The following is a 67725-nucleotide window of genomic DNA, read 5'->3' on the forward strand; positions in this document are numbered from 1 at the left end:
GAAAGCATGAAAAATTGCATACGGATATACAGTCACATGAAAAAGTAAGTACACCCCATCTAAAGTTTTGACTTTTTCAACATATTTCAACATACAGCTATTTGATTTTCATTTCAACAATATTGATAGATAAAGTTGATATAATATAACAAATATCATGTAACATTTACATTTTGTAGTCCATTGTATAATTTAAATAAACATAAATGCAAATTTCACATGTGGAAAAAGTAAGTACACCCTTGGCCCTAATAGGTGGTATTGCCCCCCTTTGGCAGAAACAACCTCAAGTAGGCATTTCTTATAACTGTCTACCAGTCTCTGACATCGACTGAGACAAATTTTTGCCCAATCCTCCATGCAGAATTCTTTCAGCTGTGTGATGTTTGAGGGGTTTCTTGCATGCACAGTTCGTTTCAAATCCCCTCACAACATCTCGATGGGATTTTGATCCGGGCTTTGAGTTGGCCATTCCAGAACCCTCCATTTAATTCTTTTCAGCCATTCCTTGGTGGATTTACTGGTATGTTTAGGGTCATTGTCATGTTGCAAGGTCCACCTTCGGTTGAGATTCAACTTTCCGACAGATGGCCTCACATTATCCTCAAGCACCCTCTGGTACAATGAAGAATTCATAGTGGATTCTATGATGTTGAGCTGCCCAGGCCCTGATGCAGCAAAGCTGTCTCCAAACCATAATATTTCCAGCACTATGCTTTACAGTTGGTATCAGGTTCTTGTGGTCAAATGCTGTCTTTGGTTTTCGTCAAACATGTCTTCTGGTACTGTGGCCAAATAGCTCGACCTTTGACTCATCTGTCCAGAGCACATTGTTCCAGAAGTGCTGGTCTTTGCCTAGGTGTTCATTGGCAAACTTTAGTCTTGCCCTGATGTTCTTTCTGGACAGAAAAGGTTTCCTCCTGGCACACCTCACATGTAGATCAAATTTGTGCAGCCTCTTTTTAATGGTAGACTCGTGCACTTTGACATCAACAGTGGCAAGAGCTACCTGTAGGTCCCGTGATGACATTCTGGGGTTCTTGGAGACTTCTTTCAGCATTTTGCGGTCTGCTCTCGGGTCGAACTTGCTTGGGCAGCCTGGCCTGTACAAGTTGGCAGTTGTTTGGAATCTTCTCCACTTGCAGATGAATTTCCGGACAGTCTTTTTTTTTTTCTTCTTTTTTTTTTGTATACTGAATCGAGGCTCGTGAAAGAGCTAACATTTACTTCACAAACAAATCAACCAGACAAACAAAATACATAAAAAGAGGGAGCGGAAAACAAGATGGGGAGAGAAGGGGAAGCACACAAACACAACATTTGAGAGCAGGGAGATGTGTGGAAGGGAGATGGCTTGGGGGGAGGAGGCATGGGAAGGGGGGCGGGGGGGGGGGGGAGGGAGAAGTATAAAAGGACACCAAGAAGCACAAGCACAAGCACAAGGACACCAAGGACTTCCAGGACAGAAGTTGGTATTTCAAAAAAGTGGAATTGGGGTGAAATTAGCGGGGGTAGAAAAGATCAAGGTTTTGGATGGGGGAAGATAAGAGATGGTGGTGAACAGCTGTTTTAAAGACCTGGAGGGTGGAGTGGGATTGAAGAGAGTGAGGGAGTTTGTTCCAGAGGTGGGAGAAAAGAGGAATGAAGGAGTGAAGGTGAGCAGAGAGTCTTGATTTTGGCAGTTTGACCATAAGAGGGTTGCAGGCAGATCTTGTGCGACCTGTAGGAATATTTGCGGGACAGAGCCCAGAGAGAGCTGGGGGGGCAAGGCCAGAGAGGAGTCGGTAGAAGACGGAAAGACCACCAACCTGCCTGCGGTGAGTGAGTGAGGCCCTTGGAGTTAGCTTCATCGCGGGAGATTCCAATGAGTCTGAATGCTTTGGTTTCAACAGCGTGAAGACGAGCTAGGTGTGAGGCAGGAGCACCAGCCCAGAGGGGAGAGCAGTATTCCATTGAGCTGCGGATGAAAGCCTTGTATGTGGTGAGGAGCTCAGGTGTGCCAAGGAAGGACTTCGCACGACGGAGGATGCCCAGTCGGCGACTGGCTTTGGAGGCCAGATTTGAAATGTGGTTTTCCCCGGAAAGATCATGGCAGATAGTGAGACCCAAAAGCTTGAGTGACAGAACTTCTAGGAGAGGATTATTCAGAAAGTGGATGGGAGGGTTGTCCAGTCGGTCTTTTCGGAGAGACATCGTAAGAGTGTGAGATTTGTCAGGATTGAAAGACATGTTCCACTTATTTGTCCAGTCTGTGATTTTGTCCAGGTCTGCAGAGAGTGAGGAGGCTGCAGACTGCCGATCTGAGGGATGAAGAATGGAGCGACAGAGAGTAGATTGATTGATTTAAAATTGTTTGGAGATCTTTTTCAATACCTTCGCAGACTCGTAGGCATCTATAACCTTCTTTCTGAAGGCCTCAGAGATCTCTTTTGATCTAGGCAGGGTGATGCCGCACACTTCAGCAACAAAGAGCAAACCAAACTAAATGTCTGAGGTTTAAATAAGACAGGTTCCTCCAAGATCCTCTCTAACGATGTTCTAATCATTTGCACCTGAGGTGGTGCACCTGATTCTAATTTTAGGTATTTGAAGTAGTGATAAATGTAGGGGTGTACATACTTTTTCCACATGTGAAATTTGCATTTATGTCTATTTAAATTATACAATGGACTACAAAATGTGAATGTTTAATGATATTTGTTATATTATATCACCTTTATCTACCAATATTGTTGAAATAAAGATCAAATAGCTGTATGTTGAAATATGTTGAAAATTCAAAACTTTACATGGGGTGTACTTACTTTTTCACGTAACTGTACATTTCAAAAAGCATGTAGATTTAAAGATTTAAAGAACGGTCGAAACCAAGTCCAGAAATATATCACTGAATATACAGATTTGACCACAATTTGTCATATTATTTAGATACAAGTTTTTATAGATTTTGATGAGTACCGTATATCTGCTTTGCAACTATATTGACCAATTTTATTCTAGATATTGCGCACTTACACTGGAGCAATGTGACTGCATGGCAATGTGACTTCTGCATGTTCCCTGTGCGTGACAACGAGTGGATGCCCTCATTAAACAAGTTTGATTTAAATCCCTTCAGCTGTTCTCAAGTGTCACATTTTTACCAGGCATGACAGGTTTCACATCGATCGGTGAAGCGGTTTCAGAGAAGGGTTTTTTTTAAGTATCAGCTTTCAAGCTAATATAGCTGCCATACCACATGACATATGACATCAAAATGTACACTCTGCATATGTATGGGCATGGGATCACGTTTGTGAAGTTTCGTGCAAATCAGATAGGTTCGTTTTTCTATCCAAGGCGGCTGCCAAACCATGTGACCTACGATGTCATAATTTTCAACTATATGCAGCAATGGTGTTGGATGTGTAACGTGGTCCTCCCAGTAACTACCTGGTCTCGGTGACCCCCGGACCGTGGGAGGAACCCCGCCAGAAAGATATATGATTTATACGCTTTCGCAACATAATCAATATGAAAGACACAAACAATTCAAGTCAATAGGAAACCCCCACACCAAGGATCCGGATTAATGGATAATATATTCCCAATCAATCAACAATAATCAACCCTCAATCAACAACATTACTAAGATGTAGACTCATCAACAATATCTCTAAGATGGCCATCTTATATATTCCTCCCTTGAGCACCACTCACGACTCCCTCCATGGTCAATGTCTCTCACAATGTCTCTGTACTCCTGTAGTTCGATCTCCGCACGTGGGCGGTTGAACGGACCCTTCCTGATGGGCTTCCACCGTGCACGCCCCGTACCGGGAACGGCTGCTGCCGCGGACACCTCCTCAGCAGCCCACCGAGGTCGGTGCTCGTGATCGCGGCTTCGGGGCTCGCAAAGCGCGCGAGGCCCAAGGCGCCTGCCGTACGCGTCCTTGTAGACGTTGAGGTAAATGGTGCCGGACGCTGGGTTCCGTGCAGGAACCCATGGCAATTTGACGCGTAACCGGTAATTACCCCGCGCCGGTAACTCCTCTCGCCAGACGGGCTTTTCAAACTCAGCGTTCCCAACGCTGATCAATATCGACACCGCTCGCGTCGGAGCTGGGCGAGGAAGAAGATGGCCGCTTTCTCCCGGACCTTGTGTCTTTTTTTTCTTCCGGTTCACCATCCCGTTTCCGGTCTCCTGTTATCAGGAGCGCCTCTAACCATTTAACCACAACAACCTTTAATAGAATAAACATTAATAAGCAATGACCTGAATAGTAATTCACATAAATCCGGAATCCGTAACACTCCCCCCCTTCAAGAAAGAAAGTTTGAACGCAGCGAAAACTTTCTTTGCAGGCCAAATTTGATAAACAAACAAGATAACTCACACCCCAAATCATCAGTTCCCCCGGACACAATTATCACATCTCAAAAAACAAAGCAACAATATTTCACAAAACCCCCAGAGATTCCAAAGGTAATTCACTCTGGACCAAGCGTCACACTTCTAGTTTCTCTTGAATGCCGGTTAAGGGGTGGTGACCAAAACCCCAAAGTTAAACAACTCGATAGCACTTTTTCGGGAGGCCAAGCTGAGTATACACTACATGGACGCCTTAAGGAATGTGGAGTTCACGGTTAGTCCGGGGAGGAAAGTTCATTACATGGACGCCTTTAAGAACGTGGAGTTCACGGTTAGTCCGTGCAGGAAAGTTCACTACCTGGACGCCTTCAAGAACGTGGCGTTCACGGTTAGTCCGTGTAGGAGCCCAGGCTCGGCGGCTCCGCCGTATATAGTGCTTCAACTTCTCCGGACTCCTAACAGTTACGGTGGGACCACTTGACCCAGTAGTCACCTGACTGGCGGTCTCCGTCTCGGCCAGTGCTCTGACAATCATTCTTTCGGGGGATGCCGTAACTCTGGGAGCCTCCATAGTAATATCGGCTGCTGCCAACACCAAAACTACCGCCAAATTGTCCTCTTCTGTAGACCTCTCGACGCCTACGAAATGCCTTCCCTACGGTTATGGTCCGACCCTCCAAATCTTTACCATTCCAATTCTTCTCTGCCTCTCTGGCGTCTTTTGCGCTTGCAAACGTGACAAAGCCGAACCCTCTTGACTGTTGCGTTTCCCTGTCTTTTACCAACCGCACTTCCACCAGCGGCCCATATCTGTTGAAGACAGAGGTCAGAACTGCTTCCTTTGTTTTGAAGTTCAGTCCCCCTACAAATAACTTGGTACTTTTGTCACCATCCCGAGCTGGTGTGGTGTTATTTTCCCTGCTGGGCTCTTTACCAACCCCCGGGTTACCATAAACTTGACCCCCGGTCAAATCATTCCCGATAACCACAGATACTCCCTCTACAGGAAGCGTGGCTTGTAAACTGACGGTGACCGGTCCTGACACCAAATCGGATTCCAAATGGATGACATGAAGTGGGGCACTAACACAGCCACCAATCCCTTGCAACCGAACACTATCACCAGTTGCTGTACTCTTTGACAATGGCAAAATGCCTTCAAGCATTAAGGATTGATGGGCTCCTGTGTCCCTCAATACCCTAACAGGTCTTGGGTTAGTCAAGTCTCACTCTAGTGAGACAAACCCCTCATAAATAAATGGTTGGTAACTCTTCTGTGGGCGATTTCTTACGTTTGCCATCGCATTCGGAGTTGTACTAGTCGGACTCCGCTCTGGGTTGTCCCTTTTCATGAGGTAAAAACTGGACATCAAGTGTCCAGGTTTTTTGCAAAAGGCGCAAGTAGGCCCAGAGGAAAAACTCGTGGTCTGCCTCGGGCCCCCCCGGGAAATAAGTTTGTCTTGGGCCCGTAGCCCCCTGATTTCGAACAGTTGGGGTATCAGAGTTGTCCCCATAATCCTCTCGAGGCAACCGCTATGTATTGTCGTTCTCTGCACCGGGTGTTCCATAACTCCTCTGTTGAAGTCTAGGCGAGGAGGTAGGTTTGTGGACCCCTATCCGGTGTGTTAAGGCATAATCATCTGCCATGGTGGCTGCGTCCCACAACTTCGGTACTTTCTTTTCCTGCAGGTACACTTTGATGTCCTCGTGGACACACTGTTGAAATTCCTCCACCAGGATCAAGTCACGCAATGCTTCGAAGTCGTTCCCGACTCCTTTTGACTCACACCACCGATCAAACATGTTTTCTTTCACTCTGGCAAACTCCACATGGGTCTCACTCTCCCTCTTCCTGGAATTCCTGAATTTTTGCCGGTAAACTTCAGGAACCAACTCATAGACTTTGAGGATGTGCTTCTTCAATACCTCATAATCTGCACATTGGTCCATTGGTAGCGCCGAATAAATCTCGTGAGCTTTACCCACCAGCACACTTTGCACTAGTATGGTCCAGGCCTCCTCCGGCCAGTTTAACTGTCGAGCCACTTTCTCAAAGTGTGGAAAAAATTGAGTGACTTCCTTTTCACTGAAGGGTGGAACCAGCCTCACATGTCTGCCCACATCCCAGGTGTTCTGGCTAGGTGTCGACCCCGTCAGCAAGGGTGGTACCTCTCCCCGTTCTCTCATTAAATCCAGCTCCTTGAATTTAATTTCTTGCTGAAGCGCCAGATCACGTTCCTTCAACTCCCTTTCGGCTTTTCTCTCCTCTGCTTCGAGTTCCCTGGCAGCTCTCCTCTCCTCTGCTTTTCTCCCTTCTAACCTTTTCTGGAGTTCTCGTTCCACTCTCCTTTCCCCTGCTTGTTTCTCTTCTCTCCTCTCTTCTGCTTTCCTTTCTTCTTCTGCTCTTTCCTTTTCTGCTTTCCTTTCTTCTTCTGCTCTTTCCTTTTCTGCTTTCCTTTCTTCTTCTTTGATCCGTTCCTGGCTCCGTAATTGCAACTCCAGTTTCCAGAGCTCAACGTCTTCTGGTTCTTCGGGTAGCCACTGCCAGGCTAACTCGTCCCATGTTCCTAATCCCACCATAGATTGTATCACCGTGGTCTGCAACTCTGCCTTCCTCAAATTCGTTCGGACCTCCAAGTTAAAATGTTTGGCCAATTTCAAGAGGTCCGCTTTTAGTAACGCTCGGAACTGTGCCTCACTAGGTGTTACCGCAAAGTTCTGTGCAACAAACGCCATGGTGACTATCGTTAACACCTGTTAACCTTCACCCAAGACTTTACCACAATTTCTCAAAAATTTACCAATTAATAATTAATTTTAAAAATATTAATTAATAAAAATTATTATTTTATTATGTTATACAATTTTAGATCCCGGAATTCAATTGGACGAGCCCCCAATTCTGTTACGTGGTCCTCCCGGTAACTAGCTGGTCTCAGTGACCCCCGGACCGTGGGAGGAACCCCGCCAGAAAGATATATGATTTATACGCTTTCGCAACACAATCAATATGAAAGACACAAACAATTCAAGTCAATAGGAAACCCCCACACCAAGGATCCGGATTAATGGATAATATATTCCCAATCAATCAACAATAATCAACCCTCAATCAACAACATTACTAAGATGTAGACTCATCAACAATAGCTCTAAGATGGCCATCTTATATATTCCTCCCTTGAGCCCCACTCACGACTCCCTCCATGGTCAATGTCTCTCACAATGTCTCTGTACTCCTGTAGTTCGATCTCCGCATGCGGGCAGTTGAACGGACCCTTCCTGACGTGCTTCCACCGTGCACGTCCCGTACCTGGAACGGCTGCTGCCGCGGACACCTCCTCGGCAGCCCACCGAGGTCGGTGCTCGTGATCGCGGCTTCGGGGCTCGCAAAGCACGCGAGGCCCAAGGCGCCTGCCATACGCGTCCTTGTAGACGTTGAGGTAAACGGTGCTGGACGCTGGGTTCCGTGCAGGAACCCACGGCAATTTGACGCGTAACCGGTAATTACCCCGCGCCGGTAACTCCTCTCGCCAGACAGGCTTTTCAAACTCAGCGTTCCCAACGCTGATCAATATCGACACCGCTCGCGTCGGAGCTGGGTGAGGAAGAAGATGGCCGCTTTCTCCCGGACCTCGTGTCTTTTTTTTTCCCTCCGGTTCACCATCCCGTTTCCGGTCTCCTGTTATCAGGAGCGCCTCTAACCATTTAACCACAACAACCTTTAATAGAATAAACATTAATAAGCAATGACCTGAATAGTAATTCACATAAATCCGGAATCCGTAACAGATGACATTTGTAAACTTTCGCATCGATAAAGTGTAAGCAGTTTCTGAGATATAATTATTTAATATTTTCCTCAATACAATATGGCTGCCATGCCATGTGACCTATGACGTCATCATTTTCAACTATATGCAGCAATGGTGTTAGATGACCTTTGTAAAGTTTCGCATCGAAAGGGTAAGCAGTTTCTGATATATAATTATTTAATATTGTACAAAGTGTACATTGCATGGCCTGTTTGCACTGGGATCCCAAAAGGAAGTGCCTTCGGTCCAACAATTTTCATCTAATTCATCAGTGACCTGCCGGGCACAACACTGAACCGCTTCCGGATGTATGCTGATGATTTGAAAGTCTATGGTCCAGCCTCTGATGCTGCAGCTGCATCCATCATTCAAATTGATCTTAACCATGCAATGGAATATGGTTCCATGCCTGGCAGCTTCCCTTTAATCTCAAAAAGGGCAAGGCCCTTTTCCTCTCTCTCAACGACACTTCACACATCCACCGAACCATTCGCATTTCCACCCTTTCCAGCCTTCGTTGCTGCTCCACGTTCATTACCCATGTCTCGCTCCCATAAATCATAACACCTCTCACACATGCAGCATACACCTTTCCCTTCAGCTTCAACGACACTCCCCTCCTCATCAGCACGCCACTCAGTTCCCGAAACTTCTTCCATGCACATCTGACTCGAGCAACTGTTGCCGAGTCTGATCCACCTTCTCCATTCAGCATGTCTCCGAGGTAGCAAAATGTTTTCACACCTTCCAGCTTCATGCCGTCTCCAAGATCCAACTCAACATTTCCTCCATCTGCAGGTCCCTCTGTGCACACCTTACATTTGAATGTAGCTGCCACACTGGTTAATGACCCTCTCAGACCACTACATTTTTGATTAACCCACTCAGCGCACATTGTACATTGAATGGAGTTCACTCCGACACCCTTCCTGCACACAGCACACGGCCACTTCCCAGTTCTTTCCACCTCACCACATGCTTTACCACTTGCCATTACCTTTGTCTTTCCGATATTCACCTTCAGACCTTTTAATAATAATAATAATAATAATTCATTTATTTTGTATAGCGCTTTTCCAGAAGCCCAAAGGCGCTTTGACAGAGTGGAAAACATAATGCATAACAATACATGAAAACAACAATTGCAAAAAGACAAGAATCAAGAAAACAAACAGCAGCGATATACGGCATATATATAAGACAAGAATCAAAAAGACAAGACAAGAATCAATAGGGAAATATTTAAAGCAAAAGGAGGGAGAAGGAGAAGAGATAGTCAGGGGTTAAATGCTGTGGGTTGAATGTTGAATGCAGCGTTGAACAGGTGGGTCTTTAGTGATGTTTTGAATGTGGTGAGTGAGGAGGAGTCTCTGATGGTGTGAGGTAGTGAGTTCCAGAGGGTGGGAGCAGCGATGGAGAAGGCCCTGTCCCCCCAGGATCTGAATTTGGTCCGGATGGAGGGGGTCAGGAGGTTGGTACCAGCAGAGCGGAGGTTGCGGGTGGGAGTGTGTCTGGAGAGGAGGTCAGCCAGGTAGGATGGGGCCAGGTTATGGAGGGCTTTGTATGTCAAGAGGAGGATTTTGTACTGGATTCTCTGGGGGATGGGGAGCCAGTGAAGCTTGTAAAGGACGGGGGTGATGTGGTCACGGGTCCGGGAATGAGTGAGTAGACGGGCAGCGGAGTTCTGAATGTATTGGAGTTTATTGGTGATTTTTGAGGGTGAACCACAGAGGAGGCTATTGCAGTAGTCCAGACGGGAGGTGATGAAGGCGTGGATGAGGGTTTCTGCAGCCGTGGAGGAGAGGGATGAGCGGAGACGGGCAATGTTTTTCAGGTGAAAGAAGGCTGACTTTGTGATCTGTTTAGTGTATTTGTCGAAGGAAAGGGTTTGGTCAAAGATGACGCCAAGATTCCGGATGTGAGGGGAGGTGGATACTGGGATACCGTCGATGTTGAGGGCAAAGTTATGGGTGGATTTTGTGAGCGTTTTTGGGCCAATGATGATTATTTCAGATTTATCACAGTTAAGCTTGGGGAAGTTGATTTGAAGCCAGGATTTTATTTCAGTGATGCAGTTTGTCAGGATAGAGTGGGTGTCGGTGGAGACGGACTTGGTGGAGATGAAAAGCTGGATGTCATCGGCGAAGCAGTGGAATTGGAGACCATGACGGCGGATTAAGTGACCGAGCGGGGACAGGTAAAGGATGAAGAGGAGGGGGCCAAGAACTGAACCTTGGGGGACACCTTGGGGGAGGGGAGCAGTGGGGGATTTGCAGTTATTGATGGAGATGAACTGGCATCTGTCAGAGAGGTATGATTTAATCCAAGAGAGGGCAGTGCCGGTGACGTTAAAGGTGGATTCAAGTCGGGTGAGGAGGATAGTGTGATCGATGGTGTCAAAGGCAGCGCTGAGGTCGAGGAGGACGAGAATGTTGAGGTTGCCAGCGTCAGAGGAGAGGAGAAGGTCGTTGGTGATTTTGAGGAGAGCAGTTTCAGTACTGTGGTTGGAGCGGAATCCGGATTGGAATGTTTCATACAAGTTATTGGCAGAGAGATGATGTTTGAGTTGAGTGGCTACAGCGCGTTCCAAAACTTTTGACAGAAAGGGTAGGTTGGAGATGGGTCTGAAGTTGTTTAGGGTGTCAGGGTTTAGACCAGGTTTTTTTAGAATGGGGGTAACAGCAGCAATTTTGAGGGAAGGTGGGACGATGCCTGTAGACAGGGAGGAGTTTATTGTTGCAATGATAAGTGGAGAGAGAGCAGGGAGGGAGGCTTTGACAAAGCTGGAGGGGATGGGGTCAAGAGTGCAGGTGGCAGTTTTCATTCCTATGAGGAGTTCAGAGAGGTCAGTAGGAGAGATTGGGGAGAACCGAGACGGGGGATGGCAGGACAAGGGGGGGCAGGTGGTTGGAGGGGGAGCGGGTGCGGCGGTGGTCAAGCTGTTGTAGATGTTGTCAATTTTGCGTTGGAAGAAAGAGAGGAAGGAGATGCAGTTGTCTACTGTGAATGACTGGGTGGTGGTGTTCAGGGGGCGGAGGAGTTTGTTTATTGTCGAGAAGAGTGCTTTTGGGTTTCCGGAGCCAGAGTGGATAATTTGAGAGTAGTAGGCAGAGCGGGCGCGGGAGAGGGCATCTTTGTAGTGTTGTATGTGGTCCTTGTAGGCTTGGGAGTGAACTGTGAGACCCGTTTTATTGCGGAGTCTTTCAAGTTGGCGAGCACGAGTTTTCATCAGGTGGAGTTCAGGGGTAAACCAGGGAGCAGAATGGGTGAAAGAAACTGTTTTGGTTTTTACAGGCGCAAGCTGGTCAAGGCAGGAGGAGAGAGTGTGGTTGTAGTAGTCAGTGAGGTCGGAAGGGGTGTGGAGGTCAATGAAGGGAGAAGTGGACATTTTTTCAGAGAGGGTGGATGAGAATGAGGTAGGTGAAAGAGCGTTTAGCTTACGGAAGTTGATTGTGCGATAATGCCTTGGTGTTGGGGCGGGGATGTTGATGGTCAGAGTGATGGCTAAGTGGTCAGAGAGGGTGAGGTCGGAGCCATAGAGATGGTGCAAATTTAATCCAGTGGAGCAGACAAGGTCCAAAATGTGACCACGGATATGGGTAGGAAAGTCGACATGTTGAGTGAGGTTAAAGCAGGTGAGTAAATCAGTGAAGTCAGTGGTTATTGTGGAGTCAGTGGAGTCCATGTGGATATTGAAATCACCAAGGAGGAGGATTGAGGGGGAGAGGGAACATAGCTGGGTCAGAAAGTAGGAGAAGTCAGACAGGAATGATGGGTGTGGTTTGGGAGGGCGGTAGACGACAGCCATGACTGACTGCGTGTGACCAGAGAGTTTTAAAGCCAGGTGTTCAAATGATGGAGCAGATGAGATGGAGATGAGGTTGGTCTTGATGTCTTGACGGTGGATAACGGCAATTCCACCACCTCGGCCCTCCGAGCGTGGTTTATTGACGTAGGAATATCCATTGGGTGTGGTGAGGTTGAGTGTGTAGTAGTCCAGAGGTTGTTGCCAGGTTTCGGTGAGACAGAGAAAGTCCAGTTTGTTATCCAGGATGTATTCGTTCAGGATGAGGCATTTATTGTTGAGGGACCGGGTGTTGAACAGGGTGAGCTTGATGTTGTTTTGAACAGCAGGGATGAATTCAGGTGATTTAGCCAGGGTTCGTAGGCAAGAGGTGCGATCGTGTGGGTTGCTGTGACCAGGTGCGCTGGGACGAAGAGTGAGAGTGCGCTGAGCCGACCAGAGGACGGGGATGGAGTGACCTGATTGCAAATAAACAAACTTGCGACCGGAGCCACGGTGAATGTACCTGGGTCGTCGGAGGAGTCCATTTGATTTGATGGCAGAGATGCATGATGGGGTGGAGCGGGTATTGAGCAGAAGAAGCCTTGCGGCGGAGTACTTCAGAGCCATGCCAGGCAGGAGCGAAGGGACGAGTACGAGGCCAAGGTCGAGGAGGCAAAGCGGCAAACGCAGCGGCAAACGCAGCGGCAAACGCAGCGGCAAACGACTGCAGCCGCTAATCAAGACCACAGCGGCAAACAAGGCCACAAGGCCACCAAGACCACAAGGCCACCGGCAAACAAGGCCACGGCCACAAACAACGGGAGCGGGCCTTTCGATTCCGTATTCTGTACCATCAAAAGCAGATTCCGTTATCCAGCCGGAGAACACGCGGCACGTGCGGGTGTGAAAAGGCAGGACAGGTGTGAGATGTCAGGTCAGAAAAGTAGAAGCAGACCCTGTACATCCATCCAGTCGGAGAAGCGGCGAATATGCAACGCCAGCGTCCTCTCGCAACCGAACCCGTTTGTCTCCATACATTCCTTCCACTTTTTCATATTTTCCTTCAGTCCATCCATACTTTCCGCAATCAACACCAGATCATCTGCGTACAACAACTCCCATGGTAAACCCTCCTTTACGTTCTGAGCCAGCACCTCCATCACAGCTACAAATAGTAGTGGACTTAGTACTGACCCCTGATGCACTCCCACCTTCACCTCAAACTCACCACTGTTCCCGTCCTTCGTCCTTACAGCTGTGCGCGCTCTTTTGTACATTGCCATCACGACTCTGATCAACCATTCCTCCACTCCTAACTTCCTCAATGCCCATGTCACTACTTCGTGTGGAACCCTATCGAATGCTTTCTCCAGATCAACAAACCCAAGAAACAACTTCTTCCTCTTCTCCATGTACTTCTCCTGCAACTGCCTCACAATAAAAAGCATGTCTGTCGTTCCTCTTCCTGGCATAAATCCAAACTGCATTTCATCAATCTTCACTTTCTTCCTTATCCTCCTCTCCAACACCCTTTCCAATACCTTCATTCTATGCTCAAATAACTTTATCGCTCTATACGAGCCACATTCCAGAGGGTCACCTTTCCCCTTGTATGGAGGGACGAGGGTACTCAGTTCCCAATCCAATGGAATGCGGCCTTCTTTCACCACCACATTACAGATCTCTGTCATTCTCTTCACACCCCAACTTCCTGCTGCCTTCAACATATCTCCCACAACTCCCGTCGGCCCTCCAGCTTTTCTACTCTTCATTGCTTTTATCGCTTCCTCAACTTCCTTCTCAGTTATCTTCTCTGCCAGTCCTAAAACTGGGTTACTCTCTATGTTGCCATCCCATTCATTCTCTGCATTCAACAGCATTGCCATATATCTATTCCATCTTCCTTTAATTCCATCTGGGTCCACAACGATTTGGCCCACTTCATCCTTCAAGCAACTCACCCCCATCACATCACACCTCTCTTTCGCTATCTGTTTTGCAATCCTGAATACTGCTCTCTGACCCTCTTCCGAATCCAAGCATTCTTCGAACATTTTCCTACATGCCTCCTGCCCCTTTGCTACATCTTTCTTTGCAGCCTTCTTGTCTGCCTTATAACTTTCATGCTCTGCTTTTTCTGCCCCCGTACCCTTCGCCTTCTGCCAATCCTTGAACTTCTTCCTCTTCTCATCAATCCTCTTTCCAACTTCATCATCCCACCACCATGTTTCCGAGTGCCTCGGTCGTCCTTGTGTCCATCCACATACCTCACCAACGGCTCCCATCAGACTATCTTTCATTGACATCCAACCACTTTCCAGCTCAACCACATCATCCTCTACCCTACTCAGCCTCTCTTTTAATGCCTCCCTTACTGCCACCTCTTTCAACCTCCACACCTTCATTCTCGGTTGGTACTTCACCAGCCGAGCTCTCCTCGCACCTTTCACCCTTATGTCGCAGACAACCAAGTGGTGCTGTGAAACAGCCTCCTCCCCCGGGATCACCTTTGTGTCCCGGAGGTGCCCCCTATCTCGCCTACACACCAGCGGGTAGTCAACGGTTGTCTTCGACCCACCTGACGTTTATGTAACAAGCTTATTATCCTCTTTCTGGAACTGAGTATTACAAATCAACAAATCAGCTCCATCAGCAAACTCCAAAATCCTTTCACCTTCTCCATTTCTCACACCATATCCGTAACCCCCATGAACTCCCTCAAAACCGTCCATACTCCTTCCCACATGTCCACTTAGGTCTCCTCCTGCCACAACAACTTCCTCATCTTTCACGTTTTCCATCAGCTTCTCTATTGCACACCAGAACTTGTCCTTCTCTTCATCGCTCCGACCAACCTGCGGAGTATATCCCGAGATGACTTTCACCAAGAGCTTTCCAATCATCATTTTCACCATCATCAACCTATCCCTCACTCCAGTCAGACTCACCACACTGTCTACAAACTCCTCAGAAAACAGGACACCAACGCCATGCACGCCCTCCAGGCACCCTTGCCACACAAACTTGTATTTCTGTCCCTGCCTACCCTTCACCATTCTCAGACAACTTCCCTTCCATCTCGTCTCTTGCACACAACATATATCCACTCTTCTTCTGACCAATACTTCCACCACTTCTCCTCATCTCCCTGTCATTGTCCCTACATTCCATGTCCCAAACCTCAGAAACCGATCTCCACTTCGGGAATCAGACGTTTCCTCGTCATAAATGGAGTGATTTCCACACTCGCTTCGATCGGGTTCCCCACCTTGAGGTTTGACGAGAGGGAGTGGGGTCCCCCACCGGGTGCTTCAGGCTGTACCCTGCCCATATGTAGTTGTAATTGTCATGGTTCTCTTTTTGAGGCAATGTTTTTCTGGCCGGATGCCCTTCCTGACGCCAACCCTTTTAGTCGCCTCTTACGACACACAGGGATACGGTGTACCTATTCTAAACCGGGGTACACACCGGGAATGAGAAGGTAAAATAAAGTAAGGATATTTTACAACACATAATTGGTGTTGTCATGGGTTTGGTTGTGGTTGTTTTTGTTCCTTTCGTTTACTGTTACATTGATTTGAGAAGTATTACTATATTGTTCCGGTTTAAGAGGCCCTGGGAAGACGCATACCAACACATACAGGAGCCCCAGTGTCGTTATATCTGTGGTATTTTGTCCAGCTAAATTACCTCCACCCCACCCTTGCATCAGTGGAAAGGGAAATGTGTTGTGTTTGTGCAGAAGATTTGAACCCCTTTGTGACTCTTCTCCATCTAAATCCTCCCTGTCTTCCTCTCTCTTATTGTCTCTCTCTCTCCCGATCTCTCTCAATCTCTCTCTGCACCTCTGCAGTGCATCCATGCACACCTTGCAACACTCAACATTACTCTCGACATTACACTCAACATTACAAACACCACTACAAAACCAAAATTACAAAACCACCTTTACAAAACCAATCAACCAACAACATCATGAGGTGGTGCAGACCCACGCAGCTATTACAAGTCTAATCAACCAAGTACATCACAACGCAGCCTCCGGTGACTCCGACTCCGACTCCAGGACTCCAGTGACTCCAGGATCCGTGCCTCCAGTGACGATGTCGATGACCGATACCCTGCCTTGGTCGGCGGCAGCACTGCGGGAGATGGGCTCACCCAATGAGCATCGCATGGATACAAGACTGACCACTAGGAGGCAGCCATCCATGAAGCTAAAGCCGCAACAACGCCCCTCCTAGGTGTCATATCAACATAAGCCTGTAGTTGCTTGCGCATCTGGGGAATTCATGAGCTCCATTTTGCCAATGTGGAATCTCAAAGACCACTTGGCCTTCCAAGATGGTTTTGCATCATAATAGTGTACCTGCACTGAAGTTGTGCACCTGATATTCGATTAATGTCCTTCACCTACATTTTACGGATTGTGACTAAATGAACAAAAAAAAACACCTTTTTGATCATAACTTGAATAATTATCCTTCGATTTTCATGATGTTGAGTTTTATGGACAGATTGTAGATGTGGACACATTTTCTTCTTTTACACTCTATCCATAAATGTTGAAGGTCAACGTCATATGACAGCCCGAAAAGAATATGGCCATCATTGGATCGCGGACCAAAGGTAAGTTTCCGTGATTTCACATATGTAGTTTTACCTCGCTGTTGATTTTTGGCCTTGTAAAAACCCAAAGTAGAAAGAGAGAAACATGGGAGTCATAAATCTGGTGACATACTTGGCTGAGAAGTTGGGGTACAAAGTTACCCTTTGAGGATTGATGGCAGATAATTTCTAAGAGAATAAATCCAACTGAAAAAAGGAGGATAAACATGCAACCTGCATACCATAGAATCGTACTTTTGGGTTTTGGAGCCACAGGATGCTGGTGAACTGTCTGTGAAGTTGTATGTACCCCATGAGCAATAACCTTTATTGCCCAATAACCACAGCTCTTACAAGACAGTGATCTGTTCGAACATTGTTTCACTTTGCACTTTGACCAATCATAACTTGAAACACTTTCATGGCCCTTTGGCACCAGACCCACTGTAAATGGAGTTAATAAAACTCCCTGCATTACAGTGCCCAAGTCTGTGGACCACAATGCACACATTGTGCAGAAAAGGAGCAGCGCCACCAGTTTTGGGATATTTAAGCCTACAGAGATTAAGGTAAGTTTTTGCTACTTATTTTTATCCTTTTTCATCTGATAATTAATGGTTACAACAAAATCAGATGAACCTTGGCTGCACCTGGTTTCATCATGGTCCTCGTGTGTATCGACAAGAATCGTCCTTTGGTTAAAAAGCTCTAGGTGAGTGAAAGTTCTATTTTACAAAATGATAGCATTTACTACCAAAGATTAAAACTTCAGCGAAGAAGACACACAAGCTCGTCAAAGTGATGCAGAAGAAAAATGTAAAGAAAAACCACCAATGCATTTCTGCAATTCTTCCTCAAACTTGTTCACACCTGAGAACTGTTTGGAAACGGGTACCATCTTTTCTGGGAGAAAAAAGTAGATATGCACAACATGTTCAAGCATGTGTTGTTATTGTGAAGTGGAAACGTCTAGGAGCAACAACAGCTCAGCCGTAAAGTGGTAGGCCACACAAGCTCACAGAACGGGACCGCTGAGTGCTGAAGTGCGTAGCGTGTAAAAATAGTCTGTCCTCGGTTGCAACACTCACTACCGAGTCCCAAACTGCCTCTGGAAGCAACGTCAGCACAACAACTGTTCGCTGGGAGCTTCATGAAATGGGTTTCCATGGCCAAGCAGCCGCACAAAAGCCTAAGATTACCATGCGCAAGACCAATCGTCGGCTGGAGTGGTGTAAAGCTCGCCGCCATTGGACTCTGGAGCAGTGGAAACACGTTCTCTGAAGTGATGAATCATGCTTCACCATCTGGCAGTCCGACGGACGAATCTGGGTTCAGCAGATGCCAAGAGAACGCAACTGCCTGAATGCATAGTGCCAACAGTAAAGTTTGGTGGAGGAGGAATAATGGTCTGGGCCTGTTTTTCATGTTTCGGGCTAGGCCACTTAGTTCCAGTGAAGGGAAATCTTAATGCGACAGCATTCAATGACATTCTAGATGATTGTGTGCTTCCAACCTTGTGGCAACAGTTTGGGGAAGGCCCTTTCCTGTTTCAGCATGACAATGCCCCCGTGCACAAAGCGAGGTCCATACAGAAATGGTTTGTTGCGATCAGTGTGGAATAACTTGACTGGCCTGCACAGAGCCCTGACCTCAACCCCATCGAACACCTTTGGGATGAATTGGAACGCCGACAGCGAACCAGGCCTAATCGCCCAACATCAGTGCCCGACCTCACTGATGCTCTTGTGGCTGAATGCAAGCAAATCCCTGCAGCAATGTTCCAACATCTTGTGGAAAGCCTTCCTAGAAGAGTGGAGGCTGTTATAGCAGCAAAGGGGAACCAACTCCATATTAATGCCCATGATTTTGGAATGAGATGTGTGATGTTCGGGTGTCCACATACTTTTGGTCATGTCGTGTATGTTCAGAGAGACGACCCTTATCTCATATCTGACATTGAGGGCTTCCATCCATTGTTGGGCGAGTCGAAGCAACGTGTCCAAGGTCGAGTGACCTGGTCTGAAACCAAATTGGTGATTGTCTGAAACTGAAACCGAAACATTGCAGTCTGAAACCGAAATGAGGCTGTTGGAGACAAGGACGGTCTTCATAATCAACTTCGATGATGGATTCCACGACCTTGCTGATGATTGGAAGTAAGCTGATAGGTCTGTAATCAAGAGGATCCTTTTTGCACATTTTAAATGTAAAACAGTGATGTTGGCTGATTTACAAGCAGATGGAAGAAGACCTCGGGCAAATTGTAGGGTGAAAAGGGTAGAGAGGATGTGCAAGAGCAGCAGGGCAGTTTTTTAGGACACATGAGCAAATGCTGGCCGGTCCAGTAGATGAATCAGATGTAAGGGTTGAAAGAACCTCCAGGAGCAGCCGGGTACAACAGGGAAGGGTGGGCACCGAGAATGAGGTTTGGGGACACAATATTTGGAAGTAAACGCAAGATTGAAGCATTTAGCCTTCTCACGAGTGGAATTAGCTGTGGTGACATTTGAAGTGAGGGAAGGGATGGAAAGGGGAGCATATTCCAGAGACAGATTTAGCAAGGCACCACCAGGTTTTAGAGGAGGGAGACAAGTTTGAAAATAAACTTGAGGTTGGACAGATGTTGTTTTCTGGCTCTCCTGAGAGTGGACACACACTTGTTGCAGACTTTTTTGGAATGCACTGAAATTGCCCTCAGTCGTATATGCCTTCCATGAAGAAAAGGCAAATTATTTCTGAGAAAATTGGCTGCCAACGCTCTCCATTCCTTTTGCTGCTGATCCACAATATCAAACATCATTTGTTGGTACTGCATCTCTGTCGTTTGCTGTGATGCCAGTTCTTCATCATATTTGTAGTGTGTTTCTTCATCGTGGTCCTGGTGTATCTATCACATGTTCCAACATTTTTATTGGGATCCCAATATGTTTCTTCATTGTGGTCTTTGTATGTTTCCAAATCATTAAGGATCATTTTGCACACCCTTTGCCATACCATAGTCTTATGTGAATCCCAAGCCAGTTGAGATTTGCATACCAGATCATATGAGAGATTATACAGCATTTGTTTTAGATAAGGAAGATCTTGCAGAAGGAGAATGGTAAGGGTACTACTTAATATTTAGAAAACAAGGTTAAATCTCAGATTATCTTTCAACTTGTTTGAGAAATGCAAACAATTGGTGAAGCTTGTTTCTGCGGTATGAAATCAATGTTTTAATTTTTTTTTTTTTTTACAGAACCATGCAGTCTATCATCACAACCTTAGTCCTTTGGACAACCTTGGCAGGACTTCTGGTTTTACAATGTGGTAAAAAATGTGTACATGCACACAACAATCTAAAATATGGGTACAAAACTCCATTTATTACACACTGTTACAATACAACTGCTGTGCAATATACATCAGCCACGAGCAGATATACATATATATATATATATATATATATATATATATATATATATATATATATATATATATATATATATATATGTAAACATATAAATATATATATATATATAATATATATACTGTATATGATAAACCAAAAATATAAGAAATTGTTAACTATCCACATAATGGTCTTTAAAAACCAGTGCATTGCCTGACTCTACCTTCCGAAACATGAACGAGGTGGTGGCCTCGAGGAGTTGAATAAGGCACATCAAACAACTGTAGGATTGGCCAAATATGTATAAAAAAGCTCAATGATCATCAAATACAATTTGTACATGAGCGTGAAGAAAGGAAGCCTGAATATCTATCACAAATTCAATTTGTTAAAATTTTCCATGTGCAAGTGCAGGGTGGCCTGAAAGTTTATTTACCCTCCCCAGTAAAGCATTTCGTTCTTGAACTCTTTTAATATACAGGTTTTATTGTGTAGTACTGTACTTACAATAAGTAATCAGTCATTGTATCTGTATGATTGATACAGATACAATGACTGATTACTTTATTGTATAAGTATTGCACAATAAAACCTGTGTATTAAAAGATTCAGGTACAATCAGAAAATGAAAGGGAATACAGTTCCAAGAATTGCAAAGAAGACAAAGAAAAATTACAAAACAAAATACTAACAGCAATTTATATCAACAATTTATTTACCAACCAATTGCTCTGAAACCCGATACAACCCTTCTACTTGCTGGTCCATTGGATCACTTGGTCTTAGATTTTTTTATGCCTCCGCCCCAGAAGGTGGCCGGAGGCATTATGTTTTCGGGTTGTCTGTCCATCCTTACGTCTGTCCGTCCATCCGTCCGTACGGGCTAAACCTCGTTTTTCTCAGCAACCATATATCCGATTGAGACAAAACGTTTAGGGTAGGAGTGACACCCATGCAGAATGTTTTTATGTTAATTGTGACATCATAGGGCATGTGGTATGGCAGCCATCTTGGATTAAACGCAAATAATTAAAAAATATTTCTCAGAAACCGCTGAACAGAAAAATTTGAAACTTAGCACATTGTCAAGTACTCCCAATGGGGAACAAAAGCATGATAATGATGACATCATAGGTGAAGTGGTATAATTCCTTATCCTAAATATCTGAAATTGCATGCACATGATCCATTTGTATTGAAAATATTAAATAAATAAATCTCTAAAACCGCTTACCCTATTGATGCGAAATTTTAGAAATATCATCTAACAGCATTGCTGCATATAGTTTGAAAATGATGATGTCGTAGGTCACGTAGTTTGGCAGCCATCTTGGATAAAAAAACGAACCTTTTCCGATCAACACGTAACTTCACAAACGTGATCCCCTACCCATACATACAGTATGCAGAGTGTACATTTTTGATGTCATATGTCACGTGGTTTGGCAGCCATATTAGCTTGAAAGCCGATATTTAAAAAAATTCCTTCTACGAAAATGCTTCACCGATCGATGTGAAACCTGTCATGGCTGGTGAAAATGTGATACTTCAAAATAGCTGAAGGGATTTAAATTAAACTTGTTAGGACTTGTTTATTGTTAGGACAGAGAACAAGGGCATATACCCATTGTCACGGGCAGGGACGACGCGGAGGCATATTGGCGACACAGTCGCATTTGCTCTAGTTTAGTTCATTTTTGTTCGAATTTGGATCATGGTTGGTTAACCCCTGAAACTTCGGATCCCTGCTCGCCCCTTATTTACCAACCATTTGTTCTGAAACCCGATACAGCCCTTCTACTCGATGGTCCGCGGGATCGCTAGGTCTTATTTTCTCTTTCGGATCAGGGTCCACCCAGGGGATCAGTGAACTCCCAAGAGGGGATGGGGGATTCCCCCAAATCAGCAGTGGTCTGAACTACACCCTCAAGAGAAAGGGATGACTGTCAGCACACTCGGGGCTATTTGTTTTATTATTGTTTGGCTCTTGGCGTTGAAGTTTCAACTCTACAGTATTTGCCGGATCAGAGTTGCCAATTGGCTTATGTTTATGCTGATGTTTTTCATTTATTGTTAATGTACTGTATATTGTTATAATCACCAGTAAAGTGTTTCGAAGTGATATCGAGTGTGTGTGTGTGTTTGTGTGTGTGTGTGTGTGTGTGTGTGTGTGTGTGTGTGTGTGTGTGTGTGTGTGTGTGTGTGTGTGTGCGTGCGTTTTGTTGCTGTTTGTTTGAGCTGTCTACTGGATCTCGTTCAAAGTAATGTGATTGCTTTCAAGATCTATAGACCTCTTACTTGCAATGAGACAGAGAAATGCTTCCAGAGAATGCTGAAAGTGATTGATGGTAAACTATCTCATGGTGATGGCGTCAGCATTTCCATGGTTACAGCAGTCCTGGAGACTTGCGTTTGGAAAAGAGTCTTCGCTTCACTTGACAGTCATATGTTTGATTGCACTGCGACGAACAATCAATATGTTTGCTCTCATGTGCTGTGCGCAAACGTACAGCCAGATCAGAATGCACCATTTGGGGAAAACAGTTCACATAAGTGATCACAGACAGTAACTAGAGCAGCACTTGGTGGAGAGCATACCTCCGCCTGGTGAACAGTTTATGTTTTGTATCCCACTGATATGCCGGATCTGGATTTAGACCTGAACCAAAATCTAATCTGCTTGTTCTTGTAACTAAAGCAACTCATCCCCCAAGTTTAGTCTTAACTCGTCCACAACCGTTTTAAATATCATGTTATATGTCGCTTTTTACCCGATCTCTCAATGTTGAAGAATCACTTCAAAATTAAATAATTATTTTCAGATCTTCACCAAAATCGAATCGATTCCTCCTTGTCAGACACCCAACCTGTCCACCAAGTTTCGTCCAAATCCGTCCACAACTTTTTCAGATATCCTGTTCACAAACAGACATGAGTGAAAACATAACCTCCAACCACATTTTGTGGTGGAAGTGAAAATCAGAAAACAGTTTTCAAAGCTGGTGCTTTTTCACTATCAGTAACTTTTTGTTCCTATTAACATTAGGAATTTGAATTTCGTGTATCAATCTGTGCCAATCTTGATTGGAGATGTTTCTGTTACGAAGTATTGTAAAGTCTTCACAATTATATAAAGAGGTGTGTGTGTGTCTACCAAAGGTACAAAACACGAAGTATCACACACAAAATACCAATCTACTGATGTGGATATATGACCGAGGATGTGAACCCACCATTTGGAGAGGTTCTGGCCTGAAATTACTCCAATATCTGCCGCTCCATACCTCATCCCTCAGATCGGCAGTCTGCAGCCTCCTCACTCTCTACAGACCTGGACAAAATCACAGACTGGTCACACAAGTGGAACATGTCTTTCAATCCTGACAAATGTCACACTCTCCCGATGTCTCTCCAAAAAGACCGACTGGACAACCCTCCCATCTACTTTCTCAACAATCCTCTCCAAGAAATTCTGTCACTCAAGCTTTTGGGTCTCACTATCTGCCATGACCTTTCCTGGGAAAACCACATTTCCAAGCTGGCCTCCAAAGCCAGTCGCTGACTGGGCATCCTCCGTCATGCGTCGTGCGAAGAGGAGCTCATACACCGTCTGGCCACTCTGCCATAAAGCCCAGATCGGTGGAGTGTTGCAGTGATGGTTGTCTTTCTGGAAGTTTCTCCCATCTCGACACAGGATCTCTGGAGCTCAGCCAGAGTGACCATCGGGGTCTTGGTCACCTCTCTTACCAAGGCCCTTCTCCCCCCATTGCTCAGTTTGGCCAGGCGGCCAGCTCTAGGAAGAGTCCTGGTTGTTCCAAACTTTTTCCATTGAAGAATTATGGAGGCCACTGTGCTCTTGGGAATCTTCAATGCAGCAGAGATTTTTTGTAAGCTTCCCCAAATCTGTGCCTCGACACAATCCTGTCTCTGAGCTCTGCAGGCAGTTCCTTCGACCTCATGGCTTGAGTTATGCTCTCATATGCATTGTCAGCTGTGAGACCTTATGTAGACAGGTGTGTGCCTTTCCAAATCATGTCCAATTAATTGAATTTACCACAGGTGGACTCCAATCAAGGTGTAGAAACATCTCAAAGATGATCAAGAGAAATGGGAGGCACCTGAGATAAATTTCAAGTGTCATAGCAAAGGGTCTGAATACTTATATCAATGTGATATTTCAGTTTTTTATTTTTAATAAATTTGCAAAACTTTCTAAAATCCTGTTTTCTCTTTTCCATTAAATGGGGTATTGAGTGTAGATTGATGAGGGAAAAAACGAATTTAAACGATTTCAGCATAAGGCTGGAACATAACAAAATGTGAAAAAAGTGAAGGGGTCTGAATACTTTCTGAATGCTATATATATATATATATTGTAACGGATTTGAGAAGTGTAACGGATTTGAGATGTGTAACGAATTTGAGAAGTGTAACAATTTTGAGAAAGTGTAACGAATGTGAAAAGTATGGTTTTGTTGTGTGTAACTGACCCTCGTAATGTAAAGAATAGTCGTAGCTCGTCCTCTTAGTTAATTCCATAAACCTACACACAGGACACGATATATCCTTTTAAATAGTTAGTCCCTTATTCTCTGTAGGCTAAGGATGTGTTTCCCACTAGTTTGACTCTTCATTGCACCGAATTAAATAAGAGTAGGCCCTCCGACGCCCCATGGCAGCTTCCAAGTGCCAGGTTTGCCACTTTGTTGCAATTGACACTTTAGGCACTTTGCTGCATTTTCATCTGCCGTCCACTTTGCAGCATTTGACTCCATTACGCACGAGGTAACGCCGAAGAAGAAAGGCGGGTCTCCACCTCGTCATAGAGGGGAGGAGTAAGTCGGCCCCGCTCAGCCAACCCAGAACGAGGGGTTTGGCTTGAGAGGGGCGGAGAGAGAACGCTTGGGAGAGGTTCGCAAAGGGTGAAGGGCGGGGCCTATATAACCCGCCGCGGGACGCTCCCCAAAGACATGGGTCCAGGAGATGCGCTGGAGACGAGCAGGTGTGACTGAGCCGCCGTGAGACGTGCCGCGCAGCAGGAAAAGCGGACCGGGGCAACGCAAGGAGCTCACGAGGCAGCAGTATGGAGAAAGGAACTTCGCCCGCGCAGTTTGGGACCAAAGCTCGGCTTCTTGATGGCGGTGCCTTCTGGCCCGACCGTGCCCAGTACCCGCTGAACCTTCCTTGCCTCTAAAAGCCACCCATCTCCAAGCCATTCCTTCCGGCCTGCATTTCCCCGTGTAAGTGTGATCGTCCGTCTGTCTTTCACGTTGTCCTGGGGTTTATTAATTAAGCTTGTATAGGTAAGCTAATGATTTCACTGTGTGTCTGCTCCTTCCATTTTCTGTATATAACCAACTGCTCTCTTTGCCTTGGCTTGTGAAAATAATTAATAAATCCTGTTATTCCTCCGTACGTCTTCTTCTTCTTCCTCTTTACATTCGGTCGCTTTAGAGGTTTCCAAATTGAATACCTGTGGCGCGATTTCGGCCAACGTCCAGGAATCGGGTTAGTCGGGGTAACTGTTAGGGCCGCGGGGCCTCCGCTCGGCAAACAACATCTTAGCCGCGGTCCCGTAACAATATATACATACACTACTGGTCAAAAGTTTTAGAACACCTTAATTATTCCAGTTTTTATTGAAATTTATGCAGTTTAATGTCTCAATGTACTCTGAACTTAAGCATAGAACAAATAAACAATTGGAGATAAAAAAGAAATCATAGAATCATTTTGTTTAACAAAATTTAATTTCATTTTTTGACTCAGCAAAGTAGCCACCTTTTGCAGATATATCCGCCGAACACACTCGTGGCATTCTTTCTACAATGGAAATCAAATATTGTTCGGGAAGTTCTTACCAACACTGTTGCAGAAGTTCCCACAAATGTGTTGCACTTGTAGGTTGCTTTGCTTTCACTCTTCTGTCCAGTTCATCCCAAACCAGCTCGATGGGGTTTAAGTCTGGAGACTGTGCTGGCCATTCCATGATTTGAAGCCTGCCGTCTTGTTCTTTTCCTCGAATGTAGTTTTGACATAGCCTCGAGGTGTGTTTAGGGTCATTATCTTGCTGTAGGATGAACCCCTGACCAACTAGGCGTATATCAGAGGGTATTGCATGGTGCTGCAAAATGCTGTGGTAGCCTTTTTGGTTCAGGGTACCAGTCACTCTGTGCAAGTCGCCGACTCTGGATCCAGCAAAAGAGCCCCAGACCATCACGCTTCCTCCTCCATGTTTGACATTTGGTGTCACACACTGAGGAACCATCCTTTCGCCTGCTCGACGGCGTACAAAAACCCTGTGTGATGAACCAAAGATTTCAAATTTTGATTCATCGGTCCACAAGACCTTCTTCCAGTCTTCAGTAGTCCACTGGCAGTGCTTCATGGCCCAGGCAAGCCTATTTTTCTTATTTTGCCATCTTAGCAAAGGCTTCTTACTGCCACTCGACCTGTCAAACCTCCAGCTTGAAGTCTTCTCTTCACAGTTGAAACTGAGACTTGCTTTCTTCGATCAGTGTTAAGCTGTGCTTGAAGCTGTTGTCCTGTGAGCCGCCTATCACGCAAGCTGTTGACCCTCAGAAACTTGTCTTCTGATTCTGTTGTGCTTTGGGTCTGCCAGACCTCTTCCTGTCAGAGTTTCCTCCAGTTTTCAATGTACTACTTCCTGCAGTGCAATATTGTCCAAATAATGCTTCAGAGGGTGTAATGTTCCAATTGTTCCAATTCTGCTTTTATACAGACAGGGGGTTTGTAATGAAGTAATCAGCAGAGGTTGGGACACCTGTAGGAATTGTTTGCATCAACTTTCAAGGCTTAATTTACTTACATTTCTGCAGAACAGCTGTAAGTTGTTAACCCATGACTTGTTCCCTGAAGAAGGCCTTTTTTTACAATATAACTGTGCAATTTACATTATTTTCCTGTTTTTTCTAACCCAAACTTTTTTTTAACCTCGAGCAGTTTACTGCTTACCTTTGTACCATTTCAGGTTATTCACTGGACTTGAATTGCTTAAATTTCAATAAAAACTGGAAAAATTGAGGTGTTCTAAAACTTTTGACTGGTGGTGTATATATATATATATGTCCTTTCTACCTTTGTATGACAACATAATGATTTTTTTAATGTTGTCGTTTCTCACATTATTAGTATCTTGTTCTTTGATCTTTTTAAACTCCCCATGTCCTTTCTAAGACCTCTCCTATCGTACTACATTTGCATATATCACAATACTTCAAAGGGGTTGAAATATATTGTATAATGTTTTCATTTAATACACTCTTTTCAAAAGTAGAATATTTTGAGTGTATGTTTCATTTTATATTTTTTCATCGGTTCCACTATTGAACCTCCAAGGTGACCGTGTTGACTTATCTTAAGGACATTCGAGACATGGGAAATTATAGCTGTCGGATTATTTGTTGCTCTCTCCATTGTATTTAATCAAATTCATATAATTCATTTACAAACGTTGATATAATTGATTCAAGTTCTGGCTCCATCAGAGTGCTTCAATGGATACTTAAATTTTGTGTTTGTCTTCTAATTTCATTATTTTTCAATACACCCGTTTGATGTCCAAGTTTCAAATATTTTATTCGCTTGTTGTCTCGAATAAGTGATTGTTTTTATGTTTCCCTGTAATGGGAACACTGATGAAAGAGCAAACCGTTGATGCATGAACCCATAAAGTGAAACAGGTCGTGAATGAGCCATATGTCAAAATGATCTCATAGAGCATGATACTTTAAGCCTAACGTGATACTTGTAGCAATTTTAGCATTAAACACCAACCAGTAGTTGTAAAACACCAGAATGAGCAGGAAGGGTTTGCCGGCTATCTGCATGCATTTATTTCTGTTATTCCCATCATATTTTACCAGGAATGTGCTCATGAAAGTAAAATGATGATATATACAGAAATAAATATGGATTAAATAATTGGTAGACATATTTTGAGCTTTATTTGAACAACCAAGGTTAGGGTTGTTAGGATTCGTTTGTAATACAAAGAGCTTACAAGATTAGGGTTGTTAGGGTTAGGGTTAGGATTAGGGTTGTTCGGGTTAGGATTAGGGTTGTTCGGGTTCGGGTTAGGGTTGTTAGGGTAAGGGTTTGGATTAGGGTTGTTCGGGTTAGGGTTAGGATTAGGGTTGTTAGGGTTAGGGTTAGGATTTGGGTTGTTCGGGTTAGGGTTAGGGTTATTAGGATTATGGATATGGTTAGGGTTATGGTTAGAGTTGTTAGGGTTAGGGTTGTTAGGGTTAGGGTTGTTAGGGTTAGGGTTATGGTTGTTAGGGTTAGGGTTGTTAGGATTAGGGTTGTTAGGGCTAGGGTGGTTAGGGTTAGGGTTAGGGTTGTTAGGATTATGGTTGGGGTTAGGGTTAGGGTTAGGGTTGTTAGGATTAGGGTTGTTAGGGATAGGGTGGTTAGGGTTAGGGTTAGGGTTGTTAGGATTATGGTTAGGGTTAGGGTTAGTGTTAGGGATGTTAGGTTTAGTGTTGTTAGGGTTAGGGTTGTTAGGGTTAGGGTTAGGGTTGTTAGAGTTAGGGTTAGCGTTGTTATAGTTAGGGTTCTTAGGGTTAGGGTTAGTTTATAATTCAAATAGCTGACAGGATAGCTTGTCTGGGTTTGTTTCCCATCCTGATTATGAACTGTCACGTTTTTGCTTCATCGGGAGGGCACTTCATCAATAGTGGTCAGGATATATCCCACATTGTCTTTCACAATATTACAAATAGTACGCTGACACCTTGAACAATTTTCAAATTCATGCTCCACCTGCACCATGTGATGAAGTGGCAACCTGTTCAGGGTTGATTCCAAACCACAGCAACGTTCATGAGTTTCAATGAGCACCTTGATGTTCTTTCAAGAGCATGATGTTTTGTCTTCCCATCTGCTCACCTGTTATACAAAGATGTATATGGTGCAAATGTGTTGTTTTGTCTCAAACACATGCATGTATATCCTGCTTGTGCTTATCTGGTTTAACATTGTGAAAGGTCAACCTCTCTAAGTTTTCTCATCCACAACAGCCAAATCAGCGGATTAGGGTTGTTAGGGTTAGGGTTATGGTTGTTAGGGTTAGGGTTGTTAGGATTAGGGTTGTTAGGGCTAGGGTGGTTAGGGTTAGGGTTGTTAGGATTATGGTCCTAACAAAGAGGTATTGACTCTTTGAAATGAAATGAAAGAAATGAAATGAAATGAAAGAGGTCCTAAATCTGCGGTCCCAAACCTCACCCGATCCGAACCTCACACTTCAACTGACAAAGTCTGCTGGTGGTCATCCAATTTAGATGACATATTCTTTATTTTTCTGTGCAATATCTCACGTCATTTGATATGCAAACAACCTGGGAACTTGAATTTGTTTATAATGTAGGCAATACTTCCCAGGCAGCCCCACATTCTAGGATAGCAAGCAGTGTAACCTTGGATTGTCCAAGACTACACCACCTGCTACCCACAGTTTCGGCAGGAATTTGTAATTTGTTTGGGGAGTAGACGGCAACTTGTCTCCTTTTCACTAAACACACCATAACACTGAAATAACATTCACCGAGAACCAGTCCTGGCCAAGGGGACATCCAGTTTAAGTTCTCAGCTGGGCTATGGAAATGGCACACAGGTTAATGCCTCCTGTGGATGGCACACACATTGATACCTCACCTTGCCTGCAAAACACCAGGGTGACAGTTTATAGCTCGGTCAAGATTTGAACCCAGGCTAGACAGCTCAGATGTGAGGGAGCGTACCCGTCGGCTATTCTGCCAGCATTGACCTCACATATTGAAAGGTAAATCAAATTCAAAAGCTAAATGTGATCCAGTTTTGAATAATAAAATCCCTTCAACAGTTACCGGCAGCAAGCTGAGTAAATATCCTGGTGCTTGGATGTCAAGCTGACCTTGGTGAGATAAGAGAAACAGAAGCTCTGGGTTGAAGGAGTGCTTGCTGGTAAACAACAGAGGGTAAAAAACCAATGAAATTATTGCGCTGCAGTTGGACAGACAAGTGAGGACATGGACGAACAGGAAAAGAGAGAGAAAGAGAAAGAAAGAGAAAGAGAAAGAGAAAGAGAAAGAGAAAGAGAAAGAGAAAGAGAAAGAGAAAGAGAAAGAGAAAGAGAAAGAGAAAGAGAAAGAGAAAGAGAAAGAGAAAGAGAAAGAGAAAGAGAAAGAGAAAGAGAAAGAGAAAGAGAAAGAGAAAGAGAAAGAGAAAGAGAAAGAGAGAGAGAGAGAGAGAGAGAGAGAGAGAGAGAGAGAGAGAGAGAGAGAGAGAGAGAGAGAGAGAGAGAAGGAAACACTAACTTGTAAGTAAGAGGGTTATGTTAAGTTGGGTTATTGGGGTTGGAAGATATGGTGCACTGGCTGCCTCAAGTCCTGGAGGGAGTTCTTGTCGGTCTCAGCAAGCACACAGTACCATGGCGCATGCCTTTCGTATCAGTTGTTCGAAGTGTACTTGGTAGCACTGGATTTCCAAGACATGGTGGCCCACGTATGTAAGCCATTCTGTTACGCTGCTTGGGGACAGAAGGCTAGTGGATTTTGTTTACTTTCAAACCGACAAACGACACATTCGAAGCAGCTTCTGGTGCCCTGTCTGCACATTTCAGTTCCTGGCCATCTTCACCTTGGAAACTTACCAGGTGAACCTCTTTGGAGAACTGCGTGGTGTACCAGCCCAAGCTCATTACCTACTCATGGTGTATGATCTCCATTCATCATGGCCTGAAGCTCTGCTTTTGGGGGTCAGTCACCACTCAATTGGTTATTCAAAGGCTTGATTCATGGTTGCCTGGTGAGGTCTCCCGGATTTCATTATCCCAGACAATGGGCCTCAATTCATTTCCTCTGACTTTACAACTTACCTGGCAAAGACAGCTAGCAAACACATCAGAACAGCAGTTGTATGCCATCCTCAAGCTTAATGTAGCTGCGGAGCCCCTCAACCAGACGGTAAAAAAGGGTGTTCGTGCTTACCTGACCGAAGGCTAGCGACTTGAAGCAGCTCTCCTGAAAATCCCCATATACTTCCGTGCCTTAAGAACACAACAGGGGTATATCCATCTTCACTGATGCTGGGAAAGGAATTACAACTTCCGCTCAGTCTCCTTAGCTTTGCCAAGGGTAACCCTGCATCGTTATTTACAGGTTTGCAGGTAGAGACTCAGCAGCAGCATATGAGCCAAGGTTTGACCAGTCCAAAAGGGCCAAACCATTGACATCACAGGAGTTGGACTGGTTGCGTGTCTGGCTGCCCCGACATTGCAACAAGCTCCAGCCTCAAATGGTCAGAACCATTGCAAATTGTTAAGAGGTTGGGAGCAGCCACCTATCATCTGCACGATGGGTCATGATGACATGCGACTCGCCTGAGGAAGGTTCCTGTATCACAAGTCGGGCAAAGGCAGGGGGAGCCATTCTCCTCTTCTTTCCTGGCAGCAGCCAACTGTGATTGGCAATGAGCCCGCAGGCACACCTGCACCTCCGAGGGCTCCTCAAGTTGTTCAGCGACCTCAGAGGGCTTTACAAAAACCTACATGGATGAAGGATTATGTGGTTTGCTTATTGTTTTTTAAAAGGGGAGGGAAATGTTATGTTTGGAATTCACATACATATAATTCATATGTTTGGGAAGCGGCAGGGATTTCATCGAGAATGGAAGTGCCGGTTGGTTGTCAGTGAGGGAGGTGCTCAGATAGACACGGAGTTTGAGACATAAAGGAGGTGCTGAGGGATTATGGGTCTGAGAGAGCACTGGAGGAGAGGCGGTAGAAAGCAGAAAAGACCATGAACATGTCTGTAATGTGAAAGCATTAACAGGCCTTGTACTTCAGCTTTATTATGGGAGATGTCAATTATATTAAGAGCTTTAGATTCCACAGATTCCAGGAATGACAGGTGAGAAGCTGGGGAGCTAGCCCATATGGGGACCTGCAGTATTCCATTGAGCTGCAGCCGAAGGTCTTGTAGATGTGAGTAGTTCAGATTTTTTGTGGAATAGAGGATGCCAAATCTCAGGCCGACTTTGGAGGCAACTTTGGAATGTATTCGACCGAGGAGAGGTAACAGCTGATAGTGGGGCCTAGACGTTCAAGAAATGGCTGCTAATGGAAATTTATAGCTGTATTGCTTTGATGCTCCTTCCAATGTGATGAGGTGAGACTTGAAATTTGTTAAGATTGAATGCTCCATTTATTATACCAGAAAATAATTAATTCCAGATCAGCAGAGAGTGACTCAGTTGCCATGTGCCCATCAGGATGGGATACTGTATGAGATCATGTGGATTTGTCTACAGAAAGGAAGGGAGAGTTAATTTATGGAGGAAATGAACATGACTGGGTCCAAAATATGCTATTAGGGTGCCCCATACTCCACTTTGGAAGAAGAGAAGAGGGTTCCATTAATAGCATGTTACCTGCACAAGTGGAGAAAGTCAGAAAGCCAGGTATGAATGCAGCCTTATGTGTTACAGGTTGTAGCTTCGGTAAGAAGAGCAAAATGCCAGCCTATGTCGAATCGAATGCCTGAGATATTATATCCATGGAGAGTTCCCTCACCTCATATTTGACTTTTATGGTCTCCAACCCCATTTCAAGACTATGATTTCTGCCTTAACTAATTAAGGATGAAAACAAACATGTTGGGATTCTTACAGGGTCCTGTTCTTCACTGTGGCATAGTAACCACGCCCAGTCATAGTGGGAGTATTTGAGTTGCATGTTGCATTATCCAAATTATATATTGCTATATCAACAGAAACTACAACGGCACTCGGTAGAGCATACCTCCGCCTGGCTGAACAGTTTATGTCTTGTATCCCACTGACAGGCCGGATCTTGATTCGGACTTGAACCAAAATCTAACCGGCTTGTTCTTGTCACATAACCAGCTCATCTACCAAGATTATTCATAACTCGTCCATAACTTTTTTACATATCATGTCTAGCTCCGATAAATATGTTTGGCATAAATATCATAACTTATATATCGCTTTTCGCCCGATCTCTCAATGGTGAAGAATCACTTAAAAATTAAATAATTATCGTATCCGAATCCATATTCAGATCTTCACCAAACTCGAATCGATTAGTGCTAGTTACACACCCAACCTCTCCACCAAGATTCGTCGAAATCCGTCCATAACTTTTTGAGATAACGTGCTATATATCGTTTTTGGCCCTATCTCGCAATGGTGAAGAATCACTTAAAGATTCTACTAGCCGGATCCGGCTCCGGATCTTCACCAAAATGTAATCGTTTCGTTCGTCCAAAATGTCACATACTCAACCTCTTCACCAAATTTCGTCCGGATCCGTCCAGAACCTTTTGAGATATCTTGTTCACAGACAAACAGACAGACAAACAGAAAAACAGACTGACAAACAGACAGACAAACAGACAGACAAACAGACAGACAAACAGAAAAACAGACAGACAAACAGACTGACAAACAGACTGACAAACAGACTGACAAACAGACAGACAAACAGACAGACAGGGGTGAAAACATAATCTCCATCCACCTTTGGTGGCTGAGGTAATAATGGGCATGGTAAGTGCATATGACATTAAGGAGTACAAGTTTGAACGAGACGTTAATTTAGTCAGGTCGGTCTCTTGACTGCCATATGGTAACATGTAACCCAGTGCTACCTGCCGCATGGTCGGGTAGTCGGCGACTAAACCGACTACCCTCCCTGGCAGCCAGTGGGTATGTGACTGCGGCACCCTGCAGGACTAAAAACAATACCTGTTAAAGGGCGGATGAGCTCCCTTCGGGATCCAACGGCATTCCAGTAGGGAGATGATTTCTCCTAAAAAAAACCCATATGGTTGGACCGGTTTTTAGGTGGTAGTTTTTCGACAGCAACCGCTCAGGGTGGTACTACCGTTCTGACTTAGGAGCGTTAAAGTGGTGCCCGGAATCATCTTACACTCTCCGTGTCAGGATTGCTCGTCTTACTGTCTCACTCAAACTACAGCTACCGGGCTAGCTTCAATCTCTCTTTCTCGCAAACAAACATCATATCTACTTTCTTCTTTTATTTAAGGCTTTGCCTCGATGAGGGCTATATAGTCCGCGACTGGAGCCTTCAACATTTAAAAAGACATCGATTGAGCTGTATCCTCAACAGTAAATGACATTTTTTGACCATTTCTAATCCACGTAAAATCAAATAAATACTGCGCTGAAGATTCACATCACTAACCCTCTAATTCAACTTACACTCGACCTCAACGTGAACAACCCAGACTCTTAGGCCAAGTTTTTCTGGAATTACCGGAACCAACTGTAAAACAGACTTAGTCTATGCTGGCTATCCAGAGAGGACACATACAGGTCCAAACCAGATTGAACTGGCCTGGAATGATACTGGGACCATTGACCTTGCTGGGCGCTTTGACAGTTTTGAAACATTTAACAGCTTGAGCTTTGAACATTTACGTTCCATTTAGTTTTACTGTATGCAATGAGGCTTTACTGTACACACACAGTTTGGAAGTGAAGGTTCTGCTCATATATTCACTTGCAAATCTGTTTCCAGGTAATAAATAAAGGTTGAAAAAACTTTTCCTTGCGTGATTTAACCCTGAGGCACCGCCACCCTCCTTTATTGATGAAAATGTCAGGGAGAATAAAGGAGAACCTGAATGTGGGAGAAGTGTTGTATTACCCATGACGTCATAATCTTTGGAACAATGAGGTGCTGCTTGATATTTTGGAGCAGGTCAATCAGACCAAGCTGCCCAGCTAACACAACAACGTTGGACCAACGTTGGGCCAACGTTGGCATTTTGGCAATTGGTCGCAAGTGCATTGTTGACATCAGGGTGATCTTTAGTGCTTGCAAACTCAACGTCTATTTTTCAACGTTGGTCCAACGTTGTTTATTAGTTGCAAACACGACGTCTATTTTCTAACATTGGTCTAACGTTGTGTATTGGTTGCAAACACCACGTCTATTTTCTAACATTGGTCTAACGTTGTCTATTGGTTGCAAACACGACGTCTATTTTCCCACATTGGTCTAACGTTGTGTATTGGTTGCAAACACCACGTCTATTTTCTAACATTGGTCTAACGTTGTCTATTGGTTGCAAACACGACGTCTATTTTCCCACATTGGCCTAACGTTGTCTATTGGTTGCAAACACGACGTCTATTTTCCAACATTGGCCTAACGTTGTCTATTGGTTGCAAACACGACGTCTATTTTCCAACATTGGCCTAATGTTGTCTATTGGTTGCAAACACGACGTCTATTTTCCAACATTGGCCTAACGTTGTCCATTGGTTGCAAACACGACGTCGATTTTCCAACGTTGGCCTAACGTTGTCTATTGGTTGCAAACACGACGTCTATTTTCCAACATTGGCCTAATGTTGTCTATTGGTTGCAAACACAACGTCTATTTTCCAACATTGGCCTAACGTTGTCCATTGGTTGCAAACACGACGTCGATTTTCCAACGTTGGCCTAACGTTGTCTATTGGTTGCAAACACGACGTCTATTTTCCAACATTGGCCTAACGTTGTCTAGTGGTTGCAAACACAATGTTTATTTTCCAACATTGGCCTTACGTTGTCTATTGGTTGCAAACACGACGTCTATTTTCCAACATTGGCCTAACGTTGTCTATTGGTTGCAAACACGACGTCTATTTTCCAACATTGGTCCAACATTGTTTATTAGTTGCAAACTCAACGTCTATTTTTCAACGTTGGTCCAACGTTGTTTATTAGTTGCAAACACGACGTCTATTTTCCAAAATTGGCCTAACGTTGTCTATTGGTTGCAAACACAACGTCTCTTTTTCAACATTGGTCCAACATTGTTTACTAGTTGCAAGCTCAACGTCTTTTTTTCGACGTTGGTCCAACATTGTTTATTAGTTGCAAACACGACGTCTATTTTCCAACATTGGCCTAACGTTGTCCATTGGTTGCAAACACGACGTCGATTTTCCAACGTTGGCCTAACGTTGTCTAGTGGTTGCAAACACGACGTCTATTTTCCAACATTGGCCTAACGTTGTCTATTGGTTGCAAACACAATGTTTATTTTCCAACATTGGCCTTACGTTGTCTATTGGTTGCAAACACGACGTCTATTTTCCAACATTGGCCTAACGTTGTCTATTGGTTGCAAACACGACGTCTATTTTCCAACATTGGTCCAACATTGTTTATTAGTTGCAAACTCAACGTCTATTTTTCAACGTTGGTCCAACGTTGTTTATTAGTTGCAAACACGACGCTTATTTTCCAACATTGGCCGAACGTTGTCTATTGGTTGCAAACTCAACGTCTATTTTTCAACGTTGGTCCAACGTTGTTTATTAGTTGCAAACACGACGCTTATTTTCCAACATTGGCCGAACGTTGTCTATTGGTTGCAAACTCGTCTATTTTTCAACGTTGGTCCAACGTTGTCTATTGGTTGCAAACACGACGTCTATTTTCCAACGTTGGCCTAACGTTATCTATTGGTTGCAAACACAACGTCTATTTTACAACGTTGGTACAACGTTGTTTATTAGTTGCAAACACGACGTCTATTTACCAACATTGGCCTAACGTTGTCTATTGGTTGCAAACGCGACGTCTATTTTCCAACGTTGGCCTGACGTTGTTAGCTGGGTGCCATTCCTGACTGCCATTACAAATATGTCAGCTCCAACAATGAGTGTTGGAATAGAAAATTCCGCAAAATGGTCCACATCTCCCGATGCTCCAGTAACTGCTTTGAGTGCTCCAGAAAGAGTGAAAATTTACAACAAACTTCGGTGATTGTTTTCCTGGTTTTCATCAATTTTGGCAACATCATCTTTTTAAGCAAATTAAAAAGAAAAAGACATGGGCCTTTTTGGGAATACTTTGCTCCATTAGCCTCTAAAATGTTGACTCATCTTTATTGAATTACATTGTGTTCCACTTAAATGAGTTGCAGCTAAAGAGCTACCTCGTTTGGCATTAGGAGAGATTGAGCACACTATCAAGGCTTCCTTTTATCTCATTTCGCAATGAAATTTGATTTTGAGATTCAATCCGAAAGTAAAAGGGTTCATCAGTAAATGTGCAGACTGAAATAAAAAAAATCAATCATTGCCATTGAATAATTGTACACCGCTCCTTTCCTATGCCATCTCCAGGCATTGCAAATCGTCATTGCCGGGCACCAAAGGGGGCTCGGCAGTGACGCACGCTGAAAGAGAGTACTCAGTTTTCACTCTGGTTGTTTGTTTGTTTTCTTGGTTGTCCGGACGATATCTCAGCCATCCTTTGAGCTAGGAAGCTGAAATTTCGGCACAGTAGTGAGCAAGTCCTTTGTCAAATACGGTATTTTTTGTTTTTTGAATAATCAATTAATTGAGGAGTTATTTAATTATTAGCGTTTAATTAAGTACTTATTTAATTAATTAAATTTCATTTCTCTTCTGACCATTATTAACTCAGGCACCTTTTGAGTTAGGAAGCTGATATTTGGACATGCCAATGACCAGGTGATTTGGCTGCAAAGGATATTTTTGATTTATTAATTAATCAATTAATCGATTAATTATTTAATTATTCGATTAATGACAAAAAATTTTTTTTTTTTAAAGTTACAGATTCTGATGAAATAGTGGTAGTTTATGTGTTCTCTGACCAAATTGATTAATAATTTAATTTTTTTATGATTATTATTTATTTATTTTCATTATTAATCATTTATTTATTTTCTTTCTCATTTGGCCAATATCTCAGGCACCTTTTGAGCTGGGAAGCTAATATTTGGACATGAGTGACCAAGTGATGTGGCTATCAAGGATATTTTTGATTTATTGATTAATCATTTCATCTATTAATTATTTATTGATTAATCGATTAATTATTTATTGAGTAATCAATTAATTATTTAATTTTTTATAAATGACTTATTTAATTAAATTTCTAAAAGATACATCTTCGGATGAAGCACTAGTGGTTTAGTTATGCGATTAGCCAATTGATTATGAAAATATTTTGTGATAATCTTTTATTGATTTTAATTATACAATTAATCAATCAATTAGTGTACACCCCTCCCTCCCAATGCAGCCTTAATGAGCTGCACTGCGGTATTGCCGGGCGCCAGAGGCGCCCCGGCAATGCCGCGCTGCAGCATATTTAATTATTTGGCATGGGGCGGTGTACTTTGAATGTATTTGTACTTGTTTGTTTTCTTTCTTGGTTGTCCGGGCGATATCTCAGCCATCCTTTGAGCTAGGAAGCTGAAATTTCGGCACAGTAATGAGCAAGTCCTTTGTCAAAAACGGTTTTTATTTTTTTTGATTAATCAATAAATTGAGGAGTTATTTAATTATTAGCGATTAATTAAGTACTTATTTAATTAATCAAATTTCCTTTCTCTTCTGACCATTAACTCAGGCACCTTTTGAGTTAGGAAGCTGATATTTGGACATGCCAATGACCAGGTGATTTGGCTGCAAAGGATATTTTTGATTTATTAATTAATCAATTAATCGATTAATTATTTAATTATTTTATTAATGACAAAAACTTTTTTTTTTTTTAAGTTACAGATTCTGATGAAATAGTGGTAGTTTATGTGTTCTCTGACCAAATTGATTAATAATTTAATTTTTTTATGATTATTATTTATTTATTTTCATTATTAATCATTTATTTATTTTCTTTCTCATTTGGCCAATATCTAAGGCACCTTTTGAGCTGGGAAGCTAATATTTGGACATGAGTGACCAAGTGATGTGGCTATCAAGGATATTTTTGATTTATTGATTAATCATTTCATCTATTAATTATTTATTGATTAATCGATTAATTATTTATTGAGTAATCAATTAATTATTTAATTTTTTATAAATGACTTATTTAATTAAATTTCTAAAAGATACATCTTCGGATGAAGCACTAGTGGTTTAGTTATGCGATTATAAAAAAAAAACCACCTTTAGAGGCCATTTTTCCCCGCAAAGCGGGGGTTGGCCTTTTTCGGGAACCGTGGTTGTTGTTGTTTTTTGGTCCCCTTTCTGAAGCAATGTTTTATGGCCGGATGCCCTTCCTGACGCCAACCCTTTTTGCCGCCTTTACCGACAAACAGGGAATTACCAGTGAACTGGTACTCAATTTGCCGACCTCGGAAGGATGACAGGCTGAGTCAACCCCCCTGGCGTTAATTCAGCGATCGACCGGGATTCGAACCCAGGATCCTAGGCATCCTAAGCTGGCACCCTAGCCGCTAGCCCAACACCAGGTTTAGTTATGCGATTAGCCAATTGATTATGAAAATATTTTGTGATAATCTTTTATTGATTTTAATTATACAATTAATCAATCAATTAGTGTACATCTCTCCCTCCCAATGCAGCCTCAATGAGCTGCACTGCGGTATTGCCGGGCGCCGGAGGCGCCCCGGCAATGCCGCGCTGTAGGATATTTAATTATTTGGCATGGGGGCGGTGTACTTTGAATGTATGTGTACTTGTTTTCTATTTTTTTTTTGTGAAACCAATTCGTCCCCTTTCGTATGCAGCGCAAAGTTGCAGGGTAGCATCACTAGCTGGGATAGCCAAATATTCGAGAAGGGCACCCATGAACTACTTAACGTCCGACTCATGCTGGCAGGCGAGATGCCCAGTTTAACGTCCATCATGGGGATGGAATCACCGTGCAACAGTTTAAAGCTGGGCCAAGATTCAAACCCAGACGAGACAGCTTAGAGGTTAGTTTGCGTACCTTTAGGGCCTAGGCCATCCTGCCAGCACATTTTTAGCAATGAGTTGAATTTTATATTGTCAATGGGTATTTTGTCGGCCTAAGTTAGGATAGCCCTGGGCTGTATATTGTCAATGGGTATGCTGTTGGCTAAAGTGAGGATATCCCTGGGCTGTATATTGTCAATGGGTATGTAGTCGGCCTAAGTGAGGATGACCCTGGGCTGTATATTGTCAATGGGTATGTTGTCGGCCTAAGTGAGGATGACCCTGGGCTGTATATTGTCAATGGGTATGTTGTCGGCCTAAGTGAGGATATCCCTGGGCTGTATATTGTCAATGGGTATGTTGTCGGCCTAAGTGAGGATGACCCTGGGCTGTATATTGTCAATGGGTATGTAGTCGGCCTAAGTGAGGATGACCCTGGGCTGTATATTGTCAATGGGTATGTTGTCGGCCTAAGTGAGGATATCCCTGGGCTGTATATTGTCAATGGGTATGTAGTCGGCCTAAGTGAGGATGACCCTGGGCTGTATATTGTCAATGGGTATGCTGTTGGCTAAAGTGAGGATATCCCTGGGCTGTATATTGTCAATGGGTATGCTGTTGGCTAAAGTGAGGATATCCCTGGGCTGTATATTGTCAATGGGTATGTAGTCGGCCTAAGTGAGGATGACCCTGGGCTGTATATTGTCAATGGGTATGTTGTCGGCCTAAGTGAGGATAGCCCTGGGCTGTATATTGTCAATGGGTATGCTGTTGGCTAAAGTGAGGATATCCCTGGGCTGTATATTGTCAATGGGTATGTAGTCGGCCTAAGTGAGGATGACCCTGGGCTGTATATTGTCAATGGGTATGTTGTTGGCTAAAGTGAGGCTCGCCCTGGACTGTATATTGTCAATGGGTATGTTGTCGGCCTAAGTGAGGATAGCCCTGGGCTGTATATTGTCAATGGGTATGATGTCGGCCGAAGTGAGGATGACCCTGGGCTGGAAAAATGCCTGAGATAGCATAAATGTCAGGGAGAATTGCTTGTATAAAAAAAGGTAATCCGAATTCAAGGGGTTAATATGCAAAGGTTATTTAGTTTGACAATTTACATGTGGTTTACCAATTATGAGGAGATCCTCAGCTTTCCATTGATGCCTTTCATGCATCATTGCTGTCACACATGACCGAGTACATGTTCATTGAAAATGAAAAGTTCAAATCGCATTTTTACAAGTTTGGCTAATTGGTGCAAGACAGTTTTAAATGGACGCATTAATAGTCGACTGCCAAGTTGATAATGTAAAATTGTTAAGCTGGTCTGGTAATCGTCAGTTGTGTCATCCTTTATTTAAGATGGGCATTTAAGATGGGCCTACAGTGTATGGGTTTAGAGACAGTCTGAGTCATTGAAAAGATGGTTCAACTTATGACTGAACAGCGAACCTTCGTGGTTACAACCTTTCACCAAACTGGAAGTTTGCAGCGAACTCGTGATGTGTTCAGGGAACGTTTCCCAGAACGGGAACCTCCAGCAGCCAAAACCATCTGGGCGAATGTTAGAAAATTCCAAGAGCATGGCACTAGCCTCAACCGCAACAAGGAGAATTCTGGTAGGAGGCGCATTGGGCGATCGGAAATGAACATTGCAGCAGTAAGGCAGCAAGTTTTGGAGCATCCTAGGGATACCAGCGCAAGACGAAATGGGACGGGATTGCTTTCGGCAACATTCAACCGAATCACAAGACTGGCCCTCCACCAACATCCATATCGGATTCACATCCGGCATCAACTTAGGCCAGGGGATTTTGCCAGGAGGCTGGTGCTTGCCGGATGGTTGATAGCACGTTGCGAAGCAGATGTCAATTTCCTGCGCTATCTCATTATCGGCGACGAAGCTGCTTTCACCATGGATGGCAAGGACAATACCCATAATGTTATTGAATATGCACCGACAGGACAACCCCCGGAATTTAATTTTGACACCAACATGAATCGACAAAAGTGGACTGTTTGGTTGGGACATTGTGGATTTTTCAGGTGATCTGACCATTTTTCTTTCAAAGGAATGTCAATGGTAACAGGTATCTGCAGATGATCAATGACGAAGTTTTACTGCAGCTGGAGGAGAACTTTGAGCGACAGGTTCGTGGTGTCTTCAGATATCTCTGGTGGGCCCAAGATGGCGCCCCAGCACATCGTCTTATCACTGTCCGAGATCGACTGAGGGAACTCTTTGGAGACCGAGTCATCGTCCTCAAACATGCAGTGGAATGGCCGCCAAGATCACCTGACTTCACACCATGTGATTATTTCCTTTGGGGACATTTAAAGAACAAGGTGTGTTAACTCCTCCCCGTGATCTTGACGAATTGCAGGGCCGTATTCGACATGAAGTGGATGCTTTGCGCAATGACCCGGCAATGGTGAGACAAGCAGTTCAGGGCATGCTCCGCCGCTGTGAGCTTTGTGTTGAAAGGGGAGGTGGACATGTTGAAGTTGTGGGTGCATAAAGGCCAATCATTCCTGAGAAAAGTTCACATCTGACGTTCATTTTGCACAAATTATCCTGACTTGTGTCCACGTGTCCTATATATACAGACTTGGCATTTAATATGGAATATTTTTTTTGTGGGGGTGAACTTACTTTTCAAGATGTCTTAGAACCAAAAGTTCATTGGAATTATGTTGAAATTATTCTAGATTTTGTTAATGTGACCTTTAAAAGAAACAAAAACCACATTTTTTTTTTTTTTTTTTTTTGTATACAAGATCGAGGCTCGTGAAAGAGCGAACATTAATCACACAGAAAGACAAACAGACACATAAAACAAATAACATCGGGAGCGGTAGACAAGATGGGGAGAGAGGGGGAAGGACACAAACACAACATTTGAGAGCAGGGACCGAGAGACATGGAGACATCGAGAGAACTGTGGGAGGGAGAGGGCTTTGGGGCGGAGGCATGGGAAGGGGGGGGGGGGGGGGGGTGGGAGAGGTATAAAACATATGGAAACTGCCAGGACTTCCAGGAAAGAAGTTGGAATTTCAAACAAGGTGGATCTGGGGTGAATTAGTGGGGGTAGAAAAGATCAAGGTTTTGGATGGGGGAAGATAAGAGATGGTGGTGAACAGCTGTTTTAAAGACCTGGAGGGAGGAGTGTGATTGAAGTGAGTGTGGGAGTTTGTTCCAGAGGCGGGAGAAAAGAGGAATGAAAGAGTGAAGGTGAGCAGAGAGCCGAGATTTCGGCAGTTTAACCATCAGAGGGTGGCTGGCAGATCTTGTGCGACCTGTAGGAATATTTGGGGGACAGAGCACAGAGAGAGCTGGGGGAGCAAGGCCGGAGAGGAGTCGGTAGAAGACAGAAAGACCACCTACCTGCCTGTGGTGAGTGAGTGAAAGGCCCTCAGAGATAGCTTCATCGCGGGAGATTCCAATGATTCTGAAAGCTTTGGATTCAACAGCGTGAAGCCATTTGACCTTTCAAAACAAATAAATTGATCCTTGAAAGTGATGGAAACTGATATCGAACTCAATTCATGGACAGTACTGTGTTAAACTTCTGTACGTTTTCCAGAAGTATCTCTTTTTTTTGCACATTAGCCAAAAAAATTTTCAACAAAAACAAAAGTTAAATTACGGCTGGGATTACGTACAGTAAAATTACAATTCAGTACTTCGTGTAACCCCCACGAGCATTCAGGAGAGCACGTACATGTTGAGGCATGCTGTTCACGAGATTTGCCAAAGTTTGGACAGGAATCGCTTGCCATGCAGTGACAATAACCTGCTGCAATTCACGCACAGAGGTCGGCTGCTGGTCCAAGTGGTCGATTTGATGCGTTAATTCTGCCCACAAGTTCTCTATCGGATTCATATCCGGGGACATGGCAGGCCACTCCATATGCTCTACACCACGGTCAGCAAGAAAGTGTTGGATCATGCGAGCACGATGAGGCCGTGCATTGTCATCTTGGAAGACAAAGTTTCCTCAAAAGGCTGCACGAGCAAATGGAAGCAATGTTTCTTCCAGAATGGCCCTGTACTTGAACTGGTTCAGGTTTCCATTCAGAACAACCAGGTCAGTTTTGCCCCCTGCATGAAAAGCAGCCCAAACGGTCACCCCACCACCTTCAGCTTGGAATCTTGGTACTATACAATCTTTGTTGTTGGCTTCATGCACTTGTCTGCGTACTCGGACGCGGCCATGTTGACGATAGACCAGAAATCTAGACTCGTCACTGAAGATCATGTGATTCCAGTGTCCTGGCTGCCATTGACGGTGCTCTCTGGCCGACTGCAATCGGCCCTGGCGGTGTTCTCTGGTCAGGCGTGGCTTTCTCAGGGGATGCCTGGCACGATAGCCTGCTTGAACCAGTCGTTGGTTGACTAGCCTTCTGGATACAGGCACATTTGTCAGTTGCTGCCACTCAGCCCTAAGCCGATTAGCTGACTTGGTACGGCCATTGCGGGCTAACCGGTGCAGCTGGCGATCATCCCTCCTTGTGGTTCTGCGGGGATGTCCTGGCCTCGGTATTGGAGTACGGACACCCCTCTGAGCATTTCGTTTCAGGATCTTTGACACCTGACCTTGAGTGATGCCATACTGCCAACAATAGCATGCTGTTTCATGCCGTAATTTCGTAAAGCCACCACTCCATGACAAACAGCATTGTCGAGTTGACGGACCATCTCCAGAGGAAGCGGCAATAACTTTTGGAGACGTGAAGCAGTTGTTTTCCACTAATACAGAATGCAACAACCCTTGTATACCTGACTGTGAAGCCAATCATCAAATGCACCTGTCCGTACATTTTGCCACGCCACCTGTGATATAATCCTGATGTTGACTTCTTGCTGCGACAGACAATCAGTGACATGGTTCTTTTAACAAATAAATAACCAAAGTGTAAAAGAAACTCACCAGATTGATATACTGAGTTAAGAAAGTAAACCCAAGTCAAGAAAAAAAAAATATTCCATATTAAATGCCAAGTCTGTATATATATACGTGTATATGTATATATATATATATATAATATATATATATATATATTGTTGCGGATATGGGATTTGCATCCATCCATATCCGCTTGTAAATATTCCCCTATTTCCTCAATACTTCCCAACTATCCCCAATCCCCCATTCCCTAGTCCCATTTTCTGTAAACAACACTCTGTAGACCCGACCTCCCCCTATTTCCCCCATTAAATGTCGTGCCCAGGTTCACCGCATCTCATGTAAGACAACTATAGGACATCTTGCTAGTTATTCTTAGTCTATGTCAGTTAAGGACTCGTTTCCATTAATTCTGACCCTTCGTTGCACCAGAATGTGATTGTATGGCACCGTTAGGAAGTTTAGGACCTCCCAATACCTCCCCGCAGCTCTTCCTCACAGTTCAACAACAACAACAACAACAACAACGAGCACAGGAAGTGCGCGTCCTCACTCCGGCTTGGTTGGTAGGGGGTGTTGGGGAGGGCACCAGGCCTTCCCAACGAGCCGCCATCAAACATGTGCTCGACGGGGTTACCAAATAGGGGCTCCCTGTCAGCTCCTCGTCAAGGGCAGAGCCTGGTAACCCCCGCACCCAATGGAAGCGGCGGACCGGTCCCAGTGGGGCGGAACCAACCAGCCGAGGGCGTGTCACTCCCGGCTGAGCATGCGCAGTGAGGGGGAGGTGACGTCAGATGCGTGCTGAGCTTGGAGCAAGCAAGACCACCTCCGAGCGCTGTGAGACCTCCCTGCATCTTTTGAACCGTGCTTTATCCTGTCCCCGAGCCAAGGTGCACCTTGTGCCATCGACCGACCTGCCCATTCCCGCCATCAATCCCCGTGTGAGTCTACCTTGTCCGTTTGTCCGTGGTCTGTCCGGGAATAGATAACATTGTATTTAGGTACCCATCTCTTCTGTGTCTTTACCTCACTCTGCCTTGTAATCTACCCCGTTTTCTCCACCACTGTAATTATACCCTCCTCCGGAGGTCTTGAGAACTGTACCCCTTGCGTCCTTTCATCTATCCCAGTCGTCGTGTCATTTCTATCATTGATTTAGCATAGCGCGATTTGGCCAACGTCTGGGTGAATCGGGTGTTAGTCGGGGAATAACTGTTCGGTCGCGGAGCCTCCGCTCGGCAAATATAATATCTTAATCCGCGGACTGTAACAATTGGTGTCTGCGAGTGGGATACGGACCCGAAGCGCGCTTAACGCGCTCAAAATTACAAGTCACCGAAATTTGATTTTGTTTTGCAAAAAAAACCCGAATTTTGAAAGTCGCGCTATGGGAGATCAAGACAGCTGGGTTCCGGTAGAGGAGAGTAAGGCAGGGTCGATCCAGGACCAAATTGAGCCACATGAGGAGAGCGAAGCAGTGAGGGTGGCAGGTTCGCAAAATGGCGTCCTCGCGCATGAGGTTACGGGCGCGCAAAATGGCGCCTCGCAGATGGCTACGGCGACCGCGCCCGCGACCGTAGCAGCGCCGCTGGTGGGTTTGAACCTTTTTTTTATACAAATGAAGGCCCTTATGGACAAGAATGGCGAAGAAATGGAAAGCAGAATGATGGGAGTAATGAGGGACGGAGCGAGGGCTGATAGTGAGTGATTGGGGAGCAAAATGGGGGGCAAAATGGGAGAAATGGGGGAACGGCTAGAAGCTAAATTAGAGGGGTTAGACAATGGGATAGAAGGGGTGAAAAATGGGTTAAAGGGGGTAGAAAACAGAATGGCCGCTCAAGAGAATCAAATAGAAGGGGTGAAACATGGGTTAACGGGGGTAGAAAACAGAATGGCCGCTCAAGAGAATCAAATGGAAGGGATGAAAAAGGGGTTGGAGGGGTTAGAAAACAGTATGGAAGGCAAATTGAGGGACATGAGGGACCAAGCGGAAAGGGAAGTTAAACAAATGGGGCAGCAGATAGAGGGGGTCAGAATGAGGGTAGAAACTAAATTGGATGCTCACAGGGAGGAAATGGAGCAGATGAGGGTGGCATCTGGGCAGGAGATGCAAGTGATGGGAGAGGAGATCAGAAGAGGTGTGAGTGAGGAGGTCGGAGGAGTGCGCGAGGAGGTGAGGCACTGTAAGGAGCGCATGGAGAAGGAGGTGAGAAAGGGGACTGTAAAATTGCAAGGTGGTATAGAGGAGTTGACGCTGGGAGTAGAACAGCTGACAGTGGGACAAAAGGAGTTGGAGGACCAGGTAAAGAAGAACACAGCGGTAATAGAGGGTTTAAAATCAACACAGAAGGAGATGAAAAAGGACGTAGGGGTAATTAAAAAAGAGTGTCAGACGGTACATGAGGACCTGACGAGGAAAATTAACAAGGTGGTAGAGGTGATGGAGGTTAAAGAGCGGGAGGTGCGGGAGCACATAGAAAAAAATAAGGTGGAGTTAGAGGAAGAACTTAAGGGGGCGCACGAGGAGATGAAGGAGGTGAAGCAGAAATTAGAAGAAGTGGAAGAAGGGGTGAGCGAAATTAAGAAGCGACGGAGAGAGGATAAGAAAGAGATAAAAGAGGAAGTAAAAGAATTGGTCCAAAGTCTGTGTTCGGATCATGATGATGTGCTCATTAACCGGATGAGGGATTCACAGGTGATGGAGGAGAAGCAAAGAGAAAGAGGACCCGGTGTAAGTGGTGACCAATATGGTCGTGCGTGTGATGCGCCAGGTGATTTAATAAGCTTGGGGGTCGAGATGGACCCGGATGTTCGTGAGAGGCCAAGAGTGAGGTGTATGGCTGGTCCGGAGTGTATGGAACGAGGGTGCGAGCGATAGGGTCCGGTGATGGGAGAGGTGCGAGGTGTGAGTGAGCAAGGTTGTGGTGGTATGGAATGGGTAGTGGGTTGCGGAAGCGTGACCCATACATCGACACCAACAGGGGTAGTTTTTAGAGGGACAGGGGAGGCACAGGAGCCCCTTGGGGGTAATGTACTGTGGGGGCCCGGCCGGTTCGGCCCCGCACTGACCCCACAAGGGGCGACGCATGGGGTCCGGCAGGCGGGCAACGACTCACATACGAGGTGGTCCCACAAGGTCCCACTCGCGCCGTATGATGGTGGGTAAGGGTGGCATCCCTGCCACCCTTCCCATGATGGGGGCAAATGCGCTATAGATTATGGGGTGTATGGCAGTGAAAACTAGCCCGGGTGGGTTAGGTTATATTGATAGGGACTAGAGGTGACTATGGGTGACAAGATTTAAGTAAGAGACTTGGTACCTGTAGTGGGGACGTAGTAGCTTAGTGTTTGATAATGACGTGGGAGCTCTGAGTGTAAGGGAAGACGGAGGAGCATGAGTTTTAGAAGGGAGTAGACAGAGCAGATGATGCAGTGTGAATGGAAGTGCTGGTGAGCAGCTTCGAATGAGGCATCGGTGAGGCAATGCTCCGAGGTGTGTGTGAGTGTACAAGTGATGAATGAGAGAGCATTGCGGATGAGTGTCATGGTGAGTAGTGAGTGTTGTGGATCAGCGCGAATGCACTTGGGGGAGAGAAGGGTGCAGGCGGCACCAAGTATGAGAGCACAGGTGTGCAAGTACAGGTGTGTGGAATATATGGAGCAGAGAATGAGTGGTGTGGAGAGAGTTGGAGTAAGTGGTACGGAGTGGTGTGCGTGGTGCGAAGGTGTGGATGGGGGAAGAGTGGACCCCCATCACGGATACCCGGGGCGGGTAGTGTAAGTGTTAGGTAGAGGGTATAGGTAAATTGTGGTTGGATATTGGCATCTGTGGTGCGGGTGGAAGAATGATGATTGGATGGGTGCATTAGTGTTGTGGAAATGGCTGGGCGTGTAGCCTGTTAGTGTGTGTAGTTGGTTTGGGCACTCCACCACTGTGAGGATGTCGGCCAGGTGAGGCCGCAGGTGGGCTCTGGGAGCCGGTAGAGTAGTTGTGGATGGGGCCCGAGGATCCGGAGGACGGACCCGGGTAGCCCAGTGCCAGAGGGCACCGAGTGGGGTGACAGAGCCAGGAGGGGCCTTCCCCAGTTAGTTAGGTTAGGGTGAGGAGCTAGGTAAGCTCGGGTGGCAACTGCAGTGGTGGAGGTGTGCAGGTGGGTAGACCTGCTGGGAGAGCTACACGTCGCAGCCCAGAAATTGTGCAAGGGCACCGGGAGATGAATCGGGGGAGTGAGACCCCAAATTGAGAAGCACCACAGTTTGGTCAATGGGAATTGGTTTTTAGAACCCATAGTGTAAGTTGGCCAATGGATTGGCAGGGAAAGACCCCGGGTAATGTAAAGTTGTTAAAGTCATTTAGGAAATAGTTAGGATTGATGAACCTGTCGCACCATACGCAGCCACTTACGTGAGGTGATGCTGATGACTCCACACCTGTGTTTTCTTTGTTTTGTGTTGCAGGAAAGGAGAATTGCTGTTTGGATTTGTGAGACGCATCACGACGTGGATGAGACATTGGGGTGATTCCATCTCTCCCTCCTTAGGAGGGACTGATGATGAATTGGTGATGGCAAATTTTGATGTTGAGTTGGAGATGGTAAATTTTGATGAGAATTGGAAATGGCAAATTTGATTGGTTAGGAGGGAGAGAAGACGAATTTGGTTTATGGGAGGAATGGGGAAGACAGTAGGGACGTTGTTGATGTGTAAAGTAGATGTTTATGGGTAGTGTTGTGTTTTGTGGATACAGTAAGGGGTAAGGGAGGGGCAATGTAGGTTACCTGGTGGGGGGGGGGGGGGCATACGGTAGGAACGTACCTGTCTCACCTGGTTCCCATGTGCCCCCAGTGTGCATTACCTTGTATTGCGTGCACTTTTGCGCCCTTACCACCTTACTCACTTGTCTTCTTTTGTCTCCCACCTCCGAGGATCTGGCTTTGGGGCAGAGAGAGAGGGGAGAGAGAGGTGCTGGCTCCGCAGTTGTGGGCCTGTACTTCTGCTGCTTGCTGCCTGGATCGATACACCATATGGACCACAATTTTTGTGGCCGCCCACAATGGACCGCAGTTCTTTTGCGGTCAAGCACCACCCGTGGATGGACCTCTGGGTCAACGTGGCACCTATGCCATACAGGTGAACCACTTTTAGTTGGCCCCCCTGACGGCCACAATTCAGAAATGGATGCGGTTGGCACCTTTCTTTATTTCTAAAGAAGCCAGAAGGCCAAGTGCACTCCATGAAGGCAAGACCAGCGGCAGAACATCAGCCGGCTGCGACACCACCGGTGACCATGGACACTTAATTGTGCATTTTTATGAACACTTTATTGGTGCACCGGATGGTGCTGACTGTGCGTAATGGGGTGGTGCTTTTGGTGCTTGGACGGGGTGCTCTGCACATTATTAAAGGCCGTAGGGCCACAGGGCACTCGTCGGTTGGTGTATCGATGCTGGCATGCGTGCTCTCCCTATGCATAACATCTGCATGTGTTCCTCAAAGACCAGGTCCTGGATCGTAGTGTAACTATCAGTGTTGTATAAATAATGCTCCCTACCGGCTGTATGTTTAGTTTGAGGATGCTTTCCGTGATTCGGTTATCCTGTGGGTGTGTTTCTGTTAGGAGAAGGGTGCAACGTCGCAGGGGGACATATTTACTCATTTGTGAACATCTGTAAAACTGTCGCACTCAGGGTTGAGTTAATAGTAGAGGGAACTACATCTGAGTGCCACACTAAAGTAGGTAAAAATTTATCGGGTCGGGCCGCCCCGAGGTAGAGAAGGGTGCAGTGTTGCGGATATGGGATTTGCATCCATCCATATCCGCTTGTAAATATTCCCCTATTTCCTCAATACTTCCCAACTATCCCCAATCCCCCATTCCCTAGTCCCATTTTCTGTAAACAACACTCTGTAGACCCGACCTCCCCCTATTTCCCCCATTAAATGTCGTGCCCAGGTTCACCGCATCTCATGTAAGACAACTATAGGACATCTTGCTAGTTATTCTTAGTCTATGTCAGTTAAGGACTCGTTTCCATTAATTCTGACCCTTCGTTGCACCAGAATGTGATTGTATGGCACCGTTAGGAAGTTTAGGACGTCCCAATACCTCCCCGCAGCTCTTCCTCACAGTTCAACAACAACAACAACAACGAGCGCAGGAAGTGCGCGTCCTCACTCCGGCTTGGTTGGTAGGGGGTGTTGGGAGGGCACCAGGCCTTCCCAACGAGCCGCCATCAAACATGTGCTCGACGGGGTTACCAAATAGGGGCTCACTGTCAGCTCCTCGTCAAGGGCGGAGCCCGGTAACCCCCGCACCCAATGGAAGCGGCGGACCGGCCCCAGTGGGGCGGAACCAACCAGCCGAGGGCGTGTCACTCCCGGCTGAGCATGCGCAGTGAGGGGGAGGTGACGTCAGATGCGCGCTGAGCTTGGAGCAAGCAAGACCACCTCCGAGCGCTGTGAGACCTCCCTGCATCTTTTGAACCGTGCTTTATCCTGTCCCCGAGCCAAGGTGCACCTTGTGCCATCGACCGACCTGCCCATTCCCGCCATCAATCCCCGTGTGAGTCTACCTTGTCCGTTTGTCCGTGGTCTGTCCGGGATTAGATAAGATTGTATTTAAGTACCCATCTCTTCTGTGTCTTTACCTCACTCTGCCTTGTAATCTACCCCCTTTTCTCCACCACTGTAATTATACCCTCCTCCGGAGGTCTTGAGAACTGTACCCCTTGCGTCCTTTCATCTATCCCAGTCGTCGTGTCCTTTCTATCATTGATTTAGCATAGCGCGATTTGGCCAACGTCCTGGTGAATCGGGTGTTAGTCAGGGAATAACTGTTCGGTTCGCGGAGCCTCCGCTCGGCAAATATAACATCTTAAACCGCGTTCCGTAACAATATATATATATATATATATATATATATATATATATATATATATATGTATGTATGTATGTATATATATATATATATATATATACATATATATATATATATATATATATATATATATATATATATATGTATATATATATATATATATATATATATATATATATGTATATATATGTATATATATATATATATATGCAGAGCTATACTGAGTTCCTCCAGGGTGAACGGCTCTTTGAGATCTTGACTCTGGTCACAACTTAAAGAAAGAAGATGATCTGTCATATCATCAACAATATCTTTATACATGGATTTATCCACAAATAAACCAGTTTTCACAAGCATTCTTGCATCACTCTCATTTTGTGTAATATTCCCTCTAGCATCTACCAACGAAACAACTTGCCTTTGGGACTTCTTAAATCCTTCTAACTACAAAAATATATATATTTGGAGTGTCAGAGAACTTCCCGTTTTGGATTCTGAATCTAACTGACGTCCCATTACTTTCACATGAATCAATTCTCTTATATATTGCTTTTTTCCAATAATAACTGAATTTTCCTATAATTTTGAGATTTAGCTAAGTCTTCCTCTAACTGCAAAATTTCAGTTTCTAGGTTTGAGACAGCAATTTTATTCTTTCTTTTAGAAAAGGAATTAAAACATTGACAAACTAGGTCAATGCGAATGTGTCGCCAATATGACTCCGCATAGTCCCACAACGGATAGATGCCATCGTTCACTGTCCTAAAAATAAACAAGTTTGATTTAAATCCCTTCAGCTGTTTTCAAGTATCACATTTTCACAAGCCATGACAGGTTTCACATCGATCGGTGCAGCAGTTTCAGAGAAGGGATTTTAAAAAATAAACATTTTTGGCTGGTATACCACTTCACCTATGATGTCATCATTATCATGCTTTTGTTCCCCATTGGGAGTACTTGACAATGTGGCAAGTTTCAAATTTTTCCATTCAGTGGTTTCCGAGAAATAATTTTAGAATTATTTGCTTTTAATCCAAGATGGCTGCCATACCACGTGTCCTATGACGTCACAATTATCATAAAAACATTCTGCATGGGTGTCACTCCTACCCTGAACGTTTCGTCGCAATCAGACATAAGGTTGCTGAGAAAAACGAGGTTTAGACCGTAAAGACAGACGGACGGACAGACAGACAACCCGAAAACATAATGCCTCCGACGAGGAGCATAAAAACACGAGTTTGGGCTTTAGCGTTGTCCCACTATAACTGAGCAGAACAGTAAGAAGGTTTTCTTTGGACAAGTGTTTCCCAAAAACTCGGAAATGCATCAGTAACAGAGCAATCCTCTAACAGGCTGGTATTGAAAGTCCAATACGCAATTTGAAGATGATAGGCCAAGCAATACCAGGTGATGATCAGAGAAACCAGAAGTAAACTGATTATAAGACACGAGTACATTTCTAAAAGTGGAATTAATATACCTTCTATCAAGCCTTGCAAGATTTATCAACCCGTTAGCACAGGTAGTATTGGGTGCTGTATGCGCCATGCGTCAAGTAGACCAAGTGATGAAAAAGAATTCAATATATCTTTATCAGATTCAGGATGTAGTTCTGATGTATTTCTGTCTAATTTGGGTTCAAAAGCGCAATTGAAATCTCCTCCAATACAGATACAATGATCAAAAGCTATCGTGTGCAGGTAATTAACCAGACGTGTGAAAAAAATCTTTCCGAGCTAAGCTGCTACTAGGAGCATATACATGTAATAAGGTGAGGTGAAATCCTTGATAAACCAACTCTAAGGATGCTAATTGTCCTTCAACTATTTCCTGAAAATTCTACGAGTCAGGAACAAAACCTGGACGAAGCAAAAAAGCAATTCGCGCAGAAACAGAGGACAGATTGCTAAAGAAACACTGCCCAGTATTAAGGCGAAGCCAATCAGGCTTTGAAGTCTCTGTTATGTGTGTTTCTTGAAATGAACAGATATCGATATGTTTCTGACGCAATAAGTTCTTAACTTGGAGCTGACGCACCTCCATTAATGTTTGAGGGGCAAAAAGCACTTTAGTCCAGTCATTAAACAACAATTTATTATTGCATGTTCAACAAAATTTGAACAAAAGGTTTCTCGATGGGTTTCACCTCTTTGATACCTCTACGTTAAAAAAAAAAGTTTACCAAAATATGACATTGGTGACCATCTTCCTGAAAATAGGCCAAATCCAAGATGGCCGCCATCAAAATTAACCAAAGTGGAAAAATGTCATAAATATGGAATTGATCAAGATAAAAACATGTATGATTAGTCTATTCATATCAGCCTGAAAAGATAAATGCATTGGAATGTATTGTTTATATGTGCTGATTGATATAACAACATGGAGATTGTAGACTGTTGAAAAAGAAATAAAATTTTAATCAAATCTTATCAATCAAATCAAATCAAATCAAATCAAATCAAAAATCAAATCAAATTTTAATTTAATCTCGATCTTGTATACAAAAAAACAAAAAAATAAAAAAAAATACAAAAAAATACAAAATGTTTGCCTAATAAATGGCTAAAATTATTTATTAATTATAAATTAATATATAAAATTATATAGAAAATATGAAATTATTTATAATTTTATTAATATTAATCATGCAACATCTGTTTACTTTTTTTCAGGTGACTGATCTCAACTGATTGCGTCAACTGTAGACAAGAAAGAGATGGCTACCTGTGTGCTGTGCCTGGATGCAATTAACCTGGACAAGCCTCAGGATTATGCGAAGTTGACAGAAAAAGGCTGTATTGGTATTACTAATGCCAATAGACTGCGCAAATTAGATGTTCCAGACATCACATACACTGAAAACTGCTGCCTTGTTGTACAGAAGGAGTGTCGAAGTAAGCATATTAACCCAAAAGCAATCAAGGCAGATCAAAAACTTGGTGCATCGACAGATACAGCTCAGAAAACACTTCGATCACATATTACATCATTCACTTTCAAAACTGACTGTTTTCTGTGTGGTATTTCTGTTGACCAGGATGCTGCATACAAACATCCAGATAGACGTGTACTTCAGTTCAGCCATGTGATGACGCTCGACTTCCAGAAAAACATTGCATCACAATGTGCCCAGAGACACGATGACTGGGCCAGGCTGGTACAGGCACGTATTGTGCATATACATGACCTACCAGCTGACGAAGCTATCTATCACCATGAATGTGAAACACACTTTTGCTTAGGGAGGAATATTCCCGCAGCAAACACGAAACAGAAGGCGACTTCACCGAAGAAACAGAAACTTGGACGACCAAAGAGGATGTCCAAGATGGCAGCATTTGAGATTGCCATTGCATACTTAGAAGAGAATGATGATGAGACTATTACATTAGATAATTTACATTCCATTATGAAAATAAGAAGTGGGCTGAGCGATGATGAATTGTACACGACAGCTCAGCTGAAACGGGAGCTGGTGAATTATTATGGGAACAAGGTGTCCATAACTACAATTAGGCAACAGCCTAACATTGTAACTCTTACATCGAATGTGAACAATATCATACAAGAGGCACATGTAAATGCTGCAAAAGCCGACCAATCCAACATGGATGACTTGATCAAAATTGTGGAAGAATACATTCGTTCAGAGATAGAGGGTATGGACAAACATGACAATGAATATCCAGACTCTGATCAGATGACATCGATTTACAGAAATCTTGATTATCTCCCACATTCATTACGCATCCTCCTAGAAACCATCATCAAGAGTAGAAACTCTAAGCTCCATACTGCATCATTTGGCCAGGCAATAATGCAATCAACATGCCCACGTTCTTTTCTGCCTCCTCTACAAGTTGGGCTCAGTGTCACACTAGAACACAAATATGGCCACCGTGATCTAGTGGACATGATTAGCAAACTCGGCTTTTGCTCATCACACACTGAAGTATCCAAGTATAGACAAAATGCAGCAACCACTAAGGGTGTTGACCTATTTGATGAGATTGCAGACACATTCCTGCAATACCAGGCTGATAATGTCGACCCTGCCAGCAGAAGGCTTGATGGCAGTGGCACAATCCATGTCATGGGTCAGATGGGAACATTTACCCCTGCCTTAAAAGTAACACGGAGGGTACCCCGACTGAAGGTGAACATGGATGATCTTAAGAAAGTCTGCCATGTTAAACTGGTCCCACAAATAAACCCCAAGGCAGTTCAAGAAAACATTATCTATACTAAACTTGGTAAGTTCGGTCGTGATGATAAGAATAGCAAGCTGTACATGCTCTGGCGTATGTCATTTCATTTCCCAAAGCCTCGACCGTTGTTTTCTGGCTGCAAGCAGATGCTCCATTCACACATCCCACACCCTGGCAAGAGCTCTGAGATGTTCCTACCCCTAATTGATTTGACACCAAGTGACTCGACCTGTGTCAGGTCGACCCTGGAGTACTTGTCCGATCATGCCAGGCGACATGGAGTCACACCAGTCATTACATTTGACCAGCAGCTATGGTGGAATGCATGCATGATAATTGAATCACAGCCAGCTGAGAGCCCACTTCGCCAGATCATCTTGGTGTTGGGAGGATTCCATACCGAGATGAGTTTCCTGGGTGCAATTGGGAGCTTGATGGATGGATCTGGGTTGGGGGAGATCATCTCTCAAGTGTATGCAGAGGGGAGTGTGGAGCAGATGCTGTCTGGCAAGGCAGTGGCACGAGCTGTGCGGGCTCATTTCCTGGTTGACAGCGCTCTCAATGCCATTGCCACATCGCACATGTTTGACATTCCTGTGCCTAAAGTGTTTGAGATCAGCCTGTGGAGTCATCATCGTGCTCGAGTGCGCCTGACAATGGTCCTGACAATGACAGTGTTTCAGGGGATGTTGAGGCCCTGGCCATACTGAATATGAAGGAGCCACACCTGATAGTGTGCTCATGACTGATGTAGTTCTGGATGTAGTGAATGAGGATGTTACAGAGGAAGGAGGTGTGGAGGTCCATGCCCTTCTCGAGAGTGCCAGTGAGCTGATGTCCAAGGTCAGTAATTGGAAATTGAGTCTGGATGATGCCCTCACATCAGATGTCATTTCACAGCTATAGTCATCTGCAGAGAAGTGGAGCACATCCATGGCACCATACCGCACAGCCAAGCTCTGGATCATGTACATGCGTATGGTGAGTATCCTCCATTCACTCATTCGATCTGCTCGTACTGGAAATTGGAAGCTTTATCTTCAGTCACTTCATGAAATGCTTCCATATCTAGCAGCGTCAGGCCACAACAACTATGTGAAATCACTTGTTCTGTACCTGGAGAAAATGGATAAGCTGGAGGAGACACACCCCACTGTTTATAAAAAAATTCTGGAAGGACTGTTTGTTCTCCGTCGCTGTGACAGTCACTGGGCAGGAATATTTAGCGACCTGTATATTGAGCAAGTTCTGATGGGCAGTGTAAAATCAGTCGGTGGGCTGACTAGAGGATGTGGTTTCGAGGAGTCAACCAGTCTGATCTGGCTTCTATCTATGCCTGCATGTGGTAAAGGGCACAAGGCTATGCAGGAGGTAACAGGTATATCAGTCCAGGGGAGATGTACAAAGATCTCACACAGGCAAAACTCAAGCGTGATGCCAAAGATCTACAGTCCATCATTGATTATCTTGAAGAGAGAAAGCCATTCTCACAGAATTCTAAAGACCTCCGGAGCCTGTCATCAGGAGTGATAGCACTAGAAGGGTCAGTAGACGTTGACTCTGCTGAGACTATTGGTGCTGCTATCCTGGTATCTATGGAGGGACTATCAGTTTCAAAACACAAATTCACAAAAAAACAACAGGTTAATAACCTAGCTTCCTCAGTGTATGTATCTGTTGATGGTGAGAAGATCCAGATCGATCCTAAGCAACTGTATCATCGCCTCCTTGTTGCAGGCGTTGGCACTATTGATATACAGACACTGTTCCAGTATGAGCTGTGCTCCTATCCCTCATCCTTGTTCGACACAAAACTTTTAATGCGACTTGCAGTTAAGGCTGATCTCCTGAATGGGTTAGTCAAGAAGGTACCAGCATGTGTTATAAAGGAGTTGCCCATCCGTGTTACCTATGTCATCGATGGAATGAGGAAGGAGGAAGGAGGCGCTCTGTTACAGCACCTGCCCTGGGCCAAGTCCACATCATATGCCAATCTCTGCCAACTATATATTGTGTTTGTGCGCAACCACTATACCAATGCTCACATTGTGTTTGATGGCTATGGCAGATGAGGATACATCTTCATCATGATCATCTTCCACCAAAGATGACACTCATCAGAGGAGAACTGGTAGTGAGATGGGAGTGGATGTGGATTTCACTCCAGATATGTTGCTCAAAATGACGAAAAAGCCATTTTTGGCAAACACAAGAAACAAACAGAAATCCCTTCATCTCCTGGGATCTGAGATGGAGAGGAAAGAAAGCATTCAAGTCAGTCACTCACCTGGAGATGCTGATTATGGCATTGCAATGACTGCCTGCACAATTGCTCTGACACTGCCTGTCGTAGTTGTAGGGGATGACACTGACCTTCTCATTCTGCTGCAACACCACTTCACGCCCAGCAAACATGAGACCATCTATCTTCAAACTAGCACAAAGCTCATTGATATATCCATCCTGCAGAAGGAACTTGACCCTGACCTCAGTCATTCCCTGCTCTTTATTCATGCACTGTCTGGATGTGATACGACATCGAAGCCCCATGGCATAGGAAAAACGTCAGCTATGGGTAAATACCGTGGCCTCAAGGAATTCGCAGAGTTGTTCATGGTGGCAGATATTAATCGTGAGGAACTTGAGCTATCTGGTAATCAGGCCATTGCAACCATTTATGGTTGTAAGCATGGTTCAGATTTGAATTTTGAACGTGCATCTACGTTCACCGAGAAGGTTGCTTCAAGCTCCGGCTATCTGCCCCCTGAACGTCTTCCACCGACATCAGATGCTGCCAGGTTCCACAGCCAGCGGGTCTACCTCCAAGTGCAGGCCTGGCTAGGCAACAACATTGAGGCGACAGAATGGGGCTGGGTGCTCTGCAAGACCCAGCATGAGTCTATCTTGAGGCCACACAGAATGGATCAACTTGCTGCACCTGCATCACTACTCAAGATCATTAAATGCAACTGCACTGGAATGTGTGCCAAAAACACATGCTCCTGCAGGAAAAATTGACTCAAATGTAACTTGGTGTGTGGTCACTGTAAAGGGATAACATGCACAAATGGGCAAATTCATGATTCCAGTGACACCACTGACTAATAGTGATGCACTGTGCAAATTTGAGATAAGACATTATAGGTGCAGAGAGGCATTAGTGGGGCAACTGAGCATAACAATTGTGCATTTTGTTAGGCAAGCACCAAATTTGGCACACTAGTAGACTATCCTATTATGAACAGATTTGGATATTGGGCCATCTCAAATGCAGCCCGTGATGGCTGTGGCAGCCATTTTCCAAAATGACAACTTCAGCTTGTTCTGACGAATTGCATCATCAATTGGCTTGGTCCTTTCCACCAGGCATTCTCTGGTGAAAGCCTGGAACTGCTCTTGGCCAATCTTCTTCACATTCCTGACAGTCTCAACTGCAGCGGGACCTGCAATTTCCTTTGTGTCAAGGACAACCAGATCCATGCTCTCTTCCTCAAAGGGGTTGCCAAGCTCTTCTATGATGCTGACAAGGGCACGGACATCCTTGGCGAAAGAGGTCTGCACACTTGGTGTCTGGTCGTGATGACGTGTGTCCTCTCGCCTCCCCCAGTGTTGATGGCCATCTTGGAACTCTTCTATGGCCCTGGCAACTTCTGGCCCGGCAATCATCCAACGCCGCAGGGCACTTGGGTTGTCAGTGAGGACGACTGCTCCACCATCTCCTTTGATGCAGGCGTTATTCTGTTCATGTGCCTGGTCGATTGGGATCGAAGAGAACACCTTCTTCGTCTTCTGTACAGTGAAGTTGCCAGCCCTGAATTCTCTGGCTACATCTGGGTGCTTCATTGGGAGTGCGACCATGTCCCTCAGGTGAACAGGGACCCACCTGGCATAGTGTGTGTGGTCTAAGGCATGGAACCACGGGACCAGTTCCGTCAGGGCATCAAGGTACATCGTGAATGAAGTCCGCCGCAGAGAACGCACGTAGACCAGTACCAACATCTCTAGTTCCAGCACAGTTGCCCAGTACTGAAAGTTGGGAATGTCTTCTCCTCTCTGGTGACACCAGTCTTCTAACTCAGGCAGGTCTTCTGCATCATCAGCATATGTCATACAGTGGCGTTCATATGCACGGTGTTGCAGGATGTGCAGTGCTGCTGCAGTGATTTGATGAGCTCTTCTTGTGCGGGTGATGTGGGCAGCTCGCAGGAAGAAGTCGGCCGTCCCTGGCATTGCAATCTCAGCTTGCAAATCTGCAAAATCTGCAAATCTTGCAAAAATTAAATCTCTGAATCTGAGATGGCCCAATATCCAGATCTTTTCATAATATGATAGTCTACTAGTGTGCCAAATTTGGTGCTTTCCTCACAAAATGCACAATTGTTATGCTATATTTAGCTTAGCTGCCGGACTACGTGGTAGTATTAACCTTAATCTAACAATTAAAGTGAATAAGAACATGTTTTAGAGTTCCATTGACATTATAATTTTGTCATCAACATTGAATATATAGATGTCAGGGGTTTGAACATGCTAATTGATAGAGATTTCTAACCACTTTCTAATGCCGTTAGTTATGTACATGTATACTAATTTTGCATTTTTCGTCAAATCTTGTTGGCCATTTTGCATTTTATGTAACATTGAACTTGAAAATTACATTCCATAACATGTATATGTATATGCTGATATGAATAGACTCATCATACATGTTTTTATCTTGGCTGGTTCCATATTTAAATATTTTTTCCACTTTGGTTAATTTTGATGGCGGCCATCTTGGATTTGGCCTATTTTCAGGTAGTTCCCCATGTCATATATTGGTAAACTTTTTTTTGTTTAAAGTAGAGGTATCAAAGAGGTGAAACCCATCGAGAAACCTTTTGTACAAATTTTGTTGAACATCTACTATTTAATGACAGGACTACGTCCTACCTCTTCATCTCATATCAAGGAGGTTTGGCTGCTGCTGAGAACATTCTGACCTCACTTTTGTAATAAATTTCCTCAGTCTATGAATTTGTGGTTTCGTTATTTCAAACTCTTTAGAACTTCTAATTATACACTTCGCAGTCCGCATGAAGGAAGGAAGATGTTTCTGAATTACAACATTTGTAAATGATCAGATGACGACTGTGACAGATCAGCCACCTCCATGTCATCATCAGAAGTAGACAACCCAGATAACGTTCCACCAGGTTCATAGATTTCACTCTGGACCATCACCAACTCGTTTATAGGCAAGTCTCGGGGGTCTACCGAGTGATGCGGTGTGCCACTTGGCGAACACTGATTCACCCTCTCCACGTCTTGAGATAGGACTGCTAATCCACCATCTTATACAACTTCGTCAGGCACCTCTCTCTATCAGGGCCACGCAAACTGTTTTTAATAATTCGCTGAAGTGAGAACAGTAAGGGCTAAAACAATATTTTGTTCAGGCTCAGGAAAACCTGGTGATGATGATACCTCCCTAATTTGTATGTTTCCCTCCCTAATTTGGGTCTTCTACAGACGTTTCAGCAACAACAATAGACACTTCATTTGTACAACGATTTGAAGGAACCATATCACAACATGCTTTCGAGTATAATCTCCTCATTTGAAGGTACCAGTGGGCCCTTTGGTCCGTTGTACCAAATTTTCATTGGTCTTCACCACCTTGTAGCATACCTACCTGCCAGATTCAGGGGTCTTTTGGGTCCTCTGAGTATTTTTAGGTGCTCAGGGACTTTTAGGTATTTTGGGTCTTCAGAGTATTTTGGGTCTTCAGAGTATTTTGGGTCCTCTGGGTGTTTTGGGTCTTCTGGTGTTTTGGATCATTGAGGACTTTTGTGTCTTTTGATTCTTTTAGATCTTCTAGGTCTTTTTGGTGTCCGGGGTCTTTTGGATGCTCGGGTACTTTTATGTCTTTTGGATCTTTTGGGTCTTTTAGGTCCTCGGGGATTTTTTGGTCTACTAGGTCTACCAGGTCTACTGGGTCTTTTGGGTCTTCTGGGTCTTCTGGTTCCTCGGGGACTTTTGGGTCATCTGGGTATTTTGGGTCCCCAGGGACTTTTGGGTCACCAGGAACTTTTGGGTCATCTGGGTCTTTTTGGGTCCTAAGGGGCTTTTGGATATTTTGGGTCCTCTGGGACTTTTGGGTATTCTGGGTACTCGAGGACCTTTGGATCTTTTGGGTCATCTGGGTCTTTGGGGACTTTGGGTCTGAAACAGTCTTCTTCATTCATCTGTCTGTATATTCCATGTGATCAGACTGTCAGTTCAACTCCATGCACACTCTAGTCACATTCTTCCACAAGCCTTGATTCTATATATTAAGAATGTGCATTGAATAGTCAGCATATAGATTACAACAGACACCGTGGAGATTGCAACAAAAAAGTATTAGATGAGTCTGGAAATGTATAATTGTGTCCTTCAGCAGTGGTTGCAAACCATGCACACGTGTGTTGTTGGAAATGCTGCCATCTTGTGGTAAATAATACTTGTTTATCCTTGTCATGCCTTTTGACACACAAGGCCATCTGTTTCTATAACAAAATGCCTTTTCACAGAGACAGGTTGCTTGGCCATGATTAAACCCTGGGGTCTTCTAGGTCTTCTGGATCTTTGGGGTATTTTTAGTCTTCAGGGTCGTTTGGGTCTTCTGGGTATTTAAGGGTCTTTGGGGTCTTTGGATCTTCAGGGTCTTTTGGGTCTTCAGGATCTTTTGGGTTTTGGTGGTCTTTTGGGTATTTAAGGGTCTTGGGGTCTTTTCAGTGTTTTGTGTCTTCGGTGTCTTTATGGGTCTTTGAGGAATTTTGGGTCTTCAGTGCCTTTTGGGGTTTTGTTGTAATTTGGGTCTTTAAGGGTCTTGTGGTGTTTGGGATATTTTGGGTCTTCTGGATATTTAAGGGTCTTTGGGGTCCTTTGTATATTTGGGGGTATTTTGGGTCTTCTGGATATTTAATGGTATTTTTTTTTTTTTTTTTAGGTCTTCAGGGTATTTTGGGTGTTCATGGTCTTTTGGGTATTTAAGGGTCTTTTGCATCTTTGTGGTATTTTGGGTCTTTAAGGGTATTTGGTGTATTTGGGGTATTTTGGGTGAGGTACCCATGCTATGAGGTGCGTCTTTAAGGGTCTTGGGGTCTTTTCAGTATTTTGGGTCTTCGGGATGTTTTGGGTCTTTGGGGTGTTTTGGGTCTTAGGGGTATTTGGGATCTTCAGGGTCTTTTCGGTCTTTAAGGGTATTTTGGGTCTTCAGGGGTATTGGTGGTCTTAAGGGTGTTGGGGGAATTAAAGGGTCGTCAAAGGTCTGAGGGGTCTCAGCAGTCTAAGTAATATCACAAACACAACAAATACATTTGTGCAAAATAATTGTTTGTATTATGATTGGTGTAAATCATGACAACACAGCAACTCTGGTACAGTCATTATCCTCAGCTAAAATAAGCCCGTTCCTTGATAACAACTATTGGTGAAGCGAGCGCAGTGAGCCGAGCCAAGCTAGTATATATATATATATATATATATATACTGAATATATATATATATATACTGAAACGCAAAAGAAATTACCACCTTTGAAACCTTTAAATATCAACAATAACACTGCGTGTAGTAAATGTGTGAACTTATTTGCGGACAATAGTGTCCTCACTGTCAGACAAAACGGTCACGGATGGTCACTTGAACCTTCAATGGTCACTTCATAGCACAGCTGTTGAACAGCCGTTTTGACTGTCAGTGATTAGCCAAGGGGTACGGGATGATTTTAATGAGCTGCACGTGATGTCTTGATATTGGCTTTAAAAAGGCCAGTGCAAAATGGGCATTTTGACCGAAACATTTGACCATTTTGACCAACTTCAAAAAGACCGAAAACGCAAAAGAAACTTACCACCTTTGAAACCTTTAAATATCAACAATAACACTGCGTGTAGTAAATGTGTGAACTTATTTTTGGACAATAGTGTCCTCACTGTCAGACAAAACGGAAAACGGTCACGGATGGTCACTTGAACCTTCAATGGTCACTTCATAGCACAGCTGTTGAACAGCCGTTTTGACTGTCAGTGATTAGCCAAGGGGTATGGGATGATTTTAATGAGCTGCACGTGATGTCTTGATATTGGCTTTAAAAAGGCCAGTGCAAAATGGGCATTTTGACCGAAAAATTTGACCATTTTGAACATTTTGACCAACTTCAAAAAGACCGAAAACGCAAAAGAAACTTACCACTTGTTTGAAATGTAATAAAATTGTAACAGTTCAAAATAAAACAAACCAACAATTGCTAATTGAAACATTGGCATTTTATTGATGACACGTCAAGTTTTTGACCAAGATACACCATCTCATCAGTTTGTTCTACAGTACAGAACAGCACAGGGTGCAATGTCAGTCCCCTTTCAATAGCGTGTGTGGCCACCATTGTTTTGGATACAGGCAGTGCATCATCGGCGTATACTGCCTACCAGTTTTAGGGTGGATTGCTGCTAGATTCTGTCCCACTCAGTCCTCAATGTCTGAAGCAGCTCTGCCCGTGTCCTGGCCCTGCCAACTACGTGTCTCCCAAGCTCATCCCACTGGTGCTCTATGGGATTCAGGTCAGGGGAGAGCGCAGGCCACTGCATGGTGTTGATGTTCTCGCCTTGGAGAAATGCAGTGGTAAAGCGAGCAGCATGGGGACGAGCGTTGTCATGCTGAAAGGTTCTCAGTTCTGGGTGGTCTAGCAGGAATGCCAGCAGATGATGTCGCAGGATGTTATCCACATACCGCTGGGCGTTAAGATTCCCATCCACAACCACCAGTGGCGTCCTGTACCGGCCTGATATGGCGGCCCACACCATCACACTTGGGCCACCACACCTGTTGGCTTGACGCACGCAACAATCGGCATATCGCTCGCCAGTTCTTCTCCAGACACGCTCACGCCCATCAGGACTGTCCACACAGAACCTTGACTCATCGCTGAAAGCGACCTCGTTCCACTGCGCCAAGGTCCACCGCTGATGCTGCTGGCACCATCTCTGTCGGTTGCGGCGATGGGCAGCCGTCATCACGGGGCCTCTGTATGGTATTCTGGCAGTCAGGCCATAGTCATGCAGTTGTCTTCGTGCAGTATCATTGGAGATCCGTGGGTTTGCACGCCCCGGAGTTTCTGCCGCAGTGCGGGATGCTGGACGGAATCGATCCCGCAGGTGACTTCGGACCATCTGCCTGTCCTGTCTTGCAGTGGTGACTCTTGGCCTCCCTGATCGAGGTCTGTCATCTGCAGAGTTGTGGAGGGTGTCTCTGTCCACCAGGGCCGATATCGTCTGGTGTGAACAGCCAAGGCGACGTGCCACCTCACGGTAGCTCAGTCCGCCTTGCAGCATGCCCAGGGCACGCTGCCGTTGATCTCTTGACAATCGTGGCATGTTGATTGAAATGCCCATTTTGCACTGGCCTTTTTAAAGCCAATATCAAGACATCGCGTGCAGCTCATTAAAATCGTCCCGTACCCCTTGGCTAATCACTGACAGTCAAAACGGCTGTTCAACAGCTGTGCTATGAAGTGACCATTGAAGGTTCAAGTGACCATCCGTGACCGTTTTGTCTGACAGTAAGGACACTATTGTCCACAAATAAGTTCACACATTTACTAGACGCAGTGTTATTGTTGATATTTAAAGGTTTCAAAGGTGGTAAGTTTCTTTTGCGTTTTCGGTCTTTTTGAAGTTGGTCAAAATGGTCAAATTTTTCGTTCAAAATGCCCATTTTGCACTGGCCTTTTTAAAGCCAATGTCAAGACATCACGTGCAGCTCATTAAAATTATCCCGTACCCCTTGGCTAATCACTGACAGTCAAAACGGCTGTTCAACAGCTGTGCTATGAAGTGACCATTGAAGGTTCAAGTGACCATCCGTGACCGTTTTGTCTGACAGTGAGGACACTATTGTCCACAAATAAGTTCACACATTTACTACACGCAGTGTTATTGTTGATATCTAAAGGTTTCAAAGGTGGTAAGTTTCTTTTGCGTTTCAGTATATATATATATATCTATATATATATATATATATATATATATATATATATATATATATATATATATATATATATATATATATATATATATATATATATATATATATATATATATATATCTATCTATATCTATATATATATATATATATATATATATATATATATATACAGTATATATATATATATATATATATATATATATATACATACATATATATATATATATATATATATATATATATATATATATTGTTGCAGATATGAGGACTGTATTTTTTTGATTGTGCTTTATTATAATATTGGTTATTCTGCGCCTCCTGCCTCCGGAGCTGTGTAAAGGTCAAAGGGCGTCCCATAATTAGTCCATAGAGCACCCACACCACAGCTAATCATAGAATACCCCTGTTCGATAGCTTATATCTTATTATGTGTTTTAGGGTAAGGCTGTATCTCCCATTAATTGAAATACTCCATTGCACCAGTGAAAGAGATAGATTCCCTTCATTCCCACTCCCAAAACTTCATTCCCACTCCCAAAACTTCCATTCCCACTCCCAAAACTTCCATTCCCCCTTTTCGTCAATTGCCATTGCCAAGAACCTCCCCTCCAATTGCCGCCATTGACCACGAGGCAGGGTCGGAGAATAAAGGCGTGTCTCCACCTCGTCATAGAGGGGAGGAGTGAGTCAGCCCCACTCAACCAACCACGACCAAGGGGTTGGACTTGGAGAGGGTGTGGAGAGAAACATCGAGGAGGTTCGCGAAGGTTGAGGGGTGGGGCCTATATAACCCGCAGGCAGGGCGTTCCCAAGGCAGAAAAGGGAGATGAGCTTTGACGACAGAGAGACGAGAAGAAGTCCAGGGTTGAACTGCAGCTCGAGCCACCGAAACTGCACTCACTGCAGCTCGAGCCACCGAAACTGCACTTGCTGCAGCTCGAGCCACTGAAACTGCATTTGCTGCAGCTGGAGCCACCGAAACTGCAGCCTCAGCAGCGTGAGGCCTGGACGGCAGTTTGGAGCAGGGCCGCGAAGGAGCGGCGGCTGCCCACGAGTCGATCAGCTGCAGAACTAGTTGGACCTCCCTATCCCGCCAGCCATCCACCAGCCACCCACCTGCCATCCCTATCATCATTCCCCGTGTAAGTGTGCTCATAGTCTGTCTTTTGTCTTGTCCCTGGGTAGTAACAATAAGTCTGTATAAGCTAGTATTTTCACTGTGTCACCTGCATCTCATGTGCTTGTAAATAAACGTGACTGCTGTCTTTTTGCTTATGTGTGTGAATAGTAAATAAATTTAGTAGTATTTCCAAACCTTTCTTTGCCTTCGTTTTCCTCTTTGCATTCGGTCGCTTTAGAGTTTTCCCGATTGAATAGCGGTGGCGCGATCCGGCCAAAGTTTGGGGCAAATCGGGTATTAGTCGGGGAATAACTGTTCGGTCGCGGTAATACCAACCGCTCGGTAAATAACATCTTTAACCGCGTCCGTAACAATATATATATATATATATATTTATATATATATATATATCTATATATATATCTATATATATATATATATGTATATATATATATATATATATATATATATATATATATATATATATATATATATATATATATATATATATATATATACACTAGTGAGGCACCCATGCTACGAGGTGCGTTGATGAACAGCAATCTTCAAGTCATGCCACAGATTTTCCATTGGATTTAGGTCAGGGCTCTGACTGGACCCCTCAACAACATTTATCTTTTTGCTCCTTAGCCACTGAAGTGAAGCTTTGGCTGTATGCTTCAGGTAGTTGTCATATCATGCTGAAAGGTGAACTACCGTCCCAATTTCAACTTTCTTGCAGAGGGCAGCAGGTTTTCCTCCAGGATTTTTTTTTTGTATTTTGCTCTGAATTTTTTTTTTCTGTATTTTGCTCCATCCATTTTCACTTCTGTCCTGACAAGTACCCCAGTCCCTGCTGATGAGAAACATCCCCATAACATGATGCTGCCACCACCATGCTTGACAGTACGGATGGTGTTCTTTGGGT

General features: G+C 44.4%; 1 protein-coding gene across 1 annotated transcript; it reads left to right on the plus strand.

Annotated features, from left to right (window-relative positions):
* The first annotated feature begins 16951 nt into the window (after positions 1–16951).
* LOC137413384 (uncharacterized) lies at positions 16952–60678 on the plus strand. The gene is made up of 3 exons (XM_068098785.2): positions 16952–17130; positions 19800–19870; positions 54131–60678. Exon 3 carries the CDS (start codon positions 54175–54177, stop codon positions 56374–56376), a length of 2202 nt encoding a protein of 733 aa, XP_067954886.2. The 5' UTR covers positions 16952–17130; positions 19800–19870; positions 54131–54174; the 3' UTR covers positions 56377–60678.
* The last annotated feature ends 7047 nt before the right edge of the window (positions 60679–67725 follow it).

Source organism: Myxine glutinosa, chromosome 6 (assembly GCF_964187855.1).
Source record: "Myxine glutinosa chromosome 6, kmMyxGlut1.1, whole genome shotgun sequence".
Lineage (NCBI taxonomy): Eukaryota > Metazoa > Chordata > Myxini > Myxiniformes > Myxinidae > Myxine > Myxine glutinosa.

Bases quoted from the DNA above. Each gene is read 5' to 3' on its own strand.
- LOC137413384 (XM_068098785.2), top strand. From the start codon at position 54,175: ATGGCTACCTGTGTGCTGTGCCTGGATGCAATTAACCTGGACAAGCCT.